This window comes from Triticum urartu, chromosome 3, assembly GCF_003073215.2.
Source record: "Triticum urartu cultivar G1812 chromosome 3, Tu2.1, whole genome shotgun sequence".
In the NCBI taxonomy this organism is placed as follows: Eukaryota; Viridiplantae; Streptophyta; class Magnoliopsida; order Poales; family Poaceae; genus Triticum; species Triticum urartu.
The window spans coordinates 575,444,994-575,515,774 of record NC_053024.1 but is presented as its reverse complement, the minus strand read 5'-3'; the positions used below and the strand labels follow the sequence as shown (position 1 = coordinate 575,515,774).

The 70,781-nt window shown below is 46.1% G+C and overlaps 4 protein-coding genes across 6 annotated transcripts; 3 read left to right on the top strand and 1 right to left on the bottom strand.

Moving 5' to 3' along the window:
• The first annotated feature begins 24,202 nt into the window (after positions 1–24,202).
• Positions 24,203–29,745, top strand: LOC125545107 (transcription factor HBP-1b(c1)). Of its 2 annotated transcripts, XM_048708974.1 has the most exons (12): positions 24,203–24,453; positions 24,567–24,771; positions 25,827–25,930; positions 26,115–26,188; positions 26,276–26,497; positions 27,097–27,171; positions 27,248–27,307; positions 27,569–27,646; positions 27,746–27,797; positions 28,189–28,460; positions 28,635–28,883; positions 29,328–29,745. In XM_048708974.1, the coding sequence occupies exons 2-12, from the start codon at positions 24,677–24,679 to the stop codon at positions 29,472–29,474; spliced, it is 1,428 nt and encodes a 475-aa protein (XP_048564931.1). In that variant the 5' UTR covers positions 24,203–24,453; positions 24,567–24,676; the 3' UTR covers positions 29,475–29,745. The 2 variants fall into 2 exon arrangements, with proteins under 2 accessions (XP_048564931.1, XP_048564932.1); XM_048708975.1 differs by lacking the exons at positions 24,203–24,453; positions 24,567–24,771; positions 26,115–26,188 and having other exon boundaries at positions 25,826–25,930.
• Positions 29,746–30,210: 465 nt separating this feature from the next.
• Positions 30,211–34,045, bottom strand: LOC125545106 (dihydropyrimidinase). The gene is made up of 13 exons (XM_048708973.1): positions 33,756–34,045; positions 33,490–33,660; positions 33,056–33,110; positions 32,699–32,968; positions 32,403–32,614; positions 32,139–32,259; positions 31,748–31,835; positions 31,600–31,678; positions 31,282–31,369; positions 31,149–31,189; positions 30,999–31,051; positions 30,736–30,892; positions 30,211–30,652 (listed from the first exon to the last, which is right to left on the bottom strand). The coding sequence occupies exons 1-13, from the start codon at positions 33,834–33,836 to the stop codon at positions 30,452–30,454; spliced, it is 1,617 nt and encodes a 538-aa protein (XP_048564930.1). The 5' UTR covers positions 33,837–34,045; the 3' UTR covers positions 30,211–30,451.
• A 2,129-nt stretch (positions 34,046–36,174) lies between these two features.
• Positions 36,175–47,359, top strand: LOC125545104 (disease resistance protein RGA2-like). Its single transcript, XM_048708970.1, has 2 exons — positions 36,175–39,869; positions 47,256–47,359. Exon 1 carries the CDS (start codon positions 36,336–36,338, stop codon positions 39,864–39,866), a length of 3,531 nt encoding a protein of 1,176 aa, XP_048564927.1. The 5' UTR covers positions 36,175–36,335; the 3' UTR covers positions 39,867–39,869; positions 47,256–47,359.
• On the top strand, positions 47,350–52,100 carry LOC125545105. 2 transcript variants are annotated; one of them, XM_048708972.1, is made up of 9 exons: positions 47,350–47,365; positions 47,584–48,036; positions 48,113–48,204; positions 48,299–48,373; positions 49,500–49,606; positions 49,692–49,747; positions 49,910–50,060; positions 50,542–50,856; positions 51,082–52,100. In XM_048708972.1, exons 2-9 carry the CDS (start codon positions 47,674–47,676, stop codon positions 51,939–51,941), a joined length of 2,019 nt encoding a protein of 672 aa, XP_048564929.1. In that variant the 5' UTR covers positions 47,350–47,365; positions 47,584–47,673; the 3' UTR covers positions 51,942–52,100. The 2 variants fall into 2 exon arrangements, with proteins under 2 accessions (XP_048564929.1, XP_048564928.1); XM_048708971.1 differs by lacking the exon at positions 47,350–47,365 and having other exon boundaries at positions 47,476–48,036.
• Positions 52,101–70,781: the final 18,681 nt, after the last annotated feature.

Genomic DNA, 70,781 nt, shown 5'->3' with positions numbered 1-70,781 from the left:
TAGATGGCTTCCTCTCTCTCGCTGAATTCTCAATACGATGGTCTCTTGGAGATCCATATGATGTAACTCTTTTTGCGGTGTGTTTGTTGGGATCGGATGAACTTTGAGTTTATGATCAGATCTATCTTTTTATATCCATGAAAGTATTTGAGTTTCTTTGATCTCTTTTATGCGTGATTGCTTATAGCCTCGCATTTCTTCTCTGATATTTGGGTTTTGTTTGGACAACTTGATCTATTTATCTTGCAATGGGAAGAGGTGCTTTGTAGTGGGTTTGATTGTGCGGTGCTTGATCCTAGTGATAGAAGGGGAACCGACACTTATGTATCATTGATACTAAGGATAAAACGATGGGTTCTATCTCTACATAGATAGATCTTGTCTACATCATGTCATCGTTCTTATTGCATTACTCCGTTTCTCCATGAACTTAATACACTAGATGCATGCTGGATAGCGGTCGATGTGTGGAGTAATAGTAGTAGATGCAGGCAGGAGTCGGTCTACTAATCTTGGACGTGATGCCTATATAATGATCATTGCCTGGATATTTCCATGATTATTTGAAGTTCTATCAATTGCCCAACAGTAATTTGTTCACCTACCATCTGCTATTTTTCTCGAGAGAAGTCACTAGTGAAACCTACGGCCCCCGGGTCTCTTTCTCATATTATTTTCCTTCGCGGTCTACTTTTCCTTTGCTTTTATTTTCAGATCTATTAAACCAAAAATACAAAAATACCTTGTTGCGCTTTATACTTATTTATTTTATTTGGCGTTTGATCTATCAATCTACTATAATTTTATCTCACGTCCGTTTGCCTATCTTAAGGCATCGTTACCCGAAAGGGATTGACAACCCCTTTAACACGTCAGGTTGCGAGGATTTGTTATCTGTGTGCAGGGGCTGTTTACGTTGTGTTGCTTGGTTCTCCTACTGGTTCGATAACCTTGGTTTCATATCTGAGGGAAATACCTACCGTTGTTGTGCTGCATCATCCCTTCCTCTTTGGGGAAATACCGACGTAGCTTCGAGCCGCATCACCTGTGCAGCTTACCCACCGATCTCCATACCCAGGCCGCCCAAAGTTTCTTAGATGAAGCCTGCCAAATACCCCTTTCCCACAGATCCCCATCCCCATCCCCCACTCCAGAGCGTCACAACCTAATCCCGGCTATGCTTTCCGTGGAGCTCGAGGAGCGATTGGCCCAAAAGAGGTGTATCGCGGTCTCTTCGCCCGATGTCGCCGAGGAAGCTGACGACCATTACTGGCCGCAAGAACTCAATCAACGGGCTAGAGTATGCGGGTATGTCGCGGACGCCGGCTACGACATCGAGGTCGTCGACAGCCACGACCTGACGTGGGCTATGTCACAGGTTAAGTGGCCCACCCCAACCCCTCGGGTTCAACCGACGTTGATCTCATCCATGGCCCCGCTGCTGATCTCCTCTGGCTCATTGTCAAGAATTTGCCATCCTACATCGCCATCGAGCCCCTTTTGTCATTTCTGAAGGACACGTTTTGTGATGTTGGCTTGGGATCCACAGCTTCCAAGTTAGACCTCATTGACGGCGACCACGAGGAGGGCACCCTCTCTGGCTCTTCCAAGGGGAAAGAGCCCATCTGCTCTTCCAAGGGGAAAGAGCCCATCTGCGACATCAGGGAGGGCACCCTACAGCGGTTCTCTTCCAAGGGGAAGGAGCCCATCTGCGACAACATGGAGCGCATCCAGGGTCCGTGCTCTTCCCACGAAAACGAGCCCATCTATGACAAGTGAGGAAGCCCATGATTTGTTTTGTCGTGCCTCTTCACAGGGGGAACCCATGATTTGTTTTGTTGAGTCCCTTTTGTAGTGTAGTAGAATATGTCCAGTTTTAATTGCTACATTTGGTTGTTTGCAGTATGCCTTGTTTATTTCAGTTTTTCACAATGTGATGCTCTATATGTGCAATTATTTACTGTGCAGTACATTTCATCAATCCAGTTTTAAACATACCAATAGGAATGCATATATTTGACTGCTGTTAAGCCTGTTATAGCTAGCATATGCCTCTTTTAAAGTTTTTTTATTGTTCGATTGTTTGTAGTTAGCATATGTCTAGTTCCAAATGCTATCTTTGGTTGTTCGTAGTATGCCTTGTTTATTCCAGTTATTCACAACATGATGCTCTATATGTGCAAGTATAAACTGTGCAGTTCAATTTCATCAATACCAGTTTCAACAATACCACTATGAATGACTACATTTGGTTGCTGCATCTTGTAGTTAACACGCCTTTCCATTTTTATTTAACAATAACCAGTGTACTTAGACCGGCACAATACCAGTTTGAATGATGTTTGCTTGTTGTTAAATGTTAGGACTGTTGCAGTTAACACACCCTTCCACTTGTTTTGCTTTACTAGCGTGCTTAAACCTGCACACTGAAGCTATCTTTTGGAGATTATTTTGTCTGCCATGGATATATTTGGTTAATGTTTAGCCTATTGTGCTTAACATGCCTCTTGATGTACCTACACAGGAGAATTTTCGGAACGAATATTGTTTTCCATCGAGGTTAGTTTCATCCCATGGCTTATATATACTCACTGTTCAGGATATCGGTAGCTGGTACCATATAGGCCAGGGGCTGATAAGGGACTAATCGGTGAATCGGACTTTTAACAGAATATATCTATAACCCATTTATCGTTAGGTTAACTAGGGCCATATGTAATATATCTGAGCCTACATAGCAACATGCACTGTACTTAATGTCAAAATATGCAATCCTAGGCTACATAGCAACAAGGAAGAGTGTTACATTAATGTTTTGATGATGTCTAGATATACGTAGAAGAGCAGCAACAACAACAACAACACAACCCTGTTTGGATACTCAACTTAGCTAGAGGTCAGAGTTAGTTTCTAGCTCATGACTAACCCTGAACTAACTCCATCCAAAGAGGTGTTTGGATGACAGGGTTATATTGACAATAAATGCACTAGGAGAACTAGCTCCAATTAGCATCTTTTGGGTGGGATAGTTTTTTTGGGTGGGTTAGATGCAACTAGCTCGAACTAGCCCTCATGTTTGGATATACTTTAGGGCTATTTGAGCCCGAACTAGCTCAAACTAACTCTAACCCATGGATACAGCAGTAGTTAATTAGCTGATAATTTGTAAAAATGCAATAAACTCCTTCCGGCCCATAATATAAGATGTTAATTCATCTAATATGTGAGTATATTGGATGTTATAAGATATTATAAAAGAGTGTTGTACTACATCATTGTGCAATTGTTGTTTAGCTTCTAATATTAACTTGGTGCTTTTAGGTACATATGTCATTGGTAAAGATCCGCACTTCGACCCTTTCTGCGTATGGGGCAATGAGATATTGATGAACTATCATCAAGTGAGGAAGCTGATAAAGATTGCTAGTAAATGGGTCAAAAGATGGAAATTAAACTATTTGTTTAAAATTTATCTAAGACAACAACGAACTACAGGATGGTAAGTAAGAACTCTGCAGCCTTCTTTTTACTGCCCATAATGAGTTGTGTTAGATGACAATGTCTGGATATTTTTTCTTTGAAGTGGTTCCCAAAGCTGTTTACTCAAGATTACCTCTCAAACTACATGATTGGTGGGCATGCAAAGGTGAAAGTATTTCTACCAGAACACGATGATTATCTAGATGTTTTCATGAAGACCGTGAAGGATGGGCGGTCGGCCATCACAAGGGGTTGGACTAGAGTCGTGCGTGCCTTCTGCATGAAGGAGGGCACAATATGGGCATTCCGCTTCACCTTGTTCAGCAACCAGAATGTATTTCACCTCTTTCTTTACCGTCCTTAATATTACAAGTATACAACTGTGGTTCATCATTATTTATTTGGTTCTTATGTAATTATTGAACATATGTACCTATGAATCGAATAATGCATTGGTTGTTTGAACCTGATGGATATGAATAAAGCTATAACATACATTCAAATTCAAATCCGGTACAATTTGAAATAGCAATAATTAAATTATAGTGAAATTACACTCTCCAGGTTGTTACAGCACACACGGTTGGTAAAACACAAACATTTGTGATATACACCATAATCCGACACGGTTCACAGAGAGGAAACATGTGCAAGCATACACACAGTTGCCGTTTGCAAAGCGTGTGCGATGTCAGACAATATCACAAATGGTGCGGGCAAACTAAACGTTTCTGATAGTTGCCTTATCATACACGATTCGCAACCATGAACTACTTATAATGTGGTATGCATCGCAAATTCCTCACTATGCACATATTCAGGGGGAGTTCTTCTATATCTTGCAATCAAATTCCTCAAAATCAGTATTTACACTTCATACATTTATCCCCGTTGAAAACTTAACCTATATTGTCATCAATCACCAAAAAGGGGGAGATTGTAAGTCCATCTAGTGCCCCTTAGTGATTTTGGTGTGTTGAAGACTTATAGGTTAAGCATCTAATGCGTTTATGAGTGTACACATGTCTATAAGTCTATGAGGAGTTTGATATTTACAGAGAAAGTCGACCCCTAAAAATGAAGTTCTTCGACTGAAGACTTTGACATTTTGAAGACTTTCTGAAGACTTTGAAAGTGAAGAAATTGGCGTAATCCTGAAGACTTGGTATTCTTTCGAGGAACATGAAGCGTGAAGACTTCTGTTTTCGTAGTTTCATTTTCTCTTTCTTGAGTCATAGGAAACACTGTACTGTTAAAGGGGGTCGAGGAAATACTAAGGAGAAAATTTCCAAGTGGTGCTCAACTCAAATCCTACACCTACCAATCCCTTCGAGTGAAGCCATTGGAAATCTCATACAGTTCAGTCAATTTCTTCAGTGACAGAGACGCGGTTCTTCTAGTCACTGAGGACTTTGTTCTGACTGAGGAGTTAGGAATTCGCCAGTGCGAATTACCTACACAGTGAGGAACATGATAGCCCTGAGGAATTTGTACCTCAAATTTCTGACCGTTGCTGTGCTACGCGCCAGCTGTCCCAAAATATCTTATCCATCCAACGGTCATATCATTGAAGGGCATTTATGCCTTATCATGTCGGGCTGCTCCCTAGGCTATAAATAGCCGCCCCCTACAACCACTAGCTGGTTGGCTGCTCCGAGAGAAACTGACACTTGTCATTTGAGAGCATCCCATCCTCCGAGGACTTTGAGTGAAAATCATCAAGTGAGGAAAATCCAAACCCAAACCCAAACACCTACAAACCCAAAGTGATTGAGCATCACTGAAGAGATTGATCCTGCGTGGATCCGACGCTTGTTACCTTTGAAGACTGTGCTTCTTCCAGACGGTTAGGCGTCATGGTCTAGAGCATCCAAGAGGAATTGTGGATCACCGAGTGACCGAGTTTGTCAAGGTTCGGAAGTCACCTGAAGACTTACCACGAGTGATTGGGCGAGGACTGTGTGTCCTTAGCTCAAGGAGAATACGGTGAGGACTGTGTGTCCGGGACTAGGTGTCCTCGAGTTTAAATACTCAGCCGCTCCAACCAGATGTACAACTGAGACAGCAGTTGGAACTGGTCTACCAAATCATTGTCTTCACCAAGCCAACTGGTTCTATTTCCTCAACACTTTCATTTCCTCATCATTGTGTTGTGTGTTTGTTCATATCTGTGTTTGAAGACTTTGACTGAAGACTTTCTCAATTTCCTCAGTTCAATTTCTTCAGTCTGTTTGTCTTCATCTTGTGCTATCCTATGTTTACGCTTTCTGTACTATGTGTTTGTCTTCATTTCATCATGATGACCATGCATGTATTCTGCTATGTTTACTTCTGAGTACTTATTCCACTGCTAGTAGTTCTTCGCTAAGGAATTTCCTCATGAGCAAATTCCTCAGTGAAGAATTTCATAAAAATTGCCTATTCACCCCCCTCTAGTCGATATAACGCACTTTCAATTGGTATCAGAGCAAGGTACTCCCTTGTTCTGTGTGATTTTGGTTTAACCGCCTGAAGTTTTAGTTATGTCGACCGCAGGTATGAAGAAAGTGACATGCCCTATCTTTGACGGTCACGAGTATCCCAAGTGGAAGGCCATGATGTAGAAGCGCCTCATGGCGATGAACAGCAAGCTGTGGACCGTCACTGAAATTGGTCTGACCGATCTGTGCAAGACGGCGGAAGCTGATGACATTCGCAAGTACACCCTTCTCAACCTCACGGCGAAGGACGTCATCTGCTCCTGTCTGTCTCGAAATCAGTTCAGGAACGTCATGCATGTCGATCATGCGAAGCTTATCTGGGACTGCCTCTCTGATGTCTACGAAGGCCATCGAACCTGTCACGATCCTTGGTTCAAGGACTTCAAGGAATCTCTCAAGTCAATGACATTTGAACCAGAATCACCATCCTCCTCACCATGTCTTATGGCAGATGGTGAACAGGTAACTGAATGCTATCTGTCCGATTCCAGTGATGATGAATCTGGTGATGAATTTGGACCCAGTTATGTCAAACTTGCTTCCCTTGCTGCTAAACAACAAAGAGCTTTGGAAAAAGCTCATGAAATGCTTAGTAAGAGTGATGATATGTTGGGTGAAGAAATGGATCAGTCAAAAGCTTTGGCTGAAAGTATTCAGAGACTTCATTCTAAGTATGACTCCCTTCAAGATCAGCTTAACTCTCTCTCATCTGATCATGAGAAGCTAAGAGTGAGTTATGAGGATCTTCAGAAGGAGCGTGATTCATTACTTGCTCAACAAATCAGCGCTGCTCAGGAAGAATTCATTCCTCCATGTTTAAAATGCATTGAACGAGAATCTGCTAATTCCTCACCTGAATGTTCAAATGCTTCTAATGTTACAAATTCTTCACCCGCCTCTGCTATCACTAATTCCTCACCTGAGGACATTGCTAGTATCACTGACGATGCAGGGCTGAAGGAATTGTACATGACAGGCATGTACAAAAGCCTCAAAGGGCATCAGACTCTTTGTGATGTGCTTAAAAAGCAGATCCTCAACAGGAACCCTAGGAAAGAGGGTATTGCCTTTGAGAGGAAACTCAATGCTGATGGTACATATTGGAAGCCTGAGTAGTACCCCAAAACCTCATGGGTTGCTGCAAAGGGATCTCCAGTTGATCCATCTAATTTATCTGGCTATACATGTGAATCTTCTCATTCTTCTGATGAGTCATTTGACTCCAACTATAAACTGTTCAAAAATCGGAATGGTGAAGTATTTTCTAGATATGTTGGCACTAACTGCAGGAACGGTTCCCCTGTAAAAAAAATCTGGGTTCCCAAAAGGTGCCTTGAAAGTCTTCAGGTGAATGTCCTCATGACACCACCTGTGAAGAAAAGGAACCCCAAATCAAATTCTTCATATGGATCCAAGTCCTCATACGGACCAAACTCCTCACATGGATCAAATTCCTCAAAAGGATCAAAGTCCTCACATGAACATCATTGTGCTAACAACTCTGTTTCGCAGGGAAGAGCCAAGGGCTATGAATATGAGCATTATTCTTCTAATCATTATGTTCATAAGTCCTCGAAGAATTTCTCTGCTTATTCATATGCTTACCCTAACCCCTCTTATGTGAAACGAAATGGTTTGGCCTCTATGCCACCATTCTCATATGGAGCTCGCAGAGTGATGAACTCTTTGCCACCCCTTCAGATGTGGGTGGTGAAGAAAAATAACTAATCTCTTATGTAGGGTCAGGTCTCCAGACGTGCATAAACGTCTGAAGAATTTGCTGGGGACCTGACAAAGTTGCCTGAAAGGATGCAGGCTAACCATGATGAAATGAACTTTCATTTCACACGTCCTCCCTCTGTTTTATCTGTCTTACTACTTGATGAAATTGATCTGATGAATTGTGATATCATATTCTTCACTGCTGAAGTATATGAGGTTCTTAAGTTGCACTAATTCATCTGCAGGATGATCAACCCAAAGCCACTGAATGGGTCCTTGATAGTGGATGTACAAATCACATGAATGGTGACAGAAATCTGTTGATGGATGCTCCCTTATCGTCATCACATCTGAAGCATATCATCTTCGCTGACAAGAGCAAAAGTCAGGTATTGGGTCTAGGTAAAGTTGCTATCACAAAGGATCGACACATGGAAAAAGTCATGCTTGTTGAGTCCTTAGGATACAACCTTATGTCTGTCTCAATGCTTTGTGATCTTGATATGGTTGTTGTCTTTGGCAAGTATCGTTGTGTTGTGATTATGGAAGCTGGCAAATCCAAAGTCTTCGAAGGCTTTAGGAGAGGAGACTTGTATATTGTTGATTTCTCTGCAGATTCACAACTTGCCGTGTGCCTACTTGCAAAAGCTTCAGAAGGATGGCTATGGCATCGACGACTTGGTCATGCAGGCATGAGGAATTTGCACACGCTTGTGAAGAAGAAGCATGTTATTGGCATTGAGAATGTCAAATTCCTCATGGATCACTTATGCGGTGCCTGTGAAGCTGGAAAGATGACCAAGGCCAAGCATCCAGCAAAGACCATCATGACCACTACTCGTCCATTCGAATTGCTTCACACGGATCTCTTCGGTCCTAATCACTATTCCTTGGTTTCAAATGAAGCATCTCAATATGGCTTTGTTATTGTTGATGATTACTCTCGTTACACATGGGTACACCTTGTCTCTTACAAAACTGAAGTGTAGGAAGTCTTCAAACGATTTTCCTCGAGGGCTTCAACCAACTTTGGTGTGAAGATCAAGCACATCAGAAGTGACAATGGCACTGAGTTCAAGAATTTGGGTCTTGATGACTATCTTGATGAACTTGGTATTACTCATGAGTTATCTTCTCGTTATACTCCTCAACAGAATGGTGTCGTGGAGCGCAAGAACAGGACTCTTGCTGAGATGGCTCGCACTATGCTCGACGAGTACAAAACCCCTCGTCGTTTCTGGGTTGATGCAATTGACACTGCGTGCCACATCATCAACAGAGTATATCTTCACAAATTCTTCAAGAAGACTGCCTATGAACTCCTCACTAACAAGAAACCCAATGTGAGTTATTTCAAAGTCTTCGGTGCTAAATGCTGGATTAGAGATCCTCATCACAACTCTAAATTTGCACCGAAAGCACATGAAGGTTTTATGCTTGGTTACGGAAAGGACTCGCACACCTACAGAGTCTTCAACAATGTTCTTCACAAGATTTTTGAAACTGTAGATGTGCGGTTCGATGAAACTAATGGCTCGCAAAGAGAGCACCTACCTTCTGTGTTAGATGAACCAGCACCTGAGGATTCTATCAAGCACAAGGCTACTGAAGATTTCATCCCTACTGAAGAATCTGCTGAAGAATTCATTCCAGAACATGAAGAACGTCGAGCTGATGTACCTGAAGAAAATGCTAAGGAAATTGATGCTGAAGAAAATGCTGATCAAATTCCTCAACAACAACCAGCTCATCCTCGTGTTGCAAAAGAAGTGCAAGTGGAGAAGATCATCGATGACATTAGAGCACTAGGTCCTCTCACACGCTCAAAAGCTTCACATCTATCTAACTTTTGTGGGCACTTTGCTTTTGTCTCTATCACAGAGCCCACTAAGGTAGATGAAGCATTTCTGGAGCCTGAGTGGATTCAGGCCATGCAAGAAGAATTACATCAGTTCAAGCTCAACAATGTATGGGAACTGGTCAATCGTCCCGATCCTCGCAAGCATAACATCATTGGCACAAAGTGGATCTACCGCAACAAGCAAGATGAAAATGGTGTTGTGGTGAGGAATAAGGCACGACTAGTAGCTCAAGGCTACACACAGGTTGAAGGAATTGATTTCGATGAAACTTTTGCACCTGTTGCTAGACTTGAGGCTATTCGCATATTGCTTGCTTATGCTAACCATCATGATATCATCTTATATCAAATGGATGTGAAAAGTGCATTCCTCAATGGTAAGCTTGAGGAAGAAGTATATGTTGCTCAACCCCCAGGTTTTGAAGATCCAAAACATCCTGACAAAGTCTTCAGACTCAATAAGGCCCTCTATGGCCTCAAGCAGGCCCCACGGGCGTGGTATGATACTTTGAAGGAATTCTTCATGAAGAAAGGCTTCACACCCGGTTCACTCGATCCCACTCTCTTTACTAAATCTTATGATGGCGAACTGTTTGTGTGCCAAATATATGTTGATGATATCATCTTTGGCTGTACTGACCAACGTTATAGTGATGAATTTGCCTATATGATGAGTGAAGAATATCAAATGTCTATGATGGGAGAGTTGAAATTCTTCTTAGGTCTTCAAATTCGTCAACAGCGTAATGGCATATTCATATCTCAGGAGAAATACCTCAAGGATGTCCTGAAGAAATTCGGCATGCAAGATTGCAAAGGCATCAAAATTCCTATGCCCACAAATGGTCATCTATGCACTGATGAAAATGGTATTGACTTCGATCATAAGGTATACCACTCCATGATTGGCTCTTTATTGTATTTATGTGCATCTAGGCCAGATATAATTCTTAGTGTTTGCATGTGTGCACGATTTCAAGCTGCACCGAAGGAATCACACCATAAGGCTGTGAAGCATATTCTTCGATATCTAGCTCACACACCAACACTAGGATTATGGTATCCCAAGGGCTCGGATTTTGATCTCATTGGATATTCTGACTCTAACTATGCTGGTGATCGTGTGGACCGCAAGTCAACATCTGGTACTTGTCATTTCCTCGGACGATCCTTGGTCTGTTGGTCCTCGAAGAAACAGAACTGCGTATCACTGTCTACTGCTGAAGCTGAGTACATTGCTGCCGGTTCTTGCTGTGCTCAACTGCTATGGATGATGAAAACACTCAAGGACTATGGCGTCAACGTGAAGAATGTGCCTCTCCTCTGTGACAATGATAGTGCCATCAAGATTGCTCACAACCCAGTTCAGCACTCGAAGACAAAGCACATTCAGATTCGTCATCATTTTCTTCGCGATCATGTGTTGAAGGGCGACATTTCTATTGAGCATGTGAAGACTGAAGAACAACTAGCCGATATCTTCACTAAGCCCTTGGATGAGAAGAGATTTAGCAAGTTGCGGTGTGAGCTAAATATCTTAGAGTCTTCGAATGTACTTTGAAAAGGCACTCATCCTAACACTTATGCAAAATTGATGACTTAGATGTGCAACACATGAAGAAACGTTCTTCTTCAATCAATGAAGAATAACACTAAGTGTGAAGAAATTAATGAAGAATTTGATTCTCAAAACCCTACGACAATTGTACGCGGTGTCTGAAATCATCATTCTTATACGGTGGGACACGCCACCACAAAAGTTGAAAATCTTCAATTTGAGTTTTTTTCGGTTTTGAAATTCCTCAGTTGTTCAAATTCTTCAACTTTCAAAATCTTCACTTGTGCTGTCGTTTTTCTTCATTGGCTATATATATATATATGAGTTTATGTCGCATTCACTTATAGCTATTTCTTCAAGTTGGTTTTTCTGCTAAGTGAATGTAATCGGACCCTTCCCCTCTATGCTATACTCAATCCAATCTATTCACAAATTCTTCATGTGCGTTCTATTTGAACCTCGTTCAAAATCTTCACTGTGTCCTTGTCAGCTGAAGAAATTGCGAACGGAACGTTAAAACTAATCTTATCCAAATTTTTGGTTTTGCCGCTCAAACCGTTCCGCATCCCACGATGCATTATTCTATTCACCCACGATCTTACATGATCTCCACTACACAGTACGTGGGTGACACATGTCGTGAGAAGGAGAACGGTCAGGGGCACGTTCGTCCTAAATCTTCGGGCGAACAGTTTTTCACTGCCTCTATAAATACCCCCGTCCCCTTCCTCACTTATTTTACTCCGCTCGATCTCTCTCTCCCGCTCGAGCTTCCCAAACCCTAGCGCCGCCGCTACTCCATCGTCGCCGGTGAGGAAGAGCTTCACTGCCTCGACCTCGTCGCCGTCGTACTCGCGCCGACCGCGGAAATCTTCACCTACACCGCCGCCGTAGACGTCTTCCTCCACCGAGTTAGGGCGTGGAAGATCTACATCGACGAACTTCACTGTTTCCACTCACAGTTCGTCGTGTTCTTCACTCGGGGTAATTAAAAGTTACTTTTACTGCCCTCTTTGATTCGAAACTTTTCTACAAAATCTTCAAAAGGAGTTTTATTCTTCAAATCTTCACACACAAAACACCTCACAAATCTTCTGTTCTTGATTCATTTCTCTAAGATTTATTTTCTTCAAGATTCCACAATTGTGTGGATCTCCGATCTATACAACTCTGGAACCTAAGACAAAGCATGCTTAGTGAAATTCTTCAAGACGCATCTAGTCAAATTCCTCAAACTTGTTCTTTTTAAAAAATCTTCTGAGAACGCATGTGACCTCTCCAAATTCCTCGCAACTACATTCTGTTCACAGGTACACATGTCCGCTGTTGAATCATTAGGTTCTCATCAACTTAACTCATTTGCAGCGTTCCTCGAAGAAAAACTACATACTTCTTCAGAGAATTCCATTGTTCAAATTCCTCAGCTGAAGAACATGGCAGATGGTAAGAAGCCTCAGAAAGGAAGAAAGAAACCTGAGGTCATGACTGCTTTTGAGATCCCTGAAGATATATATGCTGAGTACTGCACACCTGATGAAGCCAAGTTTGGCAAAGAGAACAAAAATCAGCGCAAGCTGCGCATTCAGAGGATTAAACGGAGATGGGCACGTGAATGGAGGGAGTATAGATATGTCACTCCAAAGTACATGAAGAAATTCGCTCTCAACCCTCCATGCCCAAGAAATCCACTGGCGTCTGGTCAACTTGCTGATCCCACTAGCCTCAAGCGCGGTGAGGACTTTCCTGAAGAATGGGCCAGGCGTCAAGCCAAATTGGCAAGACAAGCCAGAGAAGCAGTGAGGAAATTCAACGAAGATTCTGCTGCTGCTGCCACTGAGGCCTCTGTCAAGCCGAGGAAATCAATGTCTAAGAAGCCTGCTCGTAAGCCAAGTGCTTCACCTACAATGCCCTCACGGCCAAGTTCCTCAGCTGCGCCCTCACGGCCAGGAACGTCAAAATCTTCAAGACCGATTCCTCATGCTGACCCTGCTACTTCAAAATCCTCAGCACCTCCTCCAAAGTCCTCAGCAGCTCCGACAAAGTCCTCAGCACCTGTGCATCTAGCCACGTGCCAAAGGACTTCAGGCATCTCAATAGCCTCTGGTGTCTCAGCAAGTTCCTCAGCTGCGCCAAATTCTTCATATGGCCCAACTCTGCTGAAGACTAAGGCAATAGCTAGAAGAGGTCCTCGGCCAAGTCCCAAGAAGAAACAGGTCGCCTTCCAAGAGCCGCCTGAAGATGATGAAGCTGATGATGATGAACTTGAAGAAATCATCAGAGACCGACAGGAAAGGGCCGCTAGAGCCAAAGGCACACCTGTGCCACTCCTTTTGGATCCAAGGGCGATCCTCGATTATATTGATCTCAGGCATAAGGACCCGAATTCACCTATGCCTGACTTCAAGCTGACACCTGGTCAGAATCATATGCTGACTCATTTCATCCAAGAGGAGAAATGGAAATATGACAGGTCCAGAGAGATCAAGAAATCGCAGTACAGAAAAGAGAAACTGCTGAAGAAAAATGTTGTCAAGATGACAACTGAAGAACTTATCAAGATGCAGGCTGAAATCAAAGCCCTCAGCGACAAGTTCAATGCCTACTATGCTGATTGGCAAGGAGCCAAAGTCAGGTTTGTTAAACTGACTGAGAAATTCACCAATGTTGCAGCCCCATCGCAACAAGAAGTTCCTCAAGCTGAAGCTTTTGCTCATCCCACTGAAGAACATGCCAGCACCGCTGATGACCTTCAGGCTGCTGAAGAAAATGCTAGTTCTAGGGCTGATGACTCCATTCCAGCCGCTGAAGAAATTGCCAGGGCATCCACTAGTGGTGCGCCTGAAGAAACTGAAGAAGTCAGAGCAACTGCATCAGTTGCGCCTGAGGAAATTCAACCAGATTCTCAGCTCCACCTGCGCCTACACCAACTCCAATCCTTCCCTCTGCATCAGATGTGAAGAAGACCAAGGCTGCAGAGCGAGCTGCAGTGAAGAAAAGGAAAGCATCAAGTGCTTCACAATCTTCAGCTCCAAAGAAGATGAAGCCTATGACCAGCTCATTTGAAAATCCAATCGATGTTGTTCCTATTTCCACCATGCCATCAAGGGACCTTGTTCCTTTTGGTGAAGAATATGTGATCCCAAGCGGATCCGATGAAGAAACTCAAGCTGCTGCTTCGTCAGAGCAGATTGATGAAGAAATTGAAGTGGATGTGATCCCTTCAACTCCAGTGGTCTCATCACCAATGCCTCAGTTTACTGCTGAAGAGGCTGGTGTTGAAGAAATTGATGATGAAGATGTGGACATTGGAAGCACAACTCCAGTGATGAATGACAACTTTTGGGAAAGTCAGCATCCCAATTCTCCACTCTTCACCCCATTGCAGCAAATCCCTCACTCCCCTGCACCAACAGTTCAATTGGGCTCTGAAGAAACTCATCCCACCTCATCTGTTCGTGAAGAAATTCCAGCCACTAGTGCTGAAGAAACTGCTGCTGCTACTGAAAATGTGACTGCACCTGAGGAAGAACCTGAAATTCCTCAGCCTGAAGAACCTGAGATCGCGATTCCTGAGGTAGTAATGCAACTCACTGATACTCCTCTGCCCAAGCCAAAGGATCCGTTCTCCAGGAAACAAAAGTTCAAGGCTGAAGACTTCTTTGGCGAGCATGTATTCTTCACAGATTACAACCCCTATGACTCTGCTCGCATAAGGAAGGGGCGTTTCTGGACTGCTAGTCAAGCCAACTTCTATTCCTCAGTGTTGTTCAAAAAAGATAAAGTCTTCGACCATGCACATATTCCTCATGTAGACATGGAGTCTTTGCCGTGCTTCACACCAGTCCTCAGTGTTCTCTATGACGCTGGGCTGCTCAATTTCTGCACTGACATCTGTGATTGGAATGAAGAACTCATTCTTCAGTTCTACGCAACGTTGCACATCACCGGCAACTCTGAAGATGTGAATTCATGGGTTCTGGACTGGATGACAGAGAACACTCACTACAAGGCACCAGCGTCTGAATTGCTTCGTGCCCTTCCTCTAAGTCCTCCCCTTGAAGATGCACGTTGTGTTTACAACGAACCTGAGCTTTCAAATCACTATATGCAAGTGCTGATGAAGCCTTTGAAGCCAGGGCAGGCCCCTCGAACCAAATTCCTCGTCAAGGAATTGTTGTATGTGCCTCTGACCGTCTATCGCATTCTGTCGAAGACAATGAGTCCTATCAAAGGCCACGACTCAAATGATGAAGAAGTCATTGGCATCATGAAGAACATGCTTTTCAACATCATTCATGGCGTTCCCGTCAACTTCCATGATTTCTTCATGAGGACTCTGGCAAATATTGCTATGTCACCATTTGAGCTGAAGCCTTATGCGCCATGGATTATGAGATTCATCAGGACAAGGTCTTCACTCAATTACAAGGATGACACTCTGAACCACTGCAGCTACTTGCCTCCTATTGAAGTCCTCAAAAGGACATTTTCCTCAGCTGAAGAAAAGGGCAAGGCAACTGCTGTGATAGATGAAGGCATTCGTCCATTGGATGGTCAATTTCGCAAGGCTGCATCTTATTCCACCAATGATGACTCTACTACACATGACTCTGCCGCCAATAATGCCAAGCCAAATCCTCAAGGCACATCACCCAGGGTGATGACTGATCGTGAGTTACTCCTCAGTCTTCATCAGAAGGTTGATCGCAATCAAAAATGGGTCAAGCGTCAGTTTGGTTCAATTCTTCACAACATGACTTCAACACACAATGTAGTGAAGAAAAACCACCACTACCTCCATGAAACCCTCAACCGCACCTGGGTTGTTCTATCTCACGTCTACAGCGCTGAAGATCTGAAGAAAATGGGTCTCAACGAAGCATTTGACTGGTCTGCACCTCCTCCAAAGAAATACAAGAAGGTCAAGGTTCCTTCTTTGGTGGCCAGCTCCTATTCTTCATCGCGCGAGACTGATGAAAATGAAGACTTGGACGACACTGCGGCAAGCCCTACTTCAACAACCGACCCCAACAACGCTGGCGCTCCTTCTTCAACTTGATTATCTTCAGGGGTGTTAGTCCTCAGTTTCGATCCTTTTGGTCATTTGATGACAAAGGGGGAGAAATCTGAGTTAGTCTTCAAGCGGGTCTATTATACATCGTTTTTTTGCTAAGTTACAACTCTTGTTCTTCTGAAACTTTATTGGATCGAGTTGTAATCTTAAACCCGATGGTGCCCTGATACTTTTGATGCACTCTGCTCTGATGCTTTTTGATGCGCTATTCTGCATGCTTATTCCTCATTAATACTATTGCACGCATGCTGAATTTCATCAGGCACCATATTTCATCATGCATTTCAAATTCTTCGTATTATATATCAAATGCGTGTATGAATTACAAGATATAGGGGGAGATCTCCATGATTCAACTCTTCAAGTGTGCATTGCGTCAAAAGCAAATTCCTCACTATGCACATATTCAGGGGGAGTTCTTCTATATCTTGCAATCAAATTCCTCAAAATCAGTATTTACACTTCATACATTTATCCCCATTGAAAACTTAACCTATATTGTCATCAATCACCAAAAAGGGGGAGATTGTAAGTGCATCTAGTGCCCCTTAGTGATTTTGGTGTGTTGAAGACTTATAGGTTAAGCATCTAATGCGTTTATGAGTGTACACAGGTCTATAAGTCTATGAGGAGTTTGATATTTACAGAGAAATTCGACCCCTAAAAATGAAGTTCTTCGACTGAAGACTTTGACATTTTGAAGACTTTCTGAAGACTTTGAAAGTGAAGAAATTGGTGTAATCCTGAAGACTTGGTATTCTTTCGAGGAACATGAAGCGTGAAGATTTTTGTTTTCGTAGTTTCATTTTCTCTTTCTTGAGTCATAGGAAACACCGTACTGTTAAAGGGGGTCGAGGAAATACTAAGGAGAAAATTTCCAAGTGATGCGCAACTCAAATCCTACACCTACCAATCCCTTCGAGTGAAGCCATTGGAAATCTCATACAGTTCAGTCAATTTCTTCAGTGACAGAGACGCAGTTCTTCTAGTCACTGAGGACTTTGTTCTGACTGAGGAGTTAGGAATTCGCCAGTGCGAATTGCCTACACAGTGAGGAACATGATAGCCCTGAGGAATTTGTACCTCAAATTTCCGACCGTTGCTATGCTACGCGCCAGCTGTCCCAAAATATCTTATCCATCCAACGGTCATATCATTGAAGGGCATTTATGTCTTATCATGTCGGGCTACTCCCTAGGCTATAAATAGCCGCCCCCTACAACCACTAGCTGGTTGGCTGCTCCGAGAGAAACTGACACTTGTCATTCTAGAGCATCCCATCCTCCGAGGACTTTGAGCGAAAATCATCAAGTGAGGAAAATCCAAACCCAAACCCAAACACCTACAAACCCAAAGTGATTGAGCATCACTGAAGAGATTGATCCTGCGTGGATCCGACGCTTGTTACCTTTGAAGACTGTGCTTCTTCCAGACGGTTAGGCGTCATGGTCTAGAGCATCCAAGAGGAATTGTGGATCACCGAGTGACCGAGTTTGTCAAGGTTCAGAAGTCATCTGAAGACTTACCACGAGTGATTGGGCGAGGACTGTGTGTCCTTAGCTCAAGGAGAATACGGTGAGGACTGTGTGTCCGGGACTAGGTGTCCTCGAGTTTAAATACTCAGCCGCTCCAACCAGATGTACAACTGAGATAGCAGTTGGAACTGGTCTACCAAATCATTGTCTTCACCAAGCCAACTGGTTCTATTTCCTCAACACTTTCATTTCCTCATCATTGTGTTGTGTGTTTGTTCATATATGTGTTTGAAGACTTTGATTGAAGACTTTCTCAATTTCCTCAGTTCAATTTCTTCAGTCTGTTTGTCTTCATCTTGTGCTATCCTGTGTTTACGCTTTCTGTACTCTGTGTTTGTCTTCATTTCATCATGATGACCATGCATCTATTCTGCTATGTTTACTTCTGAGTACTTATTCCGCTGCTAGTAGTTCTTCGCTAAGGAATTTCCTCACGAGCAAATTCCGCAGTGAAGAATTTCATAAAAATCGCCTATTCACCCCCCCTCTAGTCGATATAACGCACTTTCACCCCTTCACCCTGTGCACGAGCAACATGTGGAAGAGAATCACTTGTATTTAGTTCGAACCATCCCATTGAAGGAGGAGAGTAGTTTGCAAGCAATATTTTCTAGTCAGGCTGATGTACTGAAAAATGCTCCCGTTTCAACTTTGAATAACAACTGGAGTTCACATTATCTTACCATGAAATTATTTGTTTGAGGACCTTGATTTTTCTCAAAACTGTATGGAATATATCATTTTAATGCGGTTTTGGCTCCTTTGACCAGGTTTGACTAACCGCGTGAGGTTGCTACTTCTGTGTGAGATGTAACATAAAAATTTAGGGATAGATGCCGGCCACCCTCCCCGCCCCTCACTTTCTTGGACAGCCTTGGGAGGCTCTGATGGTTGTTCAAATTTCCGCTCTATCTCCCCACAAACATCATCTCTGCAACATCATTTAGATTCAGGTTGTGTTTACTTAAATATTCACCATAGTTGCAACTTTGTGTAATTCATTTGCGTGCAATGACCATGTTAAGACCTCTTATGAAACCCTAATTTTCATCTATGCTCTATCTATATTCGCAATAACTAGATTGCATATGTTCTTGCTTGTTTTTCAATTTCTTAGACGGATTAGATCTTGATGCTTGGTTGATCATGCCCCAACATGATTAATAACCACTGGAAGCTGGTTTAATGATTAAAAATCATTGCATGTTGTAGTCGGATCGTCAAAATCGTCTCCACCCCAATCGACATCGTGTTTGTCATGGAAAGATCAAGATATGTGTAGTGCTACCAACAACAGGTCATGGACTGGTCTTTTTAATTTTTACTAGGCAATTTCACATGTGTTGCAACATGGGCATAAACATTATATTGAGTTAATATGATAGTGTACTTGAAAAAGTAGACTTTAGTAATTGACTGAAACATCACTTATTGGCTTACCAAAGAACATGATTTTTTTGGATAAACCACTGAGATGTGGGACAATTGAGGTGACTTTTAGGGAAAACCAATGAAAAAACCAGAGATGAGAGTAAATAATCAAAATGGACAGGGGATGACGTATGCAAGGAGGTCAGGTGAAGGAAGGAGCGAAACATGGAATATTTTCTTTTCTTAAGTAGGATAATGTGAAATTGTATTTTAGTTTGTTGTATTAGTAAAACACTTGTGGAGGCCACATCATATACATATCATAGATAACATGGTTAAATCCGATTATGGGACCAACACCAACTGAGAGTTAGGCGTTCAAAAATTTAGAATTCTAGAATGAGAGTGAGAGTTGAAGATTGAAATGTGAACTCAACCGAGAGTATGAGGATTGAAAAATGAAACCGTCTATTATATACTCCCTCCGTCCCAAAATAAGTGTCTCAACTTTGTACTAACTTTAGTACAAAGTTGTACTAAGGACAAGACACTTATTTTGAGACCGAGGGAGTATTTGGCAAGTAACTAATGAGCGGAGCACTTTTTTGCCAAGTTTGTGCGTATAGTTTCATCAACCCTAGTTAAGCACTAAGCACCGTCTTAGCGGACATAGTACTTTTTATCATAATTCTAGACCTACACCGCTTCATCCCGCTCATGGTTGCATTTTGTCGAAACCTAATGTTAGAAGCAAACATAACTTATGTTGCAGTTAGTGTTTTTTTGTCTTGATAATTGTTCTTCTAAAAGTTATATATATATATATATATATAAGGAATAAACATGCTGCCACCCGTTTTACCAAGTGCTCCCTTCGTCTCATATTAGTTGTCACTCAAACAGATGTATTTAACATTAACATATGTCTAGATAGATCCATTTCAGCGGTAACTAATATGGGACAGAGAGAGTGCAATATATTTTGAGTTAAAATGGTGATTTTATCTGAATTAGAAGTTGGATGGTCAGCTAAATGTTTGCATCTCTACCATTCGAAATTAATCAATCTGGAAGCTAAAAGTTGTTGGTTGTCCTAGAGAGGTTGTGATCAAGGTAGATATGTTAATGAAGTATGTGTGTATTGGAGGACCACTCACACCCATATTTATGATGCCAAGTTGGTGATGGTTCATGCCTTTGCGGTGTATACATACTCCCTCCATTTCAAAATACTTAGGTATTTAGATTCATTAGGACAAATGTTTGACCAAATATTACTCTAGTAACATGAGGCATAAAATTGATGTTATCAGTTTCATATTTAAGATATGTACTTGTTTACTGTTATGATTTGTATCAATAGCTTGTGTAACAAACTAATACACTTGGTATTTTGAAATAGAAGGAGCAGTTCAAACTTTTGGTTAAACCTGCCTTCTCGCAAAAAAGAAAAGAAAAGATAGATGGAGCATTTCAAACTTTTGGTTAAACCTGCCTTCTTTTTACCTATCATTATCTTCATATATTCTTCAATAGTATGTCAGCCCTGAGGACTTGCATATAAAACAGAGGGATTATTTATCGAAAAAGGCTTTCGCCTCGCTTTATAAATAAAGCAAACCGCCACAGAGCACACAAACAAGGACTAGTTCACACGCACCCAACTCTCACAAACAAGAAGAAGGTTCTGCTGAGGGCACAGCTCAACAAGCCCAAACAAAACTAAAAGAAAAGAGTCGGGGAGCCCAACAACCGGCTAGTCGGGTTCCGGCGGTGGCGGCGGGGGCGGCGGGGGCGGCGGAGACAGGCGGACAGCCATCGAGCGAAGTTCGGCGATGAAGGCTGAGATGGCGTCACGGTCCTGGGGGCAGCTAAGCGGCCGCCAAAGCTGCAAGAAACCAGACAGTTTGAAGATAACGTCAGTAGCCCGTCGAAGAGGAACGCGCTGGATCACAAGCTTATTGCGGATCGTCCAGAGGGTCCAAGCGAGGACACCAATCTCAAGCCACCTAATGTGGCGAGAAGACAAGGAGGAGGACTGGAGCTCGTCATATAGGTCGGGGAAGTTGGTGTGACACCAATTTCCACCCACCATGTCACGAAAGCAACTCCACACGAATTGCGCGGATACGCAGGAGAAGAAGATGTGATTCGAGTCCTCGGGGACGCCGCAAAGTGGGCAGAGGCCGAAGCCTGGGCCATTGCGCTTGCGGACCTCAACGCCAGACGGGAGTCGACCGCGAATCCACTGCCACATGAAGATCCAGATTTTCAGGGGCAGGCAGATGGACCACACCGTCACAAGGGGGGAGGGGCGGAGGAGGGAGCGATGGCCTGGTACAGAGACTTGGTGGAGAATTGTCCCGAAGGTTTGAGACGCCATCTCACCCGGTCAAGGCTACTATCCACTACAGGCTCGTGAAGAGCAACGCAGTCCAGCAACTCGCGCCAGGCGGCGGATTCCGGGGGGCCAAAGGGCCTCCGAAAAGCAAGGCACCCTAGGTCAATAAGGGCCCTCTCAACAGAGATCAAGGGTTCTACTGCGATGGAGAAGAGGTCGGGGAAGCGCGCGGCGAAGGGAGAGTCTCCAGCCCATCTGTCAAACCAGAACAATGTCGCCGATCCGGAGCCCACTGAGATGGATGTCCCGATGCGAAGGACCGGGAGCAGCTGGACGACCGACTGCCAGAACTGAGAGCCACCAGATCTCTGACAAAAGGCGAGCGGTTGGCCTCGCAGATATTTGCTCCGAATGATGTCAAGCCAGAGACCCTCCTGGTCCTGCGAGATCCGCCAAAGCCAACGGGATAGGAGGGCGATATTCATGCATTTGGAGCACATGATCCCGAGGCCTCCTTGATCCCTAGGCTTGCAGATGTCGGGCCAGCTAACCATATGGTATTTCTGCTTATTGTTGTCGCCGGCCCAGTAAAAGCGGGACTGAATTTTGGCAATCTCATGGTGCAGGGTCTCGTGGAGGCTGTAGAAGCTCATGAGGAACAGGAGGCGGCTGGAGAGGGATGAGTTAATGAGAATGGTCCGAGCCGCCTTTGACAACCATCTACCCTGCCAAGGTTCGATGCGCGTTTGGAGCTTGGTCACGGTCGGGCGCAGGTCCGTGACGGTGAGCCGGGAGTCACTAATGGGCGTTCCCAGGTAAGTTGTGGGAAAGGCGCCGAGGCGGCAGTTAAGCCGGTTGGCAATGGCAAGCGACTCGGCCCGAGAGTAGCCCATCACCATCACATCACTCTTGTCGAAGTTTATCTTAAGGCCAGACATTTGTTGGAAGCAGAGGAGGAGGAACTTAAGGTTGGCGATATCCGACTCCGAGCCTTTGACCATGATAATGGTGTCGTCGGCATACTGGAGGAGGGAGATCCCGGAGCCGCCAGCCAGGTGGGGAGTGATTCCTTGAATATGGCCAGCAGCCTTAGCCTTATCTAGAATGGCGGCAAGCGCGTCCACCACCATATTGAACAAGAAGGGAGAGAAGGGATCACCTTGCCTTACCTCACAGAAGGTGGGGAAGTAAGGGCCGATCTCCCCATTGATGTTCACGGCAGTGCAACCGCAAGACACCATCTGCATTACCCTGGAGATCCAACGGTCGTCGAAGCCCTTACGGAGCAATACTTCCCGAAGGAAGGGCCAACTAACCGTGTCGTAGGCCTTATGGAATCAATCTTCAAGAAGACCGCCTTAAGGTGTTTAGCGCGCACCTCATGGAGGACTTCGTGAAGGACTAGCACCCCATCTAGAATGTATCGCCCTTGAATGAAGGTGGACTGGTTGGGGTGGGTAATCTGGTCAGCGAGGAGGGTCACCCTATTGGCGTACCCTTTAGCTAGAATCCGAAAAATCACGTTGATGACCGTGATTGGACGAAACTGACGGATGTCGGAGGCGCCCGGGACCTTCGGGATGAGCGAGATGATCCCATAGTTGAGGCGCCCGAGGTCGATAGACCCAACATAGAACTCTTCGAAAATGGCCATGATCTCCGGTTTGATCACATTCCAGAAAGACAGGAAGAATTTCATCGAGAGGCCATCCGGACCCGGGGCCAAGGTGGGGTTCATGCCGCGGATGGCATCCCAAACCTCGTCCTCGGAGAAGGGGGCCGTAAGGGCCGCGTTCTCCTCAACGGAGACAAGCTGGCGGCCGGACCAGCAGTCGAGGGCCAAAGATAAGCCTCCCCGAGGGGAGGCAGAGAAAAGGGTCCTGTAGAATCCACCGACATGAGCCCTGATGTCTCGGGGGGCTGAAGCAGAGAATCCCCATCCCAAAGAAGGGGAATGGTATTGCGTCTACGCCGACCATTCGCAATTGCCTGGAAGTAGGCCGTGTTCGCGTCACCTTTCAGAACCCATTTCTGGGCGCCGCGCAAGCGCCAGTAGGCCTCCTCGTCGGTGTAAATGACCGAGAGCTGGTCCTCCAAGTCGTACCTAGAGAGCCAATCCTCAGGCGAGAGGCCCACCGCATCAGCGCGCAGGTCGAGGGCCTGGATGGCGGACAACAGGGTCTTCTTGCGCTCGCAAAGGTCATGCCCCAGGTTGGCACCCCAACCCTTCATAAATTGTCGGCCCCGCTTGGCACAAAAATGCCAGGAATCAATGGCCGAGGGGGGACGAGGGTGAGGGTGACCGCGGGCCTCAACCCAACGAGCACGAACCGCCTCCACGAAGCCGGTCTGGGACAGCCAGAAAGTCTCAAACCGGAATCGTGGGGGTATCGGGGGGCGCTCGTCGGCAGAGGAAAGAAGAAGGGGGACGTGGTCTGAGCCAATTCTAGTGATAGCTCGGAGGGAGGCGAGGGAACAACGGAGGTCCCATTCTGGGGAAACTAGGACCCGGTCCAGAACGGACTGACAGAGGGAGTATTTAAAAAAAAAAGGTAAAAAACGCCTTTTTTTGCGGGGTAAAACCACCTTCTTTTTCACCTCTCATCATCCTCAAATGATTCAACAGTATCTCAAATAGTTGTCCTGAAGCGGCCATGCAAATTTTACATACATTTGGAAATTCTTAAGCAGGCAGGCAGGCATAGTGAGTGATGAGGCTTGACTGCCTCACAGTAGCCCACTGTGGTGCAGAGGCAGAGGATGACTCCCGCCTAGAGATTGCTATGGTCCAAACGTCACTCCTCCTCCAGCGGGACTCGCAAAACCAAGGAGCCATCATAAAAATAATGGCCGGAATTCGAGGCGCTGCATCGCTAAGCTAAGCTCTCCCCCCTCCCTCCCTCCCTTGTGCCACTGTCGCCGGTGGAGGACTCTCCCAGCTTCCACCGTTCCTCCTCTCATTCCCTCCTCCCCCTTCACGGCTTCACCCACACGAGGCCACCGCCACCACCTCGCAGCCCCGTCCCGTCAGGTTACTACCACTACTTGCTCAGCAAACTGATCAGAGTGTCAGGACATTCAGAGATCCTAGCAAGCTTGTTCTTCTTCCTCTGCCCGTTCTTGATTCGCTTCTGTTGGTGACAGCGGCGGCGTCGGAGAAAGAACCCCTTGCTTCTTCCTCTTCCGCAGGTTGGTGAGGCGGGGTGATGCGCCAGGCAGCAGCACCGGGGGTGCACGGCGGTTGATGGTGGCGGATGGAGAGTAGGCGAGGAGGAGGAGGAGGGCCGGCGGCGGCGGCGGGCGACCCGCGCGGGCCGATGCCGGGCTTCGGGGCTCCTCAGCACACCATGTAAGTCCCCGCGCCGCCACCCGCGACCAACCCCATCTCCAGTTCTTCCTTGTCCCATTTGCTCGCTCGCTCATTTCTGCATGCTCCGTCTCCGTGTTGTCTCACTCGCTTTCCTGCGCTCCACCGTGCGATTACGAGCCCTGATTGCCGATTACTTAATTGATCATGGCGCCGGGGCGCCGCTGATTGCTCCTCCTTTCCAGGACGGGAAGGAAAAGCGGGCCGCTTTCCCCCTCTGATTAGCTCTTGTCGATGTGGAGTGTCAAGTGCGGCGACCTTTAGCTCGAGTGCCGTGATGATTAGAGGGGCGGAGCAGCTTTGCTAGCACTAGTAGTAGTAGTAACAGGGATTTGGTTGCTGCTGTTCGTGTGCCTCGGGAGGGAGAAGAAGGAGCAATGATTGCCGCGAGGCCTCGCTCTCTCGCTGCTGCTGCTGCTGCCTGGGGAGGTATCATTGATTCGTTTGGGCGTGCATCATTAACTCTCCAGGGGGCTCATCACTGATCTCTGGGAATCAGTGGTGCTCTGGTAGGTCCAGATCTTCAGAAAAAGGCAGAACACATGCTGGTTGGGCATGCACGTTTGGGGTTAAACTCATGGAGTAATAATTTGAACAAAGTACTACTACTTACGTGTTAGTAGGAGTGTAATACATTGTGCGTGTAGGGGGTGGGGTGGGGTGGGGGTCTGTCATGATCTTCAGATTTTTGTTTTTTTGAAGAAACTGTGCTATGCGTTTGTGGACCAGAGCCAAATATATTTATCACACGTCCGAGCTGTCCCTCTTGATGGTTGGTGCAGATACATAAGTCTGCGACCGATGCAATTGAATGAATGGCAGGGTGATTCTTCCAAAGGAAAAAAGAAACATATAGAATGCATCATAGCAATTACTGAATGGACAGTATGGGATGGGCATAGGATGTAGAATGTGATATGCAAGACTAGAATAAGAAAAGGAGGAGCTTTGTTGCAGGCTCAAACTATTTTCTGAGCTTTTTTTTTTAGGGAAGGATTTTCTGAGCTTTGTTTAACTGTGGTGAAAATTGCTTGCAGCCCAACAGATGTGAACATCATGCAGCCTTCTCGAGTTGCTGATTTCGGGGCACTCGCGCACTCTGCTGGATTCAGAATAGAAGATCTTGCTAATTTCAGTACAAGTATGTCACTCTTTTCTCAATCAATTGCGCTAGAAACTTGCCTCCAGTGATTTTAACTACGGATCCTGTACACTTTTCTGCTTGTAAAAAAAATTACAACTCCATATAGATTTCAGTGAGTAGCACCGTCGAGGTTCATGATTACTAAAGCTTACTGGTTTCTCCTTTGTTTGCTGATGTTCAGATAATTTATTCAATCTGAAGCCAAATACACATGCATATACCAGTGAACCCCTTCAGTTTGGAAATTACGGAAAGGTACCAGTGACAAGTCAGAGCCCCAATTATTAAGTGTTATTCCATCTACATGAGGAATTGATGCAGTTTTTGCACCCCAAATTGCAGTCCATTTCTCCGACTGATCTAGCTACTACGGCGGCGGCAGCAGCAGCAGTAACAGCAGTTGATCCTCAGGCACTACTACAGCAAAAGGGAGCGCAACCAAATCTAGTAGCTTTAAGAACTCATAACAATGATAACTGGGGAGAGTCAAGTATGGCTGATACAAGTCCTAGGACTGATACATCAACGGATCCGGATATAGACATTGATGAGCGCAATCAAATGGTACCTACTATTCTCAGCTCAATTTTTTGTCAGACTGTCTCATTGTGATTGCGCACTCGATATTGAACTTTTCATACTCTCAGGTTTTGGAGATCAAAATTTTGTTTCCAAAATGTTTCTTTCCTTGCAATTAAAGAGCTGTTTGAATTCCCTAAAAGATCTTTGAAATATCAGTATTATGCACGTGTACACATGGCTTGAGATCTTGAATGATTTGTTAGTGTTAAGGTCCTTTGGTAGTGCTAGTTAGATACCTTGTTCCTGTTTTCAGTTTCCTATCCTTTTGTTTGAGTCTGTTTGGACATTTGCGTCATTTCGCCATGCTTCTTAATAATATGTGTTCGACAGAGGAAAATGGTCCTATGTTGTATCCAGGATGGTGTCATATCTTAATGCTATTTCAAGTAGTAGCACCATTATCTTCCCACATAACAGCCTAGTTGCCTATAACTCATTGAATTTAATTCTTATTAACACAATTGCTGAAAAATACTGTTGCGGTAGTTTTTTTTCCCTCAGTTCTCTTTATGCTTATTGTTTTAGTATGAGTGATCAGCTTATACCGAAGCATATTGGTTTAATGATTATCTGCTTAACAGTTTGAACAAGGACAGCTTGCTGCCCCCACGGCTTCTGATTCTAGTGACAAATCGAGGGACAAATTAGATCATAAGGTACAGTTGCCACTACATATCTGATGCTTTGATCACATGATATCCATTGTTTAAAGATAAGTTTCGTTGCCAACAGTCACTTCGCCGTCTTGCCCAAAACCGTGAAGCTGCTAGGAAAAGCCGTTTAAGAAAGAAGGTGAGCCTGTATATTCTTAAAATGTTCACTCATATCAGATTCCATTTGTAATGTGCTCACATACTGTGGTAGCATGGTAGATCGTTTAAAAAGTGTATGAGGTATCATTTCATCCTGAAGCTTTAGTACTACTGTAGCATGGATTTGTGCTAGGCAATCTTTGTGAGCCTAATACATGATTTTGCTTCAGTGGTAGATTTGGTTGGCAAACTTTATTGTTATCATCTTAACCCTGCCTATTTCACCATTTGGCTTTGTCAGGCATATATCCAAAACCTGGAGAGTAGTAGATTGAAACTTACTCAACTAGAGCAAGAGCTTCAGCGTGCTCGTCAACAGGTATATGCTCTACATTTCCATACAAGATTCATCGGAAATTTCTTGTGTTAAGCCGTTAAACATCCATCCCTTTTGTTTGACTGATGTATACTTCTCCAGGGCATATTTATTTCATCTTCAGGGGATCAGTCTCAGTCAGCGGGTGGAAATGGTAATATTCTCTAATTATTAGATTGGTATCAGCAGTACTATACTGTGTACTGTATTTTGTTATGGGGCTTTTGTTTGCCCTTTACCTGAGTGCTCCTTAGAATGTGGTAGATAAAATAAGCTAGATACAACCACAAGATGCAATTATCAACTGATTTGTTGGCGAGTAGTACCATTCTTTTTCTGCACCCGTATTCGGGCTTTCAACATATAGATACTTCCGCTGATGCCTAGTACTTGTTAGTTGTTATATCTTACACAGTAACAGTAACAAGTATTGTATCTTGTAAAGATTACTAGGTTACATACATTATCCTTGGCCTTTGGTGAAGCTCGATTTTTGTGCCATTATTCTGTCAGTGCCTTTTATGTTAATGTTCTATAATTTGTAGGAGCTGTGGCATTTGACATGGAGTATGCACGATGGTTGGAGGAACATAACAAGCATATAAATGAGTTGAGGGCTGCAGCCAATGCACATGCTGGTGATGATGATCTTCGGAAAATTGTTGATAGCATCATGGCACAGTATGATGAATTTTTCAGGCTCAAGGGTGTAGCAGCCAAAGCAGATGTTTTCCATGTGCTGTCGGGAATGTGGAAGACCCCTGCTGAGAGGTGCTTCATGTGGTTAGGTGGCTTCAGATCATCCGAGCTCCTTAAGGTACCAGTGTGATATGATTTATGTTACAGACACAATTAAATTCCTGATCCAGGGCCCAACTTAGTGAGTAGTTTTCTTTCCGCAGCCCTTATGAGCATGTCAAGATGATTAACTTGTGTTCAATATGTAGTTACCATGTCCGTCTATACTTTAATACCAATATTTCTGTTGCAGTTACTGGCAGGTCAACTAGAACCTCTTACTGAGCAGCAGCTTACTGGCATATGCAACCTCCAACAGTCTTCTCAACAAGCTGAGGATGCTCTTTCTCAAGGTATGGAGGCACTACAACAGTCGCTTGCAGAAACCCTGTCATCTGGATCCCTGGGCCCTGCAGGATCTTCCGGTAATGTTGCAAGCTACATGGGGCAGATGGCAATGGCCATGGGGAAACTTGGCACCCTAGAAAACTTCCTCCGACAGGTAACCTACACAAACCGTGCAGTCGCTCTTTCCTCTGCTTAAGTTGTTGCCATATTGCCTGAGGTGTTTTGGGCAGACTATTTGGGGAGTTAGAATATTGTGATATGCCCTGGTCCTTATTTTGGAGAATAGAATCTGAGCCTAGGGTGGTGTGGGGGTTGCGTGTTCTCACTACTCAGATCGAGTTCTTAGCTCGAATTGCCCTTTTTCCACTTCATTACTAAAACATGCGATTCCTTCATAGCACGCTCCATTTTTTTTGCATTTTTTTAATTCTGGAGAATAAATTTAGGAGCTTCCAAATGTTACTGAGCTTTCAGCTGCACATTTTCACTTGAACTGATGCATCATGGAATAAGGGGGGAAAGCAAGAAAACATAGAAAAAGAAATATTAAATTTGTATTCAACTGGTGATGAACTGTTCAACAATGTCTTATCTGCAGGCTGATAATCTGCGGCTGCAAACCCTTCAGCAGATGCAACGCATATTAACCACTCGCCAGTCTGCACGAGCTCTGCTTGCAATAAGCGACTACTTCTCTCGGCTACGCGCTTTGAGTTCACTTTGGCTTGCCCGTCCACGGGAATAAATTGAATCGATTCATAAATAGCATAATAATATTAGGTACTGCATCTCGAGTGTTGCATTAGCCAGCCCCATAGGAATTCAGGTATTCCCTACTCCCTAGATTCTTCACAATGTTCTTGTATTGGCGAGAAATTTGGATCAGAATCATGTGATGAATGTTTACAGCAAATGTTCAGTGGATATTGCTGCCTGTAGATGACATCAGATTATCAACTATCGAACAAGTTCGTACCATTTTTGAAAACATTGGGGATGTACATACTTGCAGAATAGCTTGAGATCTGATGATGTGATGTGCTTGTGGACTTGTGGTGTACAATCGCCTAAATAAACCATACAGCCTGATGAGGTTACATGTTCAGATTCATAAACATCTCGACATCGGTTCTGTTCTTTCGAAGAAATGCCAAGTTACTTAATGGATCATGTTTTTTTTTGAAATGGAACAGTATATTCCACTCACAGTGGACCAGCATGAATGCCGTCCAGGAGTACCCTTACACCATCAGGAAGCCCTTCAGGCCACGGTAGCCTGGGCTTCATGGATCATGCTTCATACACTAATGTGTGATGAACTGTTTAAAAAGAAGTGTGATCCTCCTCATTCCCCTTTTAGTGGGCATGCATCATGCTTATTATGGTAGAAAATTTGACCATTCAAGGTATCAGCGTGATATGGCGAAACTCCCAAAGCTTATTTGACATCATGATTTGGCAAAGCTCGAGCAAATTTGCAATTTCCCCAATCAGAAATGTGATTTTTATATTCGCAAGAAAATAAATGAAGTGCCTTGTATGCATAATTAACTTTACAATTTCACCTATGTCCGAATCTGGATATAAACGAGGCAGATTTGTATGTACAAGGAAGCTACACATGGAGCAGACGGCGTTCACCTTTAGGTGCAATTTGTCCTTGAACCAGATGGGATAGTGGTACCGTCAGTGGGGCAATGAGACCAGCCGTGGAACACGCAGTTAAGCAGCAGCAGCAGCAGCCTCACCACGCTGTACAGGTGCTCGGAGGGAAGCCCTGTAGACGGCGTCCGACTTGTCAAGGCCGTCGAAGAGGTATCCGAAAGGCGGTGTCCTGACGTATCTTCCTGCACCGGGCACGGCGTTCAGATTGCCATCCTCCCACACCACTCGCCCTCTTGAGATGGTCACCTCTACCATTCCCTACACCAATCAGACAGAAACGATCACAGGCTGGATCTGGATTGTTATGGCATATTAACAGTTGTGAGCTGCGAAGAGCCAACCTTTCCTTTTCTGCCCTCGTACACGTTCGTGTCGGACCTCGTATGGTGTGTGCGCGTGCCCATTGCGAAGCTCCTCTTGGGGTTCAGGACAATGATGTCTGCATCAGATCCCTCGAGGATTGCTCCTTTTCGCGGGTATATGTTGAAGATCTTGGCACTGAAAAGATTAGAGAGTAGTGTGCATCATTATACTTTAAAACTGTTTGCTTCTTGTTTTGTTTTTCTGATTTTGTTTTGATGTAGCTATAGAATTTCTGCACTACCATTCTGTGCTTGTCACTCTCACATAATCGGTGACTGTGATCTTGCCGGTCTCCTGTACATATACTGAATGAAGTCAGAAAACAGAAATACCGGCAATGGAACCAACTTAGTACCCATCACGAAAAACAACATTTGAAATCAAAACTTACCACCATGCTATCCCAAATTATATGCATCCTTTCTTCAATACCTGGGATCAAGTAATGAAAAGAGAGATGCCTTAGCCAGCTTCCATTTGCAATGACACAACACAGTTTCCTTTGTTCAAGCCCTATGGCTTACCATTTACGCCATTGGGAATCTTCCTGAAATCATCAGAACCGAAAGCTTTCTGAGTGGAATTGAAGGTGCAATGATCAGTTCCCACAAGCTGCACAGGAACAAAGAACAGTTATGTGCTTATTCAAGGGATGTTTCTGTCTCCATACTAGACAATGTACAAACAATATTTTAGCAAATAATATTCCATTATTATTTATAGCCCCACAAATAATCTTCAACTGTATAAGCTAAACACCAGCTTGAAGCGCTTTACTTTAAGGACTCTGCAACTTTAAGCTTTAGGAAATTAAGGTGGGATTCTAGATTCAAGCGTGTCACCTGTAATATCCCTGATGAAAGAGCAGCTTGAAGCGCTTTATTATGCCCTGCCTCCCGGATTGGAGGACTCATCACATACCTAGAAGCATGATATGAAATAAGAGGAACCACTACATAAACATATACTGATTGTATGTGTTGTGTTTACTTTGAAGCAGTTGCGAAGTCAGGATCCCAAAGCCAAGAATCATCAAGGACTAGCCCAGATACCACAGGTTCACCAATGACTCTCTGGCCTGCAAAGTTCGAGTTTGCATCAACTTAAAATTTGACACACACTGAAAATTTAAATCAACTTAGGTTTGGGGGTATGATGAATCCCATGGGACTACCCAGTTCTGAAGCCCCAACAAATTATTTTGGTTCCTCAAAAAAGCAATCAGTTATTTTGGGAGCACCCAGTCCTGAATTTTGTGTGTGTTGGTATAAAACCGAAACCAGCCAATGTTTATGAAATTAAATGTTCATAAAAAAACTCTGGCTGTTTGCATGCATGAGGAACTAGTTTGAAATTTGAACTAAATGACCAGGCACCATACCTTCTCTTTTAGCCTTGGCAATCTCCTCCATTGCATCAGTGCTCATCACGTGAACAACATACAACGGTGTATTGACGAATTTTGCTAATCGAATTGCCCGTGAAGTTGCTTCGCCTTCCAACTGCAGAAAAGAAGAGAAACTTAATTGACTCATCACTACCTTCCTGTGAGAGGAAAGCACAAATTTCATGTTAAAGCTATCTCATCAAGGGACTTGAATTTTGTCAAAAAAAAAACATGAACCCGTCAAGACAAAGGAATTACAACTGGAGGTCTTGAGAGAGCATGCCCTTCTGGACCAGTTATCCCAAGATCAATCATCCGCTGCTGTCCCTCAGCAACAGCATCCCCGTTCTCTGCATGAACCATAGCCAGTGCACCAAGAGACTTGCATTTCTGTAAGCCTTGAAGGAGGAGGTCGTCCGTCACCATCAATGAACCTTTATATGCCATGAAGAACTTGAAAGAATTGATCCCTGAAAATTTGGCACAGAGGATCTTCGTCATGTAACAATATGTAACAGAATAATCCAAGAATGCAGAAGAGAGTATGCACCCACCATGTTCCTTGACCATCACTTCCATTTCCCTTGAAACCTCATCATTCCACTTGGTAATGGCCATGTGAAATCCATAATCCATAGCAGATTTTTCTGCTTTGTGTTTGTAGGATTCCAAGCCTGCAGTCAAGTTTCCATTCACTGGAATGACAAAGTCAATGTGCATTGTCGTCCCACCAGCCAGGGCTGCTGCATGACCACTATAGAAGTCATCTATGGTTACAGTTCCCATGAACTCCATCTCCAGGTGGGTGTGCGGGTCAATTCCACCTGTGATATTCACCAGAAGCCTGATGAACCGATGATAAACCAGCAACGACTGAATTATCAGTATTCAGAACTATTGCAAGAAATCACCTGGCATGACATATTTTCCGGTTGCATCGATCACTTTGACATTATCGTCACCAACCTACAAGTGATATGATATGAGAACATAAGAGAATTAATTGGTAAGGTTGGACAGCAAAGGGAGGACATGATTTCCTCAGAACATTTCACTTCCAGCCAAAGGAAATCTAGCAAAAAAGAAAGAAAAATAAGGTCAACAGTCTAAATCTACCGTTACTGTCCCTGCAGATTCCCGTCGGTACTTTTCAATTTTACCGTGAGATTTTTGTGGCGAAGCTAGCAGTGTCAGTTCGCCCTAAATAAGCAGCGGCAGCAGTCCCAAAGCACCCAAACTGGTATCGTACTCGTACAGGTGTGCGCAGCAGAGTGGCTCCTTGGTCTCAGAGTGGATCCCAAGATTCTGAAAGAACGAATCTCCCAGACGCAGAGCGAGAACTCACCGGGATGTTCGGCCGGACGGCGACGACGACGCCGTCCTCGATGTAGACGTCGGCCTCCTCCGCCCGGTGCGCGTTCACCATCGTCCCGCCCTTGATCAGGATCCTCGTGCCGTCCCCTCCTCCTCCGCAGCCGCCGGCGCCTCCTCCTCCTCCTCCCGCGGCCGCGCAGAACTTCACGCGCGCACCCAAAATCCAACCGCGTAAGAAGAAAACCAACCAAAGGCAATCAAACTAGAAACAAACATGAGACGACGCGGGGCGCCCACCTCGTGTGCCGGGTGAGACGCCGCGACGGCGACGGCGGCGAGCAGGACGAGCAGGCGGCGGATGCGGCAGGGCGTCGCCATGGCTCGGGCCGCCACTTTCCAACTCCTGCTAGCCGCGATTCGCTTGTCGCAAATCGCAGCAGAGTAGTAGTGGTGCTAGTTTGTTGGTTTGTTTCACGCCTTCTCCCTCTTTGACAGAGGAGCGTATCTTGTCTAACAGAAAAGCTCCGGATTGGCTGGTGCGGCCCCAATGTATCCGGATAATCTCCTTCACTCCACGGGCTGTTGACTTGCATAGCTCAGGCACCAATGGCAAATTCATCCGGGTCATTTTCACGGTGTGCCGTAAGAGAGCCGATGATTCTGTGGATTGATTCTCTCAGACTCTGGCTGGAACAAAGTCCTGCATGTGCTTTAGACCAAGTTCACTAGTGAAAATAATAGAGTACTCCCTCTGTAAAGAAATATACTCACTCCGTTCCACAATGTAGTGCATATAGATTTTTCTAGAAGTCAAACTTTATAAACTTTGACCAAGTTTGTAAAGAAAATCATATACATCTAGAATACCAAATACGTGTGCTTAGATACATCACAAGACATACTTTCATATTATATACATTTGGTATTGTAGATATAAATAGTTTTCTATATAAACTTGGTCAAAGTTTATAAAGTTTTTTTTTTGCGGGGGGGAGTTTGACTTTGTAGAAAATCTATATGCGCTACATTATGGAACGGAGGGAGTATTTAGATCTTATACTCCCTCCGTCGCATAATATAAGAACGTTTTTTACACTAATATAGTATAAAAACGTTCTTACATTATGGGACGGAGGTAGTATTTCTTTACAGAGGGAGTATTTATCAGGGAGCATCCATCGAAGTGGCCAGTGGGCAGACAGGACACATGCAGCACAGGAGATGCTGCGTGCTGCAAGCTCAGCTAAGCCGATGGGATCATGGCGCTTCTGCGTATCTCATAAAATCAGTCAATCAGCAGCATGAAGATAACGCGGGGGGGGGGGGGGGGCAAAATGCCTGGAGACGTGGACACTGAACCTGCTGCATCCGTTGAAGAACTTTCTCAGTCGCCTCCGCGCGGCCGCCTTGATCCGAAAAGGTGCCAGACAAGATCCTTCTTCTAGTAGTATTGCTATACCTTGGCGTAACCTCAAAAAACGCCGTAATAGCAGCTCTTCTTGTCATCTGCAGAACCGTGGATCTGTCAAGAAGATTCCAAACATGCCGATGATCATCCCCGATGTTGCCAAGTCAGGAGTGACCCCAAAGCACACTTGATCCCCACCTTAGGCCAAGCAGAAACCAGTCATCACTTCATCAAATAACTGCAAGAGATCTTTCTTTGTCAGCTCAGCTCATGGAGTGTGTTTTGCTTTGCATACACTCCAGGCCTCCAGCAATCTCCCCTTCCTTGGTAGCTTCACAGACATCACATTCTTCAGAATGGAGCACCAAAGGTGGTTACTATCTTCAGAGTTCCAATAAAGGCAGAAATTCACCTGAATCAAACAAGAAAATTACTAGTATAGTGATCATATCTTGGAAATACCAAATAGTCTTCAACTCTGATATAATTATATATGAAAAATATTTAAGCCAAGTTTCAGCTAAATCAAACAACAAAGTTCTGGTATAGTGAATCGTATCTTGGGCAAGCCAAGTTTTGATGACGTAAACTTGGGCTTGAACCAAGCACACCCTAACACCTCCAGGCATCATATCCTGAAGCCTAGAGGAAACATTGATTTCCCTCAAAAAAAAAACATTGATCAGCAGAATGTTTATTTTTTCACAGAAAGTGCCAAAAGTAAAACAACAGCAGCATCCCCATGAAAAGTTTTATGTATATCCATGGCAGTCATTTCGTTAAACAAATCGGATCTACAACTAAGATATTGAAGGAACACATCTTTTCACAAGGCATAAATAAGGCTATATATGTTTGGTTCCCATTATATTTGTATAAATTGACAACTGTGGAACGTACCTAAACATTTAGAAAAGATCCTGCTTTTCCTATGGCGCAGCCAAATAATTTTTATTACATATTCCCGTGTTTTCAGTTCATATAGGATTTATTTACCATGCCATGACACCAAATTTCTGTATTTTCCATTCTTGTGTTGCATTTTTGAAATTTCGCAAACCAAAGAGGCCCTTAGAATTATAGAACTGCTCACTTGTTTTTCATTTTTGTTCAGTGTCACTTTGAAAGGAACCTCAATGATTAGGTCCTGTCACTCGCAGATAGTGAGGTGTGAAAGCCAAAAGTTAGGTACACCGTACACCATCCACTATCCACCACCAAAGGCTCTCTGTCCAAAGGAGCAGTTAAATATCTCCAAGCCAGGGGATGGTTCTTCTCCTGCTTATTAATTGTTTTTAAAGACAATGAGTCTCATGAACTGTATTGCACGACCATAAGCAGAACCTTCACCTAACATGACTAGGCATAGTTAACCAGAGAGACACGCTTGCAAAGTTCAAACTGAAATTTTCAGAAGACCTTTCTGGCTTGGTTTCACATGGAAGAGAATTCATCACTTGCTGCTACTGATGCCCAGGATAAGGAAAATGCGTGGAAATGGCCAAGCACCATCGGGTGAACAAGTCAACACGTCCCCAAAAGCACATGGTCCTCAGTCCTCACCAGTGTCTACTCCTTTCAGCCTTTCTTCCCCTTCTGCCTTCTCACACAGTCAAACAACTGAAAAACAAGGAAACAAAGCTCCCATGGCAGCAGAGGCAATCTTAGGAGCCTTCATGCAAACCCTGTTCCAGAAATTGTCTGAAGCACTTCTCGACCACTTCAAGTCTTGCAGGGGCATCCATAGCAAGCTGGAGAGCCTCTCCCAGATTCTCTCTCAGCTACAGGCCTTCCTCGACGACGCCGAGGCAAAGCAGCTGGCAGACGCGTCCGTGCGGGGGTGGCTAGCGAAGCTCAAGGACGTCGCATACGACCTGGATGATCTGCTCGACAGGTATACAGCCAAGATTATGTATCTGAAGAAGAGGAAGGTGAAACTCTCCACCAAGGCAAGTGTCGGTTCCCCTTCTTCCTTCCTGCATAGGAATCTGTACCAGTACAGGATAAAGCGTAAGATTAGCGGGATATTGGAGAGGTTGGATAAAATTGCAAGAGAACGCAACACGATTGGGCTCCAGATGTTGGGTGAAATGAGCAGGCGTGAGACGCCGGAGAGGCCACAGTCAAGCTCTCTTGTGGATAGTTCAGCTCTGTTTGGCAGGGAGGGAGACAGAGAGGAAATGGTGAGGCTCATGCTATCTGATAATGGGCACAGTTCCTGCAATGTTTGTGTTATTCCAGTTGTTGGCATGGGGGGGCTTGGTAAGACAACTCTTATGCAGATGGTGTACAATGATGACAGAGTGAAAGAACACTTTGAATTGAGGATCTGGATCTATGTGTCTGAATGTTTTGATGGGAGAAAGCTAACACAAGAAACTCTTGAGGCTGCTGCCTATGACCAATCCTTTCCTAGCACCAACATGAATATGCTACAGGAAACACTCTCTAGAGTGTTGCGGGGCAAGAGGTACTTGCTTGTCTTGGACGATGTTTGGAATGAAGACTATGATAAATGGCTCAGCTACAGAGCAGCCCTAATTTCAGGAGGGCTTGGAAGCAAGATAGTGGTTACAACACGCAATGAGAATGTTGGCAGAATCATGGGAGGGCTAGAGCCCTACAAGTTACAGCAACTATCGGATGATGACAGCTGGTCCGTATTCAAGAGCCATGCATTCAGGGATGGTGACTGCAGCACATACCCGCAGCTGGAGGTGATAGGAAGGCAAATTGTGAAGAAGCTAAAGGGATTGCCTCTCGCATCGAAAGCATTAGGGAGCCTCCTCTTCTGCAAAGCAGATGAAGAGGAGTGGAAGGGGATACTAAGAAGTGATATATGGGAGCTACCAGCAGACAAAAATAACATATTGCCAGCTCTGCGGCTAAGCTACAACCATTTACCACCACATCTGAAGCAGTGCTTTGCATTCTGTTCCGTGTATCCAAAAGATTATATATTCAGTAAAGAGAAGTTGGTTAAGATTTGGCTAGCACTTGGTTTCATCAGGCAATCTAGAAAGAAGATACCGGAGGATTCTGGTAATGCAGATTTTAATGAGCTAGTAAGCAGGTCTTTTTTCCAGCCCTACAAGGAGAACTATGTGATGCATGATGCAATGCATGACCTTGCTATATCAGTTTCCATGGAACACTGCGAGCGATTTGAGGATGGGACAAGATACAAAAATGCCATAAAGACCCGTCATCTTTCATTTCCATGCACCGGTGCCGGGACCAAGCATTTTGATCCACTGTATGGGTTTAGGAAGTTAAGAACACTAATTCTCATGCATGGATACAATTCTAAGATATCTCGGTTCCCTGATGGTGTCTTTATGAAACTTCAATTCCTTAGAGTTCTTGATATGCATGGAAGAGGTCTTAAGGAATTACCAGAGTCTATAGGGAATCTGAAACAACTTCGCTTCCTAGATCTCAGCAGCACTGAAATAAAAACATTACCAGCATCTATTGTCAAGCTCTATAACTTGCAAATTATGAAGCTGAACAACTGCAGCTCACTAAGGGAAGTGCCACATGGCATCACTAAGCTCACTAATCTGCGCCACTTAGAGGGAAGCACAAGGCTACTGTCAAGGATACCAGGAATTGGAAATTTGATCTGCCTACAGGAATTAGAAGAATTTGTTGTCTTGAAGCGCCCCGGACACAACGTCACAGAGTTAAGAAACATGGATCAGCTGCAAGGAAAACTTACCATTCGTGGCCTCAACAATGTGGCTGATGAACAAGATGCAATTTGTGCGAAGTTGAAAACCAAAGAACATCTTCGAGCTCTACACTTTATATGGGATGAGGACTGCAAACTTACTCCTTCAGATCCACAAGACGAAGTTCTGGAAGGCCTTCAACCACATATCGATCTCAAGGAATTGATGGTTAAAGGTTTTCCAGGGGCGAGGTTCCCGAGCTGGCTTGCTACTTCATTTCTTCCTAATCTGCAAACCACACATATCTGCAACTGCAGATGCACAGTTCTCCCGCCATTAGGCCAACTTCCTTTCCTCAAAAATCTCAATATAGCAGGAGCAACTGAGGTGACACAAATTGGACGCGAGTTCACAGGACTTGGGCAAATAAAATGTTTTCCAGCATTAGAAGAGCTTCTGTTGGAAGATATGCCGAAGCTGGGAGAGTGGATTTTTTATGATGCTGATCAGTTGTTCCCTCAATTAACTGAACTTGGTCTCATCAATTGCCCAAAGCTGAAGAAGTTACCCCCTGTTCCACCAACACTTACAACACTGAGGATAGATGAAGCTGGACTTGAGTCACTTCCAGATCTTCAAAAAGAAGCTTGTCCGTCTTCTCTAACATTTCTATACATCAATGGTTGCCCGAATCTAACATCTCTGCGTGTAGGCTTGCTTTCACATAATCTGACAGCCCTCAAGAGTCTAACAGTAGCCCACTGTGAAGAGCTTGTTTCGCTACCAGAAGAGTGTTTCCGTCCACTTACATCACTTCAGTTCCTGCACATCTACGAGTGCCCTTGCCTGGTACCTTGGACAGCCCTGGAGCGAGGCTTGCTTCCCGCTTCAGTTGAGGAAATCCGTCTAGTATCTTGCTCTCTGTTAGCACATGTACTTCTAGATGGCCTACAATACCTTCCTCGTCTCAAGCATTTTCAAATTGCTGACTACCAAATTGCTGACTACCCTGACATCAGTAACTTTCCACTGGAGCTTTTACCTCACACACTTCAGTTCTTAGATATATCACGCTGTGATGACCTCCAGTGTTTGCCTCCTAGTCTGCATAAAGTCTCCTCACTTGAAACACTACATATCTCCAACTGTCGTGAGCTTGAAAGCTTGCCAGAAGAAGGTCTGCCCAGGGGGCTCAAGGAGCTTTACATCAATCAATGCCCAAAAATTAAGCAACGATGCCAAGAAGGTGGGCAGGACCGAGTCAAGATAGCTCACATCAGAGACATCGAGATTGATGGGGATGTTATTGTGCTTGAGCAGATATAGAAGGTGACACATTTTCTCATAATGACATTGATACTGCAATCATATACTCCCTCCGTCCCAAAATAAGTGTCTCAGCTTTGTACTAGCTTTAGTACAAAATTGTACCAAGCTTGAGACACTTATTTTGGGCGGAGGGAGTATATATTTTCCAATATTAGTCTCAATAAAGAGTTAAATTTCTGTTGCAAGCTGCAATTGTGATTAAATATCTAAACTGATGTGACGATGATTTTTTCATGAGCAAGCAGTTCGAGTTTATATATCACAACAGTCATAGGGTGGTTAACCAAACTAGGAGGAAAGAAACAAACTAGACCATCAAAATATTAAACATACTGCGAATTAGTTCTTTTGATAAATCTCTTTGCAGCTTGGTGATAGTAATTAACTACTATAGAAAGTGATTAATGACCACGAGTGTAATAGTGTACTAGAAAGTACAAACCATGAAAAGAAGTAGTGTTATGAAGTCGTAGATATCTTGTTTACAGATCTAATAGTGTAATAGTGTACTAAAAGTACACCATGAGTGTAATAGTGCACTAAAATGTACACATGCTGAATACTCACACTTGTACTTATCAGCTATCTGGGTTAACTGAGGTTGCATGGGAGAATTCTAAGTACAAACTAGATCTCAGTCCGAAGCATGGTAGCGCCCATGTGTGAGACATTCTAGGAGGTTTCCAGATCACGCTATGAGAATTTATCCCCAAATCATTGCTCATGGGAAAGGGTTCCGGATGTCCCCAACGGCTCCTGTACGGAGAGGCGATCCTACGGGCGACGGAGGGGGCGACGCGGGGGAAGCGGTGGATGGCCGGCAAGGCGCGGCGGAGTGGACGCTGGTCAAGTCCGGCGTGACGCCGGCGAGCGCTGCGCCCAGGGAGGGGCGGTGTGACGCGCCGGTGGGCGCTGGCGACTGGTCCGGCAGCCGTTTTTGGGCCCTGGCGGGGGAGGAGTCAGAGGATTCAGATGCGGAGGAGGTCGCGGTCGTCGACGGGGAGGGGACGGCCCGTGGCCCGTCCCTAAGCTCGGTTGGGGATTTCGTAGCCAGGGCGGTGGAGCTCGGGGGCTCGCTTCATCCTGGCAGGCGGCGTGCCTTCGCGCCCGGGGGCCGTGGTCCTCGCCGGCGTGTTCCTCCGGTCGGAGCGGCGCGTCGGGCGGTCCGGTCGAGGTCTCCGCGTTGGCAGGGTGCTGGCCTCTCTACGCCGGAGGCGGAGGTCGGGCTCCTACTGCGGGCGAGCCCACGGAGCCCAGGGGTGGCTGCTGCGCCGGCGGCGGCGGCCAGGGAGGCGGCGACAGCGTCGGATTTGCCAGGCCCTAGGGTTGGTGCCCTGGCGCTGGCGGGCCAGGTGGGCCGGGGCGGATCCCAGGCTACTCGGCCCACTTCGGATCCCGATCCATCCCACGCGCGGGCGGTCCGTCAGGGGCTGTGCAGCCAGGCTCCCACTGGGCCTGTGGGTGGCCGACCCGGTCCAAATGGCCCAAGCCCAGAGGCTCCGGTACTTAAGTGGTTGTGGCTGCCCAGAGGAACCCTAGATCCGTCGCTAGGTTTTCCAGCCACCAAATCGGAGGTGCGCCGTCTCGGTCACTCTGCTCGCTCCCTCTTCCCTACTCCCCCTCCGCTGCCCCTCGTGCGCTCCTTTGCCGAGGTGGTGGCCATGGGTTCCAAGGGCGAGCGGCGGTCGGACAAGCGCCCCCTCCCTCCTCCTGCTGCGGTGCCGGAGCGCGGCCGAGAGCGCGAGGTGCGGTCCAAGGCGCATGGCGCGGCGCACGACGGCGAGTCGGGTGGATGGGGGCCGCCGCTGGCGTGGTGGGTGAAGGACCAGGAATGCAAGAAGCGGAGGAAAGAAGAGCACAAGAGAAAGGGACTCGAGCTCAAGCGCATCGAGGAGATGCCGCAGTTCCAAGGCGACCGGATCGGCGACCCTTTCGCGTCGAAGAAGAAGAAGTTCAAGGCCGCGGGGCCGGCGGGCTCCAAGCCGCCGTCCTCGCTACAGGCGGGGTCGTCGAAGGGCACGGAGGCCGAGCCAATCCCGGTGGAGGACGCTGACGACAGAGAGTGCTTCAAGTGTGGCAGGGCGGGGCACTTTCAGAGCTCCTGCAAGTTCGCGCCTCTCTACATCCTCTGCTCTTAGGAGGGCCATGTCTCGGCTTGCTGCCCCTCCCGTGGCAAGCCGCTGCTCCTCCAGACCATGGGCCATGCCATCCCAGGAGGGGGCTTCTTCTGCCTGCAGTTCCCCGAAGCTGCTGACGACGCTCAAAGCGGTTTCGGGGTCAATGCCGCCATCCTCTCTACGGCCCCGGGCGTGCTGTCGAAGGAGATCTTGGAGGTGGAGCTGCCACATCTGTTTGAGGGAGAGTGGGACTGGCAGGTGGCCCAGATCGATGAAGATTGCTTCTCCGTGGTCTTCCCGGACCCGGCGATGCTGCGCATGGCGACCCGCAGTGGCAAGATCTTTCTGTCCCTCAACAACATTACCTCTCTCATCCGCGACGCCATGGCAGACGAACCCAAAGGAGAGACGATGCCCGAGGTCTGGGTGAAGCTCTGGGGCATTCCCTCCAAGCACCGTAAGGTGGATCGCCTCATGGCCGGACTGACGATGCCGAGCCGCCCGCTGGTGGTAGATGAGCTGTCTTTGATCCGCTCCGGCCCGGTGAGGATGCGTTTCGCCTGTCGCAAGCCCGAGAAGCTGCGAGGATCGGTTCAGCTTTGGCTCAACGGAGAAGGCTACCTCATCAAGCTTGAGCCGGAGCTCGCACCTCGTCGCGGGGCTCCGACACTTCCCCCTCCTCCACCGCCAAGCAACAACAAGAGCCCGGATCCGGGCGACAAGGAAAAGGACAAGGAGCATGACAAGGATCCCGATGCGAGCATGGAGGATGATTCCATTGACACGGCGGCATGGGAGAAGCTTGGCATCAGGGGGGCGAGCTCGCCATCGGCCCAGCCGCGTCAAGACCGGGCTTCTTCGATGGGGCCGATGGAGACGGACGTGGCCAACCAATACGGCTCCAACTTGGAGCTGGTGACTCTCCAGGCTCCGTCCGGGCTCGACAAGGGGCACACAGCCTCCTGCGACACTGGAGTGCCCGCGGGAGATCGCACGCCGATTCTGCTGTCCGTGAGCACCGTCCTCCCATCCTTGGTTGCTTCGCCGGCTTCAGGTGGGCACGACGGCAGCAAGAGTGGGTCCGTGCGGCAGACGAAGAAGCTTGCGGGGCGCAAGGTGACCACAGAGGGGATCAGGCCCATGGAGTCGCTGGGCGCGCCTCCTACGCCGAGGCAGTCGGTGATGGCGCTTGCCGCTCCCACCATGCTGCCCATTGGCGACGCGCTGCTCCAGGAGGCATCCAAGGCGGCCCCGATTGCGCAGGCCAAGAGGTTCAAGGCGGTGGCAGCGGCTCCGGTCCGCTCCAGCTCGCGCTCCAAGGGCGCAAAGGCTGGCCTGCCGGCGATGCAGCGGGCCCAGCTCATCCAGGCGCAGAAGAACCTTGAGACATCAGGTAACCCTCCCCCCCGTTTTACTATTCTGCAGTCCTTTTCTGACGATCATTTGGGTGAGGTGTTACGGGAGAGTGGAGTGGACGCGTCTTTCTCTGGGGGTATGCGCGAGCTGGTGCCTTTGTTACGAGCGACCGAACAGGCGCAAGCGGCGATCGCTGCAGAGGCAGCGGCGCGTGCAGTTCAGATAAAGCAGGAGGCAGGGGCTTCGCAAGCTCTAACGTCTCGGCCCAATGAGGTGGTGTTGGCAATAGGGGTTGCCCCCCCTCCTTCGCCTTGCAGGGTCAAGGCGAGGCGAGTGGCCAAAGCGGTGTCCTCAAGGGGCATCTGTCTCCGGAATAGAATCATCTAGATGCGGGCCATCTTTTGGAATATTCGTGGGTTCGGCCACGCGGGCAGGAGATCTCAACTGAAGGAGTACATGCGCAAAGAAGGGATAGATATTGTAGCTTTACAGGAGACCATTAAATCGGATTCCGACACCACGACCTACTATCTATAGACCCCCTGGAAAGGTTCTCCTGGTATCACCTTGCCGCAAACGGGCACTCCGGAGGTATGCTTTTGGGTTTCGACCAAGCTATATACGAGGTGATCGCGTGGGATGCGGGCACCTTTTTCCTGGCTGGCCACATTCGCCACCGTCAGACTCAGAGGGAGCTGGTGGTGATTCAGGTCTATGGGCCAGCAGATCACGCGCGTTCGGCCGCGTTTCTAGCCGAACTGCAAGCTAAGGTTCTTGCGGTGAGCAACACGCTCACGCCCCTAGTGGTGGGGGGCGACTTTAATCTTATTTGCTCGGGTGCGGATAAAAACAACAATAACATCAATTGGACGAGGGTGTCCATGTTCAACAATGCGATCGCCTCGATGGCTATTAAGGAAGTAGCTAGGTCGGGCGCACGCTACACGTGGACGGTGCTTGATAGAGTCTTCATCTCCCCGGAATGGGAACTGCTGTATCCGCTCTGTTCGTTAGTAGCAGAGACCCGGATCGGCTCGGACCATGTGCCACTTATCCTTGCCTCAGGGGAGGAAAGGATTCGCCGCAGCCCTCGTTTCTACTTTGAGACGGCGTGGTTCGAGTATCCTGACTTTGACTCTTTCTTTAGGGAAAAGTGGTCAGCTTGTGTCAGCCAGGTGGGTTACCAAAGGGGCCCAATGGACCTCTGGATCGCGGTAGGGAGCCGCCTCCGGGCTTGCCTCAAGGGCTGGGGAGCCAACTTGGGCAAGCAAGCGCGATTTCTAAGAGAGGGTATTCTAGCCGAGATCGTGAGTATTGACCAGCAAGCAGACGCTCGGCCGTTCTCCGAACAGGAGTGGGCTAGACGCTACGCGCTGGAGAATCAAGTTCAGTCCTTGCTGCGGGCGGAAGAGGAGTACTGGAGGCGCCGGGGAGGCCTAAAGTGGATCCTCAAAGGGGACGCGAATACTAAGTACTTCCACGCCTACGCCAATGGGAGACGGCGCAGATGTGCGATCCTCCGCTTGCAATCCGACCAAGGATTGCTGTTGACGCAGGAGGCCATTTCGCGGCACGTGTATGATTTCTATATCAATCTTATGGGGACGAGCGAAGAACAGCGTGCAGGGGTTCACGCTGACATTTGGGACCCTTCACAGCTTCTCTCAGAACGGGAAAACGAGGAGCTGGGACTAGCCTTCTTACCCGAGGAGATTGATGCGGCTCTCATGAGCATGAAGACAGATTCTGCGCCAGGCCCGGACGGCTGGCACGTTGCCATGTTCAAACACTTCTGGCCGCTTCTTCGGGGCCCAATCTTTGACGTGTGTAACGGTTTCATGCGCGGGACGGTAGACATCTCTAGGCTAAACTTCGGGTTCCTCTCGCTGATCCCTAAGGTGGCCGGGGCAGATAACATCCGCCAGTTCAGGCCGATCGCGCTCATCAACGTACCGTTCAAGATATGTTCTAAAGCCACTACCTCCCGCTTGGTCCCGATTGCGCATCGCATAATCAGCCGCACCCAAACGGCTTTTATACGCGGTCGAAACATTCTAGAAGGCTCTCTTGCGCTCCAGGAGATCATCCACGAGCTCAAACGCACCAACGAACCGGCTATTCTACTAAAACTTGACTTTGAAAAAGCTTACGACCGCGTGCATTGGAATTTTTGCGCCAGGTCCTTCTTAGCCGAGGCTTCTCGGCCATGTGGGTGCACCGGATTATGCAGCTGGTCTCGGGTGGCCAGACCGTTATTTCGATAAACGGAGAAGTAGGGAATTTCTTCAGGAACAAGCGGGGGCTGCGTCAGGGCGATCCCATCTTCCCGCTCCTGTTCAACTTCGTGGTAGACGCCCTTGCGGCAATGCTGCGCAGGGCGACCGCGGCTGGCCATATCAAGGGTGTGGTTGGCCACCTTATCCCAGGGGGGATCTCCCACTTGCAGTACGCAGACGACACTCTGCTACTGTTCCAACCAGACGACCACGGCATCGCTACGGTGAAGGCCCCGCTGTTAAGTTTTGAAGTGATGTCCGGCCTAAAAATAAACTTCCACAAGTGTGAAGTTCTGTCTATGGGGATTGACAGAGAGGAGGGGCTCCGTATCGCAGACCTCCTCAATTGTAAAGTGGGAAGATTTCCCTTTATATATCTGGGGCTGCCTCTAGCGCCACGTAGAGTGACGATAGACGAATGGGCACCACTAACAGGGAAGGCGGGGAAGAAGGTGAGCCCGTGGCGTGGCAAATTTATGTCCTCCACAGCCAGACTGGTTCTCACCAACTCGAGTCTTTCCTCGCTCCCCTTGTTTGCTATGGGGCTGTTCCTATTGGCAGAAGGGGTTCATGCCAAGTTGGACACGCCGCGGGCACGATTTTTTTGGGAGGGGTCGAACCTTAAGCGCAAATACCACATGGTAAAATGGGCTGCGGTATGTAGGCCCAAATCCTTGGGAGGACTAGGGATCACCAACACCAGACTACAGAAACATAGCGCTCATGTGTAAATGGATCTGGAAACTCTCGCAAGGAGCGACTGGACTTTGGGCTGACATCCTTCGGGCCAAGTACTTCCTCAACGGGAATTTCTTTGAAGGGGAAGCAAGGGGCTCCCCCTTTTGGCAAGACCTACAGGCCATCAGACCCGCTTTTGATAAAGGTGCTAGGTTCCAAGTCGGTAATGGTCGCTCCACCCGATTCTGGCTAGATTTCTAGGTGGGCACAGGCCCTCTTTGGGAAGTGTTCCCTGAGTTGTATGCTCTAGCTGTGGCGCCGGACCAGCGAGTGGCAGAGGCATTGGCTCATCCCCTGGCCATTGCCTTCCGCCGTAACCTGAACGAGCAGGAAGCAGCAAAGTGGGAGGCTTTGCTGCAACTCGTAGCCCCCGTGACGCTAACTGAGGAACGAGATAGGGTTTCCTGGCACCTCAATGCGTCCGGGAAGTTCTCCGTCAAGTCTTTGTACCACAAACTGTGCCAAGGGTCGGTACAGACAGTGGCTAAAGGGCTTTGGCAAGCCCCGTCCCTCTGAAAATCAAAGTGTTCCTCTGGCAGCTGTTACGCGATCGGCTTCCCACATCTGTTAACATTGCAAAGAGGAACGGCCCGGCCTCTGGGCCGTGTGCGCTGTGCGGGTCGCCAGAGAACGCGAACCATGTCTTTTTCCTTTGCCCGCTGGCGCGTTTTGCTTGGAGTGCAATGCGTGAGGCGGCCGGGGTCTCGTGGGATCCGCGCTCCTCGCACGAACTGGTGGCGCTCCTGGACTCGGTCCAGGGCCAGGGCAAGAGGGTGTTGTGGACTAGCATTGGCGCGATGCTTTGGTCCCTGTGGCTGACACGCAACAAATTTACCATCGAAGGACAGTTCCCGACGCACCCGGCTAATATTATCTACAAATGCTCTTTCCTCTTGCAGCAATGGAGTCCGTTGGTGAAGCCGAAGGACGCTGATCTCATGAAGCACGCCCAAGTCCGTATTCACCAGGTTTACGTCGCGGCTAGGGAGCCGGTGGTGCCAGCCTAAGGGTGGGCTCCCAGCGTCTACGTTCTAAAAAAAATTATCCCCAAATTACAAAAACAATTTGGTTAAAATTATTAAATTAATCCTCATTGTGAAATTTTGTCTCCAAGTTGTGCATCCTACCATCTGAATGTCGAATTTACAGCATGCGCACAAACTGAAACTGCAATTTGGTTGGCACAGTGGGGTCAGGCTAGGGTACTCACATGTTGGTATCGTGCAGGGTGGAGCGGACAATGTGAGCGGCGGCGCGGGCCTTCCGGCGGCGGCCGCCTGCCCGCCTCTCCTCCGACGAGGGGCGGCCGGGGAGGCCATGTGGACGGAGGCTGGCCACGGCCGCAGCTTCACGGTGGCCCTCAGCGGCTCGGGCAAATTGCAGAAAGCACCCTGCTCGTCGCTCGCAACGATACACACACCCTTGGCCCCACCCTGGCAGCGAGTCGTCGCCTTTTCCCCCAAGCGAAACGGCGCTACCCCACCGGTGGGTTTAGTAGGGTTTGGACTCGCCGCTCGCCTCGGCTCGGTTCCCATGGAGGCGGCGGAAGATGCAGGCGAAGCCGGCGGCGGCCGCTCCACCGCCCGGAAGCTGGTGCCGTGGTCGAGCTGGGCGGAGTGGCGCTTCGTCCGCGACGCCATCTTCTCCCCCTACCCCGACCCTGGCGCCGCTCTTCGCAGGGTAGGTATCCTCTTCCTGAAGGCCCCCCAAAATTATCAGGCGAGTGGTGAGAAATCTGACTCTTTCGTTGGCGCAGATCGCCGCGTGGCGGAGCAGGGGCTGCCTCCCGATCCCCGTGGAGGTCACTGCGGCCCTCTTCGAGATAAGGCTGCGGGATCCCTTCTTCCGGTATGCTGTTTTGATGCATAGTTCCAACCTTTTTCTCTTGCGTGTGGATGGATTTGGGACGAAGTTATATATGTGATAGAAAATTTTCCTTTAGGAATGGAGTGGCTTCGGATGATAAGCTGGAGTCGGACGAGATGCTCGCCTTGCTGTACAGTATGGCAATCATCAGGTGAGGAAATTCCTGGTGCTATGTGTTGAAAAATGAATAGACTGTTGATTTATCACGGTGCCAAAGGAGAAACGACGCCTTTTATCAGGTCGGTTCGAATGGGTGCCACATCTTGTTGTGCAGAGAGGTGGACTGTGCAAGCAATTTAGAGAACAAATTAGTATTCGTGAGTTGATGTTCTTAAAGCTGTTTTTCATATTTTTCATGTGGTTCAGAATTCTTCTTGAATAGGAGTTTTTGATGAAAGAGCATAGTTTACTTCTGCAGATCATCAGGAGCTTAATCATAGTCGTCCTGATGCAATTGAACTAGAAGGCCGCTAGAAGTCTAGATCATACTTTGGTGTCAATATATTGTGGTCCCATTTTTCTGGAACATGCGTCAAAACACCGGTCTGTTGTATTTGATGGATGCCAAAACGGCACGAAATCTAACCAACCACCCTGGTGGCACTGACCAAAGTTGCTCTGCTTTAGTTTTTCCATAGTTGATTTCAAAATTATCATATGTTGTTCACTTCCATCGTATTCTTCTGCTCAGTTTGTGGTTGCTGCCGGAACTGCGCTTATCCATTAAGCTGCTGTGAAAGAAAGTTGTGAAAAATATATTGCTCTATTTAGTATCATACAAGTTGGGGTAGGCTAACAAAAGCCTTTAGTCCCAAAGAAGTTGGGGTAGGCTAATTTAGTATATCATACAAGTTAGATAAATTTTGTAAGCCGGCAGTTTCACTTTCCTCACATATGTCTGGAGCCATCTGTTTGCAACTTGATTGTACAGAGCTATCCAAATACACAAGTGTCTCAACAAGATAATATTATCATAATCCAAAACAATGTCAAACGGAGTCTTTGTATTAGTTATGCATAATGCATTGCTATGGTCAGTACCAGCCTCATGTCTCAGAGGAAAGAGTGCCCAACTTAGCACCAAGTAGTTACTGACACTGCAATCTAGATGCACATATCAACATTACTGCAAATTCTTGCTTTTATTATTTTTTATTTCTGTACTGTAGAGCTCTAATGAGATTAAAAACTGAATGTATGCCTGATCAGGGAAAGACTTCAACAGCGATGACTATGTACAAGGCTTATTTTCTACTTTTGTTTAATCTTATTCCCAGGCTTGTAAATGGTTTTATGGAGAGCCCGCACAAGGAAACTGGTCGTTCAATATCTGATTTAGCTGAGACTGTTGGAGTACCACGAATTCTCGTTGACATTCGTCATGGTTAGTAATTTTTGTCTATTCCATCTAGATTATTTTGCACTATTCTAATTCAGTCCTAATGAAGATATATATCGCATGCATGCAGAGAGTTCACATCGCGGCATCCCCTCTCTGCGACTGCTACGTTTGGCAGCCATTAAAGTACACTGAGTTGATTGATTAGTATTTCTAGGACATCTAGCTAATTATTTTATTTCTCTCTGGATGGTGGCTTTGGTATTAAATCAAATAACATAATTTTTAGAGTTGCTGGTATGTTTTGTCAGTGATTCTGCATCTTTAACAAATTGGGATTACTTTCAGGCATTTGATTGGTTGAAGTGCAATTACTGGGATTCCCAGACTAGTGCAATTCCTGATGTTCGACTAGAACTAAACTCAGTATTGCATGACATCGCTCAGTCCCTGAAGGGAAAAGATTCTGAAAGTGCAAAATCAGGTTCCAAAAGGAAACGTGAGTATCGTCATCCTGTAGCATGAACTCTGATTAAGCTTGGCACTTGGGCTTGTTCTGTTTCTTTGGGATATGGGTTGTCAGAAATAGGTCTTCTCTGCTTTGGTTTGCCCTCAGATTTTTCTGTGTTCAGTAAGAGACTAATGCTTTCTTGATTACCAAATCTGGATTGAGTTAGTGATATCTTCCATTAATCTGAACTGCCCAGAAGTATTACATATATTAATGCTGGAATAACTGTTCTTGTCGTCATCTGTTTGCTGCCATCTATTGATCTGCTTTGTGAATATGCTCGAGTTAATTTGTTTTCCACCACCTGATAGTGACATGAATATCAATTACTTGTAGTATTTATGACAAAACTTTCGGTAGTGCTTCAAGCTATGACAGAATTATTTATAATTATAACTCTCTCTCAGCCCAGTGTATCTCATGATCAGCATAGCTCAGTATTAATTGAGTTTTGTTTTCTAAATTGCAGGTTCCCAGAAACATATTTTAAATGCCATCAAATATGTACGTCAACTTTACTATACATGTCCCACTGAGGCTGTCTCTGTTCTTTTGGAGTTTTGTCAGCTCGATGCCCCAGAAATCTCTGAAAACAGCGATATACATCAATCTGATAGTTTGGATGTGAATCACTCATCTGATGTTCAAATTCAGAATCAAATATCAAATGGAGATATGAAAACCATTATAACAAAACTATCAGAAAAAGAACCAAGAGTGCTTCTTGGCTTACTAAAGTCGGTAATTGAAATGATTGAGGCCAGGAACGACCTTGAACACAAAGGTACTGCCCTGATATTTGGGTGTCCTAATTTCAGTTTTCTACCATCTCTGCAACCTTATTTCCTTGATTTATACCATGATTTGCTTCACATCACAATCCTGGACTGGATGGCTTGCTATGTTTTATTTCATTATTCAAACTTGATGCTAGCATTTCCGTTCACGGCTCTTGTAGACTTTTGTTTGTACAGATATACTGGTCTTATTAGTTTCGTTATATGTATAGGTGGATCATATGTATGCCTGCCAGCTGAGTCATCAACAATGAAAAACTTGTGCTCCCTGGTTCTATGGATTGTCACAAGCATAAAAGAGTTAAAGGATTCCGGCCGTATTGGACTTGTCCACGAGATAGGAGTACTCTCTTCGGACAGGAATGCGGTCCCTCGTTTCTGTCTCGCAAAACTTCTGCAGAAGTTATTGAGTTTGCCCGCTATAGGTGAAAGATGCATTGCAGATGCAGCACTATTGCTGATTGAGATGGTCGGCAATAATAACATGAAGGAGAAACTGAGGAAGCTTCCTTTGTTGTCCCTGCGAAGGTCACCGAAAGATACCCTCCTTGAATCCAGAATCTTGTCCAATGGACAAGAATCGGTTGAAAGCGCAACACAGAAGTTGGAAGCGTTCAAGTTGCAGTTGAGAAAACCAGATAATGCGAGTTTAGCTGAAAATGGAACTGAGGGAACGCTTAACACAAGCATGCCAGAGAAACGTAATAGGTGGTCTATAGTGAAGTCCTGGACCCCCTGTCCGCTAGGAATGATACCTTGTTCATATAGTTCAACTGCTGTTCTTCCCGTCCTTGATGTCATTGATGATGAACTGAAGCATGACACAGCAGAACATGGAAATTTTGAGCCTGATGGTCAGATTGAAATTTTCGACTCTTATTCTTACCCTGAGCAGCAGTTGGATGGTGAAGGCATCCTAGAAATATCAAGATCGCCACCTGAACATGGGATTTCTGATATGCCAGAAATGGCCTCTGGTCTCAGGGGTACATTACTGGTTGGTGGCGGGTGGAAAAAGCTGACCGAAGAAGAGTTGCTCTCCATAAAGTCAAGCATGAAAATTTTGTTGTAATATTGGCTAGTTATTCGCCCCTCATTAGTAAAATATTTCTCTTCTGTAAACGATCAAACGTTAGCTTTTACTGGGGCATGACAAAACCCTCTTTAATCAGTTTTGCTCAGTTTCTTCACTATTTTAGATAACAGAGACAATTTTTTTCTTTGACCTGAATTGAGATTTTGTTCTGTTATCACTTAAAATGTTTTCAGTGCGAGTAACATAAATCTGTTTCTGGGCGCTGTCAAAAAGGAGATCAAGTGCAAAAGTCCAACTTCTTTTCTTTGGCGGATACAACTAAAGTATCCACTATGGGGACATCTCGTTGCTCATCTGACACGAACTCTCGCACGGGGCGATGCCGTCTTCTGCACAGCCCATTGAAGTCACGAAGACATGTGTTTGCGTCAGCTCCGTGCTTACTAGTACTATGTCTCTAGGGCCACCAGTTTCAGGCTATGTGACTCCTACAAGACGTGCTGACACCTCTGTGTTCTTGAGGTTCCTAAGGATTCTTTTATTGGCCTCGTGTGAGCCATGGCGTACCTGTGCATCAGACCCGGAAAGAACCGCAAGAAAAACCAGTGGGGCTGCTGTTCAAATTCCCGACGCATCATATTCCCGTGTACATCCGGATAGCTACCAAGCCACTCAAAAACTCAACTAACAAAAACACGCCCCTCCTTGCTCAATTGTTCCCTCTGTCCCACGTTTTCTTCTTACCACTTCACTCCTGTAATACAATACGAAGTAGTCGGTTTATATCCACAGGATCAAGATGTTGAGTAACTCATTCTTCGGTAGCTCACCCACCCACTAGTAATTCAATGTTTGGGAGTACACTTGTACACCTTATCATACACTTTGTTGAAGGACGGGCTGGGCAGGACACATTCAGAGATTTTTTGCATATTCTAATCTTCACACTTGTCCTTGTCTTACTATCATTTCCGTTCAATAGCGCAGTTTAATGTTCCCAACCGTGGAAGGGAGCTTTGTCCCTGCGAAGGTCCCCGTGCCCCTCTCCCTCTCACCGATCTTTCCTACAAACCCCAGTTGTAGGTTTCCAGCACCTCCAACCGCAACTAACTCTCGCCGCCGCCGCTCGGGTCGCCTACAACAAACCAAAGAAAGATGTGGAGGCGGAGGTGGGTTAGCTATGGATCGTGAGTATCTTGGACGTGTTGCAGAGGGATGTGGAGCATGAGCGTTGCCGCAAGTCGGCGGCCATCCAAAACCCTCTACTTGACGCCTAATGCAGTGCGACCCTAACCCTAGCTCTTGGGCTTCGTGCTCGTGCCGCTCAATACCGTACCGGTCGTCGACGGCGCGGGGCTGGCGCATCAGGAGTTCGCCTTCTTCCTCCATGATCCTATTCCACTCACTTTCCGACACCATGCGCCTCTCCCTCGCTCTTTCCTCTGACCTCTCCGACACTAGGCAATCTAGATGAGCAGGAATACTTTGAGGAAGTGGATGAGCAGCAATAGCACTATTGCTGATTAAGATGACCGTCGATAACAACATGAAGGAGAAACTAAGGAAGCTTCCTTTGTTGTCCCTGTGAAGGTCACCCAAAGATTGTACCCTCCTTGAATCCAGAATCTTGTCCAATGGACAAGAATCGGTTGAAAGCGCAACACAGAAGCTGGAAGCGTTCAAATTGCAGTTGAGGAAACCGGATAATGCGTGTTCAGCTGAAAATGGAACTGAGGGAACGCTCAACACAAGCATGCCAGATAAACGTACTAGGTGGTCTATAGCGAAGTCCTGGACCCCCTGTCCGCCAGGAATGATACCTTGTTCATATAGTTCAACTGCTGTTCTTCCGGTCCTTGATGTCATTGATGATGAACTGAAGCATGACACAGCAGAACATGGAAATTTTGAGCCTGATGGCCAGATTGAAATTTTCGACTGTTATTCTCACCCGGAGCAGCAGTTGGATGGTGAAGGCATCCTAGAGATATCAAGATCGCCACCTGAACATGGGATTTCTGATGTTCCAGAGCGGACCTTTGGTCTCAGGGGTACGTTACTGGTTGGTGGCGTGTGGAAAAAGGTCACTGAAGAAGAGTTGGTCTCCATAAAGTCAAGCATGAAAATTTTGTTGTGATATTGGCTAGTTATTCTCCCCACTCAGCAGTAAAATATTTTTCTTCTGTAATCGATCAAATGGTAGTAGCTTTTTCTTGGGGTATGAGAAGAACCCTCGCTAATCAGTTTTGCTCAGTTCCTTCACAATTTGGGACAATAGAGAGTATTTTTGTTAACACGTGCTCCCTCTGTTCATTTTTGTAAGTCGTTTTAGACAACTCAAAATGGACTGTTTTGCACATTGTCTAAAATGTCTTCAAGGTCTTATAAAAATGAACAGATGGAGTACATGTTAAAAAGCTCATGCAATTCTAACACGTGGTGTCGCACTTGAGGAGACTCATGGACTTGTTGTGTACAGCCAGTCATGTCAGTTTCCTGCACGAGACCAGTAGCATGCGGAGTCTTTGCTGGAACTAATTCTCAGCTTACGAGTTTCTGTTTAGGACCATCAGTTTTCGGCTGCTTAACAACCGAGATCCGGGAGATCCTTTGACCGGCCTCGCATGAACCAGGGCATACTCCTTCATACAAGCCAGAAACAGCTGCAGGGCAAGCGTGTGCAACTGCTGCTCGAATTCCCGATGCATCCCATTCCCTTGTACATCCGGATAGCTACCAAGACACTCAAAAACATGCTCCACTCCACATGCTCCTTCTTGCTTGATTGTCTCCTTTGTGTCGTGTTTCTTCTCAGTACTTCACTTGCAGGCCATGTAATACTATATGGAACGAAGAAGTGAGTTTATATCCACCGGCCTAGGATGCTGAGTAACTCATTCTTCGGTAGTTCACCCGCTAATAATTCAATGTTTGCGAGTACTCTAGTACACCTTATCATCCACCCGTCATTCAAGGCTGGGAAGAACACGTCCAGTTTATTTTTTTGCATGTTCTAATCTTCACGATCAGCCTTGTCTACCCACAATTTTTATACAATACCACAGTTTAAAGCTACCAGCCATGGAAGTGAGGTTTGTCTAATTAATATCATGGGTAACCCCAGTAGATCAGTATATTAATTTTGGCCGTTGTTTGGATATACCCATATCGTGTGTCATTGTTTGAAATTCACCATGTCAAAAAAAAAATGTGACACACACAAAACTTTGCAATTGATGAAAAAGTGTGGCGCCATGAAATACTCCCCCGTCCCAAAATAACTGTCTCAACTCTGTACTAGCTCTAGTACAAAGTTGTACTAAGCTTAAGACACTTACTTTGGGATGAAGAGAGTACATTTTAAAATTAAGCGGCCGTGAAAAATAGGAAGTGAGCTTCATACCATAGCTAGAAAACCATCTCTTCATTGGGTTGGGGTGGGGGGGAGGGGGGGGGGGGGGGGGGGGGGGGTGTGACACAAGATACCAGGAGAAAGTCACTGCCATACTAATGTTTTGTATTTCTATACATCAAGATAAAATGGTTATCTTTTAAAGACCGTATTCACTTCAGGTTCATCGCGCTTGCCATGTCTAGCAAAAATTCTCCAGGACTGCACTGATATCCAAAAAACTCTTCATGTTTGCTTATCATGCATTCCCACACAAAACATGGGGAATGAACTCATCTATTACTTGCAAACCACCATCATGGTAGCTATGCAGCCAACATGTTCTTGGTTTTTCGCGTACGCAATGAAAAGACATGTGTATTATTGAGCTTCACTCTATGCTCAAAATTCAGATGCACCCCGTTCCTATGTACATTAAGCCATCCATGAAGGTGCATTACTGGTTCAATAGCATAGCTCAATGCTGCCAACCGTGGAAGTGAGCTTTGTTTAATTAATTAACATCTTGGGTAACCAGTAGAGCAGTACATTATAACCCGCAAAAAAAGAGAGCGGTACATTATTAGTTTTGGTTGTTGTTTGGATATATCCATATCACGTGTTGATTGCACCGTCATTGCTTGTTTGCAATTCATCGTGTCAACGTGACACAGGTGAAACTTTGTAATCGACGGTAAAAACTCTGGCACTATGAACATTTATAAAATTACGTGGCCGTTAAAATAGGAAGTAAGCTTCACACTGTAACCAGAAAACCATCTCTTCATTGGGGTGGGATGAGGGAGGGGGGGTCCCAAATTTATTAAAGAAAAAAGGAGCAATCGAAGAATTAGAGAAAGAATCAGGAATTTCTAGATAGCATAAAAGGATATTTGAATAAGAATTTTTCAATGAAAGACCTCAGTGAATGTGTTTATATATTGGGCATCAAGATCTATAGAGATAGATCAAGACGCTTAATTGGACTTTCACAAAGCACATACCTCGATAAACTTTTGAAGAAGTTCAAAATGGATCAGGTAAAGAAAGGGTTCTTGCCTGTGTTACAAGGTGTGAAGTTGCGTTAGACTCAATGCCCGACCACTGCAGAGGATAGAGAGAAAATGAAAGTTATTCCCTATATGCCTCAGCCATAGATTCTATCATGTATGCAATGCGGTGTACCAGACCTGATGTGTTCCTTGGTATTAGTTTAGCAAGGAGGTACCAAAGTAATCCAGGAGTGGATCACTGGACAGCGGTCAAGAACATCCTGAAATACCTGAAAAGGACTAAGGATATGTTTATCGTTTATGGAGGTGACAAAGAGCTCGTCGTAAATGGTTACGTCGATGCAAGCTTTGACACTGATCCGGATGACTCTAAGTCACAAACCGGATACGTATTTATATTGAATGGTGGAGCTATCAGTTGGTGCAGTTCTAAGCAAATCATCATGGCGGGATCTACGTGTGAAGCAGAGTACACAACTGCTTCAGAAGCAGCAAATGAAGGAGTTCATATTCGATCTAGGTGTCATACCTAGTGCATCAGGTCCAATGAAAATCTTTTGTGACAATACTAGTGCAATTGCCTTGGCAAAGGAATCCACATTTCACAAGAGAAACAAGCACATCAAGAGATGCTTCAATTCCATCCGCGATCAAGTCAAGGAGGGATACATAGAGGTTTGCAAAATACATACGGATCTGAATATTGCAGACCCGTTGACTAAGCCTCTCTCAGGAGCAAAACATGATCAGCACCAAGACTCCATGGGTGTTAGAATCATTACTATGTAATCTAGATTATTGACTCTAGTGCAAGTGGGAGACTGAAGGAAATATGCCCTAGAGGCAATAATAAAGTTGTTATTTATACTTCTTTATATAATGATAAATGTTTATTATTCATGCTAGAATTGTATTAATCGGAAACTTAGTACATGTGTGAATACATAGACAAATAGAGTGTCCCTAGTATGCCTCTACTAGACTAGCTCGTTAATCAAAGATGGTAAGTTTCCTGACCATAGACATGTGTTGTCATTTGATGAACGGGATCACATCATTAGAGAATGATGTGATGGACAAGACCCATCCGTTAGCTTAGCACTATGATCGTTTAGTTTATTGCTATTGCTTTCTTCATGACTTATACATGCTCCTATGACTATGAGATTATGCAACTTCCGAATACCGGAGGAACACTTAGTGTGCTATCAAACGTCACAACGTAACTGGGTGATTATAAAGATGCTCTACAGGTGTCTTTGATGGTGATTGTTGAGTTGGCATAGATCGAGATTATGATTTGTCACTCCGTGTATCGGAGAGGTATCTCTGGGCCCTCTTAGTAATGCACATCACTATGAGCCTTGCAAGAAATGTGACTAATGAGTTGGTCACGGATGATGCATTACGAAACGAGTAAAGAGACTTTCCGGTAACGAGATTGAACTAGGTATGATGATATCGACGATCGAATCTCGGGCAAGTAACATACCGATGACAAAGGGAACAACGTATGTTGTTATGCGGTTTGACTGATAAAGATCTTCGTAGAATATGTAGGATCCAATATGAACATCCAGGTTCCGCTATTGGTTATTGACCGGAGATGTGTCTCGGTCATGTCTACATAGTTCTCGAACCCGTAGGGTCCGCACGCTTAACGTTCGATGATGATTTGTATTATGAGTTATGTGATTTGATGTACCAAAGTTTGTTCGGAGTCCCGGATGAGATCACGGACATGACGAGGAGTCTCGAAATGGTCGAGACATAAAGATTCATATATTGGAAGGCTACATTCGGACACCGGAATGGTTCGGGTCGTTGCAGATAAGTTTCGGAGTACTGGGGGTTACCGGAACCCCCGGGGAGGTTAATGGGCCACCATGGGACTTAGTGGAGAAGAGAGAGGGCCGACCAGGGGGTGACGCGCGCCCCCAGTCCGAATTGGACAAGGGGTGGGGGCGGTGCCCCCCTCCTTCCTTCTCTCATCTTCCTCCTTCCCTTCTTCTCCTACTTGGACCAGGAGTCCAAGTAGGCCTCCTCCCATGGCGCGCCCCCACTAGGGCCGTCCACCTCTACTCCCCCCTTTATATACGTGCAAGGGGCACCCCAAAGACACACAAAAGTTTCTCTTAGCCATGTGTGGTGCCCCCTCCACAGTTACACACCTTGGTCATATCATCGTAGTGCTTAGGCGAAGCCCTGCGCCGGTAACTTCATCATCACCGTCACCATGCCGTTGTACTGAAAGAACTCTCCCCTGGCCTCAACTGGATCAAGAGTTCAAGGGACGCCACCGAGCTGAACGTGTGCTGATCGCGGAGGTGTCGTACGTTCGGTACTTGGATCGGTTGGATTGCGAAGACGTTCGACTACATCAACTGCGTTACTAAACGCTTCCGCATTCGGTCTACGAGGGTACGTGGACACACTCTCCCCGCTCATTGCTATGCTTCTCCTAGATAGATCTTGCATGATCGTAGGATTTTTTTTGAAATACTACGTTCCCCAACAATTATTGTCTCGAAGAAGCTGACGGTCCCAAACATGAGGGAGCTAAAGTCTGTGTTTGCATCAGCTTCCAGCTTAAGAGCCTATTTAGGACCACATGTTTCCGGCTACAAGACCGATGCAAGAGTTGAAGGTGCTACTATTTCAGTTCCTCTGCTTTGTCTTTGTGGGAGATCCTTTGATCGGCCTCGTGTGAACCATGACACAATTGTGCATTGTTGGGGAACGTAGTAATTTCAAAAAAATTCCTATGCACACGCAAGATCATGGTGTTGCATAGCAACGAGAGGGGAGAGTGTCGTCCATGTACCCTCATAGACCATTAAGCGGAAGCGTTATAACAACGCGGTTGATGTAGTCATACATCTTCACGATCAACCGATCCTCAGCACCGAACGTACGGCACCTCCGCGTTCAGCACACGTTCAGCTCGGTGACGTTCCGCGAACTCATGATCCAGTAGAGCTCGGGGAAGAGTTTCGTCAGCATGACGGCGTGGTGACGATGTTGATGAAGCTACCGTTGCAGGGCTTCTCCTAAGCACCGCTACAATATAACCAAGGTGGATTATGGTGGAGGGGGCACCGCACACGGCTAAGAGATCAACAGATCAATTGTTGTGTCTTTGGGGTGCCCCCTACCCCCGTATATAAAGGGGGGAGGAGGAGAGGGCCGACCAGGGGAGAGGCGCACCCAAGGGGGGCAATCCTACTCCAAGTAGGTTTGGCCCCTCCCTTTCCTATTCCAAGAAGGAGAAGGGGGAAGGAGGAGGTGGAGAGAAGGAAGGAGAGGGGGGCCCACCGCCCCTTCCCCTTGTCCAATTCGGATTGGGGCAAGGGGGCCGCGCACCATCTCCTGGCTGCCCTCTCTCTTCTTCACTAAGGCCCATAAGGCCCAATAGCTTCGGGGGGGGGGAGGGTTCCGGTAACCCCCGGTACTCCGGTATATGTCCGAAACCTCCCGGAACCCTTCCGGTGTCCGAACATAGTCATCCAATATATTGATCTTTACGTCTTGACCATTTCGAGACTCCTCGTCATGTCCGTGATCATATCCGGGACTCCGAACTATCTTTGGTACATCAAAACATAAAAATTCATAATACCGATTGTCATAGAACTTCAAGCGTGCGGACCCTACGGGTTCGAGAACTATGTAGACATGACCGAGACATGTCTCCGGTCAATAACCAATAGCGGAACCTGGATGCTCATATTGGTTCCTACATATTCTACAAAGATCTTTATCGGTCAAACCGCAAAACAACATACGTTGTTCCCTTTGTCATCAGTATGTTACTTGCCCGAGATTCGATCGTCGGTATCTCAATACCTAGCTCAATATCGTTACCGGCAAGTCTCTTTACTCGTTCCGTAATGCATCATCCCACAACTAACTCATTAGTCACATTGCTTGCAAGGCTTATAGTGATGTGCATTACCGAGAGGGCCCAAAGATACCTCTCCGACAATCGGAGTGAAAAATCCTAATCTTGATCTATGCCAACTCAACAAGTACCATCGGAGACACCTATAGAGCACCTTTATAATCACCCAGTTACGTTGTGACGTTTGGTAGCACACAAAGTGTTCCTCCGGTAATCAGGAGTTGCATAATGTCATAGTCACAGGAACATGTATAAGTCATGAAGAAAGCAATAGCAGTAAACTAAAACGATCAAGTGCTAAGCTAACGGAATGGGTCAAGTCAATCACATCATTCTCTAATGATGTGATCCCGTTAATCAAATGACAACTCATGTCTATGGCTAGGAAACTTAACCATCTTTGATTCAATGAGCTAGTCAAGTAGAGGCATACTAGTGACACTTTGTTTGTCTATGTATTCACACATGTACTAAGTTTTCGGTTAATACAATTCTAGCATGAATAATAAACATTTATCATGAAATAAGGAAATAAATAATAACTTTATTATTGCCTCTAGGGCATATTTCCATCAGTCTCCCACTTGCACTAGAGTCAATGATCTAGATTACACATTAATGATTCTAACACCCATGGAGTCTTGGTGCTGATCATGTTTTTCTCGTGGAAGAGGCTTAGTCAGCGGTTCTGCAACATTCAGATCCGTATGTATCTTGCATATCTCTATGTCTCCTACCTGGACTTGATCCCGGATGGAATTGAAACGTCTCTTGATGTGTTTGGTTCTCTTGTGAAATGTGGATTCCTTTGCCATGACAATTGCACCAGTATTGTCACAAAAGATTTTCATTGGACCCGATGCACTAGGTATGACACCTAGATCGAATATGAACTCCTTCATCCAGACTCCTTCATTTGCTGCTTCCGAAGCAGCTATGTACTCCGCTTCACACGTAGATCCTGCCACAACGCTTTGTTTGGAACTGCTCCAACTGACAGCACCACCGTTCAATATAAACACGTATCCGGTTTGCGATTTAGAATTGTCCGGATCAGTGTCAAAGTTTGCATCGACGTAACCATTTACGACGAGCTCTTTGTCACCTCCATAAACGAGAAACATATCCTTAGTCCTTTTCAGGCATTTCAGGATGTTCTTGACCGCTGTCCAGTGATCCACTTCCGGATTACTTTGGTACCTCCCCGCTAAACTAATAGCAAGGCACACATTGTTGGAAATATGCCCTAGAGGCAATAATAAAATGATTATTATATTTCCTTGTTCATGATAATTGTCTATTATTCATGCTATAATTGTATTATCCGGAAATCGTAATACATGTGTGAATACATAGACCACAATGTGTCCCTAGTGAGCCTCTAGTTGACTAGCTCGTTGATCAACAGATAGTCATGGTTTCCTGGCTATGGACATGAGGATGTCATTGATAACGGGATCACATCATTAGGAGAATGATGTGATGGACAAGACCCAAACCTAAGCATAGCACAATGATCGTGTAGTTCGTTTGCTGTAGCTTTTCTGGATGTCAAGTATCATTTCCTTAGACCATGAGATTGTGCAACTCCCGGATACCGTAGGAATGCCTTGGGTGTGCCAAACGTCACAACGTAACTGGGTGACTATAAAGGTACATTACAGGTATCTCCGGAAGTGTCTGTTGGGTTGGCACGAATCGAGACTGGGATTTGTCACTCCGTATGACGGAGAGGTATCTCTGGGCCCACTCGGTAATGCATCATCATAATGAGCTCAATGTGATCAAGTGGTTGATCACGGGATCATGCATTACGGTACGAGTAAAGTGACTTGCCGGTAACGAGACTGAACAAGGTATTGGGATACCGACGATCGAGTCTCGGGAAAGTAACATACCGATTGACAAAGGGAATTGAGTACGGGATTGATTAGGTCCTCGACATCGTGGTTCATCCAATGAGATCATCGAGGAGCATGTGGGAGCCAACATGGGTATCCAGATCCCGCTGTTGGTTATTGACCAGAGAATCGTCTCGGTCATGTCTGCTTGTCTCCCGAACCCGTAGGGTCTACACACTTAAGGTTCGGTGACGCTAGGGTTGTATAGATATGAGTATGCAGTAATCCGAAAGTTGTTCGGAGTCCCGGATGAGATCCTGGATGTCACGAGGAGTTCCGGAATGGTCCGGAGGTGAAGAATTATATATAGGAAGTGTAGTTTCGGCCATCGGGAAAGTTTCGGTGTCACCGGTATTGTACCAGGACCACCGGAAGGGTCCCGGGGGTCCACCGGGTGGGGCCACCCATTCCGGAGGACCTCATGGGCTGAAGTGGGGAGGGAACTAGCCCATAGTGGGCTGGTGCGCCCCCCCCTTGGGCCCCCCATGCGCCTAGGGTTGGGAACCCTAGGGGAGGGGGCGCCTCCACTTGCCTTGGGGGGCACTCCACCCCCTTGGCCGCCGCCCCCCCTAGGAGATCCCATCTCCTAGGGCCGGCGCACCCCCCTAGGGTGCCTATATAAAGGGGGGGGGAGGGAGGGCAGCCGCACCTAAAGTCTTGGCGCCTCCCTCTTCCCTGCTACACCTCTCCCTCTCACAGAAGCTCGGCGAAGCCCTGCTACGGTGACTGCTGCATCCACGACCACGCCGTCGTGCTACTGGATCTTCATCAACCTCTCCTTCCCCCTTGCTGTATCAAGAAGGAGGAGACGTCATGCTGACCGTACGTGTGTTGAACGCGGAGGTGCCGTCCGTTCGGCGCTAGGATCTCCGGTGATTTGGATCACGACGAGTACGACTCCTTCATCCCCGTTCTTTGAACGCTTCCGCTCGCAATCTACAAAGGTATGTAGATGCATCCGATCACTCGTTTCTAGTTGACTCCATAGATTGATCTTGGTGAAACGTAGGAATTTTTTTTGTTTTCTGCAACGTTCCCCAACAGTGGCATCATGAGCTAGGTCTATGCGTAGTTCTCTTTGCACGAGTAGAACACAATTTGTTGTGGGCGTAGATGTTGTCAACTTTCTTGCCGCTACTAGTCTTATTTTGCTTCAGCGGTATTGTGGGATGAAGCGGCCCGGACCAACCTTACACGTACGCTTACATGAGACCGATTCCACCGACTGACATGCACTAGTTGCATAAGGTGGCTGTCGGGTGTCTGTCTCTCCCACTTTAGTTGGAGCGGATTCGACAAAAAGGGTCCTTATGAATGGTAAATAGAAGTTGACAAATCACGTTGTGGATTTAACGTAGGTAAGAAAACGTTCTTGCTAGAACCCTCTTGCAGCCACGTAAAAACTTGCAACAACAATTAGAGGACGTCTAACTTGTTTTTGCAGCAAGTGTTTTGTGATGTGATATGGCCAAAGTTGTGATGAATGATGAATGATATATATATGTGATGTATGAGATCATGTTCTTGTAATATGAATCACGACTTGCATGTCGATGAGTATGACAACCGGCAGGAGCCATAGGAGTTGTCTTTATTTTTTGTATGACCTGCGTGTCATTGAGAAACGCCATGTAAATTACTTTACTTTATTGCTAAACGTGTTAGCCATAGTAGTAGAAATAATAGTTGGCGAGCAACTTCATGGAGACACGATGATGGAGATCATGATGATGGAGATCATGGTGTCATGCCGGTGACAAGATGATCATGGAGCCCCAAGATGGAGATCAAAGGAAGCTATATGATACTGGCCATATCATGTCACTATTATTTGATTGCATGTGATGTTTATCATGTTTTTGCATCTTGTTTACTTAGAACGACGGTAGTAAATAAGATGATCCCTCATAATAATTTCAAGAAAGTGTTCCCCCTAACTGTGCACCGTTGCGACAGTTCGTTGTTTCGAAGCACCACGTGATGATCGGGTGTGATAGATTCCAACGTTCACATACAACAGGTGTAAGACAGATTTACACATGCAAACACTTAGGTTGACTTGACGAGCCTAGCATGTACAGACATGGCCTCGGAACACAGAAGACCGAAAGGTCGAGCATGAGTCGTATAGAAGATACGATCAACATGAAGGTGTTCACCGATGTTGACTAGTCCGTCTCACGTGATGATCGGACACGGCCTAGTTAACTCGGATCATGTTATACTTAGATGACTGGAGGGATGTCTATTTGAGTGGGAGTTCATTGAATAATTTGATTAGATGAACTTAATTATCATGAACTTAGTCTAAAATCTTTACAACATGTATTGTAGATCAAATGGCCAACGTTGTCCTCAACTTCAACGCGTTCCTAGAGAAAACCAAGCTGAAAGACGATGGCAGCAACTATATGGACTGGGTCCGGAACCTGAGGATCATCCTCATAGCTGCCAAGAAAGATTATGTCCTACAAGCACCGCTAGGTGAAGCACCTGCTCTCCCTGTAGAACAAGACGTTATGAACGCTTGGCAGACACGTGCTGATGATTACTCCCTCGTTCAGTGCGGCATGCTTTACAGCTTAGAACCGGGGCTCCAAAAGCATTTTGAGAGACACGGAGCATATGAGATGTTCGAAGAGCTGAAAATGGTTTTTCAAGCTCATGCCCGGGTCGAGAGATATGAAGTCTCCGACAAGTTCTTTAGCTATAAGATGGAGGAAAACAGTTCTGTCAGTGAGCACATACTCAAAATGTCTGGGTTGCATAATCGCTTGACTCAGCTGGGAGTTAATCTCTCGGATGACGTGGTCATTGACAGAATCCTTCAGTCGCTTCCACCAAGCTACAAGAGCTTTGTGATGAACTTCAATATGCAGGGGATGGAAAAGACCATTCCTGAAGTATTTGCAATGTTGAAATCAGCAGAGGTAGAAGTCAAAAAGGAACATCAAGTGTTGATGGTGAATAAAACCACTAAGTTCAAGAAAGGCAAGGGTAAGAAGAACTTCAAGAAGGACGGCAAGGGAGTTGCCGCGCCCGATAAGCAAGCTACCGGGAAGAAGCCAAAGAATGGACCCAAGCCCGAGACTGAGTGCTTTTATTGCAAGGGAAGTGGTCACTGGAAGCGGAACTGCCCCAAATACTTAGCGGACAAGAAGGCCGGCATCACGAAAGGTATATGTGATATACATGTAATTGATGTGTACCTTACCAGTACTCGTAGTAGCTCCTGGGTATTTGATACCGGTGCGGTTGCTCACATTTGTAAGTCAAAGCAGGAGCTGCGGAATAAGCGGAGACTGGCGAAGGACGAGGTGACGATGCGCGTCGGGAATGGTTCCAAGGTCGATGTGATCGCCGTTGGCACGCTACCTCTACATTTACCTATGGGATTAGTTTTAAACCTCAATAATTGTTATTTAGTGCCAGCTTTGAGCATGAACATTGTATCAGGATCTCGTTTAATACGAGATGGCTACTCATTTAAATCCGAGAATAATGGTTGTTCTATTTATATGAGAGATATGTTTTATGGTCATGCTCCGATGGTGAATGGTTTATTCTTAATGAATCTTGAGCGTAATGCTACACATATTCATAGTGTGAATACCAAAAGATGTAAGGTTGATAATGATAGTCCCACATACTTGTGGCACTGCCGCCTTGGTCACATAGGTATCAAACGCATGAAGAAGCTCCATGCAGATGGACTTTTAGAGTCTCTTGATTACGAATCATTTGACACGTGCGAACCATGCCTCATGGGTAAAATGACCAAGACTCCGTTCTCAGGAACAATGGAGCGAGCAACCAACTTATTGGAAATCATACATACTGATGTGTGCGGTCCAATGAGTGTTGAGGCTCGCGGTGGCTATCGTTATGTTCTCACCATCACTGATGACTTAAGTAGATATGGGTATGTCTACTTAATGAAACACAAGTCTGAGACCTTTGAAAAGTTCAAGGAATTTCAGAGTGAGGTTGAGAATCAACGTGACAGGAAAATCAAGTTCTTGCGATCAGATCGTGGGGGAGAATACTTGAGTCACGAATTTGGCACACACTTAAGAAAATGTGGAATAGTTTCACAACTCACGCCGCCTGGAACACCTCAGCGTAATGGTGTGTCCGAACGTCGTAATCACACTCTATTAGATATGGTGCGATCTATGATGTCTCTTACTGATTTACCGCTATCATTTTGGGGCTATGCTTTAAAGACTGCCGCATTCACTTTAAATAGGGCTCCGTCGAAATCCTTTGAGACTACACCGTATGAATTATGGTTTGGGAAGAAACCTAAGCTGTCGTTTCTAAAAGTTTGGAGATGCGATGCTTATGTCAAGAAACTTTAACCTGAAAAGCTCGAACCCAAGTCGGAAAAATGCGTCTTCATAGGATACCCTAAAGAAACTATTGGGTATACCTTCTACCTCAGATCCGAAGGCAAGATCTTTGTTGCCAAGAATGGATCCTTTCTAGAGAAAGAGTTTCTCTCGAAAGAAGTAAGTGGGAGGAAAGTAGAACTTGATGAAGTATTACCTCTTGAACCGGAAAGTGGCGCAACTCAGGAAAATGTTCCTGAGGTGCCTGCACCGACTAGAGAGGAAGTTAATGATGATGATCATGAAACTTTAGATCAAGTTGCTACTGAACTTCGTAGGTCCACAAGGACATGTTCCGCACCAGAGTGGTACGGCAACCCTGTCTTGGAAATCATGTTGTTAGACAACGGTGAACCTTCGAACTATGAAGAAGCGATGGCGGGCCCGGATTCCGACAAATGGCTGGAAGCCATGAAATCCGAGATAGGATCCATGTATGAAAACGAAGTATGGACTTTGACTGACTTGCCCGATGATCGGCGAGCCATAGAAAATAAATGGATCTTTAAGAAGAAGACAGACGCGGATGGTAATGTGACCATCTATAAAGCTCGGCTTGTCGCTAAGGGTTATCGACAAGTTCAAGGGGTTGACTATGATGAGACTTTCTCACCCGTAGCAAAGCTGAAGTCCGTCCGAATCATGTTAGCAATTGCCGCATTCTATGATTATGAGATATGGCAAATGGACGTCAAAACGACATTCCTTAATGGTTTCCTTAAGGAAGAACTGTATATGATGCAGCCGAAAGGTTTTGTCGATCCTAAGAATGCTGAAAAGGTGTGCAAGCTCCAACGCTCGATTTATGGGCCGGTGCAAGCATCTCGGAGTTGGAACATTCGCTTTGATGAGATGATCAAAGCGTTTGGGTTTATGCAGACTTATGGAGAAGCCTGCATTTACAAGAAAGTGAGTGGGAGCTCTGTAGCATTTCTCATATTGTATGTGGATGACATACTGTTGATGGGAAATGATATAGAATTCTTGGAAAGCATAAAGGCCTATTTGAATAAGTGTTTTTCAATGAAGGACCTTGGAGAAGCTGCTTATATATTAGGCATCAAGATCTATAGAGATAGATCGAGACGCCTCATTGGTCTTTCACAGAGTATGTACCTTGACAAGATATTGAAGAAGTTCAAAATGGATCAGTCAAAGAAGGGGTTCTTGCCTGTATTGCAAGGTACGAGATTGAGCTTGGCTCAATGCCCGACCACGGCAGAAGATAGAGAAAAGATGAGTGTCGTCCCCTATGCCTCGGCCATAGGGTCTATCATGTATGCTATGTTGTGTACCAGACCTGATGTAAACCTTGCCGTGAGTTTGGTAGGAAGGTACCAAAGTAATCCCGGCATGGAACACTGGACAGCGGTCAAGAATATCCTGAAGTACCTGAAAAGGACCAAGGAAATGTTTCTCGTTTATGGAGGTGACGAAGAGCTTGTCGTAAAGGGTTACGTCGATGCTAGCTTCGACACAGATCTGGATGACTCTAAGTCACAAACCGGATACGTGTATATTTTGAATGGTGGGGCAGTAAGCTGGTGCAGTTGCAAGCAAAGCGTTGTGGCGGGATCTACATGTGAAGCGGAGTACATGGCGGCCTCGGAGGCAGCACACGAAGCAGTCTGGGTGAAGGAGTTCATTACCGACCTAGGAGTCATACCCAATGCGTCGGGCCCGATGACTCTCTTCTGTGACAACACTGGAGCTATTGCCCTTGCCAAGGAGCCCAGGTTTCACAGGAAGACCAGGCATATCAAGCGTCGCTTCAACTCCATTCGTGAAAGTGTTCAAAATGGAGACATAGAGATTTGTAAAGTACATACGGACCTGAATGTAGCAGATCCGTTGACTAAACCTCTCCCTAGAGCAAAACATGATCAACACCAGAATTCCATGGGTGTTCGATTCATCACAATGTAACTAGATGATTGCCTCTAGTGCAAGTGGGAGACTATTGGAAATATGCCCTAGAGGCAATAATAAAATGATTATTATATTTCCTTGTTCATGATAATTGTCTATTATTCATGCTATAATTGTATTATCCGGAAATCGTAATACATGTGTGAATACATAGACCACAATGTGTCCCTAGTGAGCCTCTAGTTTACTAGCTCGTTGATCAACAGATAGTCATGGTTTCCTGGCTATGGACATGAGGATGTCATTGATAACGGGATCACATCATTAGGAGAATGATGTGATGGACAAGACCCAAACCTAAGCATAGCACAAAGATCGTGTAGTTCGTTTGCTGTAGCTTTTCTGGATGTCAAGTATCATTTCCTTAGACCATGAGATTGTGCAACTCCCGGATACCGTAGGAATCCCTTGGGTGTGCCAAACGTCACAACGTAACTAGGTGACTATAAAGGTACATTACAGGTATCTCCGGAAGTGTCTGTTGGGTTGGCACGAATCGAGACTGGGATTTGTCACTCCGTATGACGGAGAGGTATCTCTGGGCCCACTCGGTAATGCATCATCATAATGAGCTCAATGTGATCAAGTGGTTGATCACGGGATCATGCATTATGGTACGAGTAAAGTGACTTTCCGGTAGCAAGACTGAACAAGGTATTGGGATACCGATGATCGAGTCTCGGGCAAGTAACGTACCGATTGACAAAGGGAATTGAGTACGGGATTGATTAGGTCCTCGACATCGTGGTTCATCCGATGAGATCATCGAGGAGCATGTGGGAGCCAACATGGGTATCCAGATCCCGCTGTTGGTTATTGACCAAAGAATCGTCTCAGTCATGTCTGCTTGTCTCCCGAACCCGTAGGGTCTACACACTTAAGGTTCGGTGACACTAGGGTTGTATAGATATGAGTATGCAGTAATCCGAAAGTTGTTCGGAGTCCTGGATGAGATCCTGGACGTCACGAGGAGTTCCGGAATGGTCCGGAGGTGAAGAATTATATATAGGAAGTGTAGTTTCGGCCATCGGGAAAGTTTCGGGGTCACCGGTATTGTACCGGGACCACCGGAAGGGTCCCGGGGGTCCACCGGGTGGGGCCACCCATTCCGGAGGACCTCATGGGCTGAAGTGGGGAGGGAACCAGCCCATAGTGGGCTGGTCCGCCCCCCTTGGGCCCCCATGCGCCTAGGGTTGGGAACCCTAGGGGAGGGGGCGCCTCCACTTGCCTTGGGGGGCACTCCACCCCTTGGCCGCCGCCCCCCTAGGAGATCCCATCTCCTAGGGCCGACGCACCCCCCTAGGGGGCCTATATAATGGGGGGGGAGGGAGGGCAGCCGCACCTAAAGTCTTGGAGCCTCCCTCTCCCCTGCTACACCTCTCCCTCTCACAGAAGCTCGGCAAAGCCCTGCTGCGGTGACTGCTGCATCCACCACCACGCCGTCGTGCTGCTGGATCTTCATCAACCTCTCCTTCCCCCTTGCTGGATCAAGAAGGAGGAGACGTCACGCTGACCGTATGTGTGTTGAACGCGGAGGTGCCGTCCGTTCGGCGCTAGGATCTCCGGTGATTTGGATCACGACGAGTACGACTCCTTCATCCCCGTTCTTTGAACGCTTCTGCTCGTGATCTACAAAGGTATGTAGATGCATCCAATCACTCGTTGCTAGTTGACTCCATAGATTGATCTTGGTGAAACGTAGGAAATTTTTTTGTTTTCTGCAACGTTCCCCAACACACATCAGGTCTGGTACACAGCATTGCATACATGATAGAGCCGAAGCATAGGGAACACTTTTCATTTTCTCTCTATCTTCTGCAGTGGTTGGGCATTGAGTCTAACTCAATTTCACACCTTGTAACACAGGCAAGAACCCTTTCTTAGCCTGATCCATTTTGAACTTCTTCAAAACTTTATCAAGGTATGTGCTTTGTGAAAGTCCAATTAAGCGTCTTGATCTATCACTATAGATCTTGATGCCCAATATATAAGCAGCTTCACCGAGGTCTTTCATTGAAAAACTCTTATTCAAGTATCATTTTATGCTATCCAGAAATTCTATATCATTTCCAATCAATAATATGTCATCCACATATAGTATTAGAAATGCTACAGAGCACCCACTCACTTTCTTGTAAATGCAGACTTCTCCAAAATTATGTATAAAACCATATGCTTTGATCACACTATCAAAACTTTTATTCCAACTCCGAGAGGCTTGCACCAGTCCATAAATGGATCGCTGGAGCTTGCACACTTTGTTAGTACACTTCAGATCGATAAAACCTTCAGGTTGCATCATATACAACTCTTCTTCCAGAAAACCATTCAGGAATGCAGTCTTTACATC

Excerpts from the sequence above, each read along its gene's own strand:
- LOC125545106 (XM_048708973.1), bottom strand. The coding sequence starts at position 33,836 with ATGGCGACGCCCTGCCGCATCCGCCGCCTGCTCGTCCTGCTCGCCGCC. Across the intron at positions 32,969-33,055 it reads CGGAAAATATGTCATGCCAG|GTGGAATTGACCCGCACACC; the intron begins GTGATTTCTTGC and ends TGAATATCACAG. Across the intron at positions 30,893-30,998 it reads AGAGTGACAAGCACAGAATG|TGCCAAGATCTTCAACATAT; the intron begins GTAGTGCAGAAA and ends TAATCTTTTCAG.
- LOC125545107 (XM_048708974.1), top strand. The coding sequence starts at position 24,677 with ATGGAGAGTAGGCGAGGAGGAGGAGGAGGGCCGGCGGCGGCGGCGGGC. Across the intron at positions 24,772-25,826 it reads GGGGCTCCTCAGCACACCAT|CCCAACAGATGTGAACATCA; the intron begins GTAAGTCCCCGC and ends AATTGCTTGCAG. Across the intron at positions 25,931-26,114 it reads TCTTGCTAATTTCAGTACAA|ATAATTTATTCAATCTGAAG; the intron begins GTATGTCACTCT and ends GCTGATGTTCAG.
- LOC125545104 (XM_048708970.1), top strand. The coding sequence starts at position 36,336 with ATGCCCAGGATAAGGAAAATGCGTGGAAATGGCCAAGCACCATCGGGT.
- LOC125545105 (XM_048708971.1), top strand. The coding sequence starts at position 47,491 with ATGTCGAATTTACAGCATGCGCACAAACTGAAACTGCAATTTGGTTGG. Across the intron at positions 48,037-48,112 it reads CTGGCGCCGCTCTTCGCAGG|ATCGCCGCGTGGCGGAGCAG; the intron begins GTAGGTATCCTC and ends TCGTTGGCGCAG. Across the intron at positions 48,374-49,499 it reads TACAGTATGGCAATCATCAG|GCTTGTAAATGGTTTTATGG; the intron begins GTGAGGAAATTC and ends TCTTATTCCCAG.